This window comes from Mesoplodon mirus, assembly GCF_964341445.2.
Source record: "Mesoplodon mirus genome assembly, chromosome: 16".
Taxonomy (NCBI): Eukaryota; Metazoa; Chordata; class Mammalia; order Artiodactyla; family Ziphiidae; genus Mesoplodon; species Mesoplodon mirus.
The window spans coordinates 5,333,460-5,405,548 of record NC_138992.1 but is presented as its reverse complement, the minus strand read 5'-3'; positions in this window follow the sequence as shown (position 1 = coordinate 5,405,548).

Below are 72,089 nucleotides of genomic sequence, written 5' to 3'. Positions count from 1 at the left end.
TTATCCATTATTCTATAAGCTTCTCTTTTTACTTTTTCTCTCTCAGGCCATCTCACCAACGGTAACATTTTCAAAACGTATCTTTTTTCAGATGCTTCCTAAATTTATATTGCTATCCCAAACTGCTTTCTGAGTTCCAGATCCAATTCCATACTTGACCATTTCACATAAATGTGACTCAGCGTATCCAAGACTAACTGATGCTCCTATGACCCTTCTCTGCACTAATCTAGGCTTTATCTGGTGTTTCCCATCCCTGAATATCGTCACTTGTGTGACTCAGGGGTCCTCTCCAACATTTTCCTTTTCCTTTCTCCTCATATTTGTTGTACACCAAGACCTGTAGATCTTATTTGTGATCTCTCCAGTTCATCTAATTATATGTTCCTCAACTTCATTTGCCCTAGATAAGGGTAACTCTGCTATTTCTCCTCAGCAATTACAATTTGGTTACCCTTATCCATTCTTGATTGCCTTAAATATATTTCCCACATTGAAACCATATAATACTGAGTGTTTCTCCCCCGATGGAAAACAAAACAAAACAAACAAACAAAAGACAGTTGCTCCGGTTGTTTTGGGGACACAAGCCAAGTGTTTTAAACTTTCTGCAAGAGGCTGCATGGTCTGATTCTGCTTACAGCTCTGGCTGCATCTTCTAACCCTGCTGTAACTGCCGTTGCTCCCCCATCCTTATCATAGATTCATCTCTTTCCTCATGCAAATACTGGTTCAAAATATTACTTTTTCAGAGAAGATTTCTCTACATCCTCAGTCCTTATTACACACTCTCAGAATAATGTATAGATTCCTTGCAGATTGATTACCTCTTTGTAATTATGCCTCTATTTGGGTAATTATTTGATTAATATTTCTTTCCATTATTTTTCAAGAGATCATATACCACAGATTTTTGTCTTCCAAAGCATGGTGTCAGATACACAGTGGACACTCAATATACATATGCTGTATGGATTAATACATTTTGTTTTTATAAGTGTGTGTGTAGGTGTGTGTGTATATGAATTTTAGAGCAGAATGCGTGGAATTATTAATTATGGTTATAAGTAGTAAGATTTTGAGTATTTTTTAGTTAGCTGTATGTATTTTTCCCCTACACTGTGTAATAAAAATGTTAAAGCAAAACAAATTATTTCTAAAGAACCAATATTTAAAATATATTTTTCTGAACCTCTCTTTTCTGCATTTTCATTTTCTTTCAAAATATAAATTCCTTGGCTTTCTTCTACTGCTACTTCTGTAATCGAAGACTATAAATCTGCTTTCTAATAACTCTCAAGGGAGCAGCATTGAGAAGCATTGGATAGTAAGCTAATTAACTAGTTTCTTGTTACTTGCACTGACTAATTGCTTAAAATCAATTAGCCAATTGGAAAAAATATCAATGATTTCTTTGAAAGAGTCATAGGGGGATAGTAGCATGCTTTTTTTCCCTGCATGAATTATTAGCTTTTTTTAAAGAGAGAGTTATTTGTTTAAAAATAAAATGATTTGGGGGCAAAATAAATAGAAAATTTAACCATTTTAATCCAAAATAATATTGATGATATTTATGTAAGAATACTTCAAAAGAGATAAATTTTTTCTTTCAATGTATTTTATCCTCTTAAAAATTGTTCAAGAACACAAATTAGACTTTATTTTCTTTATATTTCTCAGTTATCTGATTAACTTTGGACCATGTGATAAAGACTGGGTACAGCAGGGAATAACCCAAGTCTTTTGTTTGATAGTCCAACCCCTTTTTCTATATTTGGTATTTTATTGTCTAGAGAGCATTTTTCCCTGGAAATCTGAACTACTCACTGTAAGCTGTTCTGGAGACACCAGCCAGGGACACATTCCACTGCCCTAATAAAACAACTGGCATTTATTAAACATGTCATGACTTGGAAGGACTTTATTATGTTTCCATATGACCATTTCATGTAAGTGGTATTATTTTTACTGTACAGTTGAGGAAACTAGATCCAAGACAGCTTAACTATTCCAACCAAGCTTACCCAGATAATAAATGGAAAAATCAGTAGTCAACAATTACGTTCTACACTTTCAGCAAAATTATTGAGGATAAATTAGCTCACCTAGCGTGGAAAGACAGGAAGTGAGCAGACACCAAGTCTGGGACCTTTAGCTCTCAAAATATGTGTCTCAATTCTGCAACTGCATTTCAGCAACAGTTGCTCAGCACACACTGTGTGAAGCAGCATTAGATGTGCAAGGAAGTAGAAGATGGACCTTCCACAGAAGAATCTCAGAATCCATTTGTAAGGACACTGGCTCCTGAATGTCTCCCATATAATGAGATTAATGCATACCAGACATTAATAAAAAGTTCTTTGAAACTAGAAATGGGGTGGTAACTAATGCAGCCTGGGAGGATGAGAAAGATTTAATAAAGACAACAATTGGCCTAGAGTCATAAAGAAAAGGAAACTTTTTGTTGTAAGATGAGAGGAGTAATTCCTAATTAATAAGAAAAGGCATGCAACACAAAAAGGTGTTAAGACTGTGGTTTGTTATTAAATGGGAGAAAAAATAGTTTGTGGGAAATTGTAAAAAAAATTAATAAAAAGAAACCTCAATAAATAGAGTTGAGAGACCAGAAGGGGGAGTTCTCATGCCCTGTGAAGATAGCAGATCCCAACAGATGGAAGAAAGATTCCTCTTCTTTCCTGGCAAGTCTCAGCCAGTGAAAAGCCATGGACTCTGTTCACTGTAGCCATCCGAAATTCTTTTTTCTCTCTATAAAAGTGTTCTTCCCTTGCTTTGTGGGGACTTGCATGTGGCTTGCCATGGTTGCAGAGCCCGAATTGCAGTTCTCTGCTGATCTCAAATAAACCCATCTTTGCTGGCGAAATATCTGGGATTGCTCATGACAGGGTATTTAAGGAGTTGCTATAATTGTGAATATTGGCTCTATCTTTTAAAAGTAAGCTTGCTGTTCAACAGGCAAAATTACATGAAAAACCCTGCAAAGGGCCACTGAAAACCTCATGGAATTGGATTACCATTTTCTCTGAGAGTAGAATCTTAGTACTGTGATTAGGTGAGAAATCATTGAAATTGATGGCTGGCAAATCTGAGAAACCTGAGTGACCCTGAGTTTCCCAAGCTGTGTGACCTTGGGAAAGTCACTTGAAATCTTTAAGCCTTTGTTGCCTTAACCAATAAAATGTGTCATGATAATCAGATGGTGTTGAAAAACTCCCTGGTGGGTTTAGGATACAAAAGGATGACTCAACAACTGAGTTTCCATCCTTGATTTTAACATGTGATCTTGATTCTCTTAGATTTGATGCTTCTCAAGAAGAAATGTTATATGTCCGTATATTTTTTTTACTTCAAATTGTTTATAAGCACCCAGAGGTTTGAGGTGATACTTTGGTCATCATTGTGCCTCTAATAACAAAGTAGCTGACCCAGTGTAAAAACTCATTATGAGTCTATTCGTTCAGTGATGAATTAGAGACGGCTTACTTAAAATGAGCAATACAAAGTTTAGTCTTGTCATTTGGGAATTTTTTCTAGGTTAGAGACTGCCTGGACTGCTTAATAATCTCATTATGTGTAGAGAGAAACATTACAAGAGGATTTCGCCATTTAAGTTTCCCCAGGGCAACCAAAGATATAGCAGCTTCTTACAAAATGTACTTCTGCTTGAATGTAAAAGAAGATCCATTTGGGGTGTACTGATGATTATGTATTAGAAAAAATTAGCACCCATCTCTTTCCTCAGATGTTGCCTTAACAGAGACAACAATAATAATACCAACATTTCAGAAGTATATTAGGAGAAAACATTGTGAGCAGAGAAACCTGTTTATTATTTATTCTACTATATGTTATGTTCCCCTGAAGTCTGTATATCCATTACAACAAGTTTAATTCTTATCCCAGCAAAAGAAAAATGGATACCACATAGACAAAAATATCAATGAACAAGTTTACATCCCAAAGTGACTTTCTTAAACATTACTAAGAAAAATAAGACATGAAATTCAAGCTTTATAGAAAGAAAAACAGTTGCTTTCTGATCTTCTAACCATTCCTTTTATGTATCAAGTATCCAGGATATTAGATTCCTATACTACATAACAAATTATAACAAACTTAGTGGCTTAAATAATGCCCATTTATTATTTCATAGTTTTTCTGTGTCAGGAATCTTGGCAAATCTTAACTGGGGCCTATGTTCAGTGTCTGTTGGGCTACTATCAAGGTGTGGTAAAAATCAGATTTTCATTGGAGACTTGATAGGGAAAGACGGGAAGAATCTTCTTCCAGGTTCACTCAGGCTGAAGGTAGGATTCATTTTCTTTCAGCTGTAAGATGGATTGCTCAGGCTTCTTACTGGCTGTTGGCTGGAGGCTGTCTTAATGTCCTAGTAGCAGCAGTTTCCTGCCACGTGTTCCTCTCCATAGGAAGTTCACAGCATGGTAATTTGATTCATCAAGCCCATTTTCCTTTAGCCCATTTTTAAGGTCTTTTTACACTGGTTGTTAGCATTTCGATTAGGATTAACTTGGTTTTGTTTGCTTTGTTTTTATCCCTCTTAAGATTCTTTGAGCTTCTTGGATCTGTAGGTGTATAGTTTTCATCCATCTTTTTGCCTTATTTCTTCAAAAATTTTTTGCTCCCAACTCTCTTCTCTCTTTATGGTATCCCTGTTGTACATATGATGAAATATTTCATATTCTATTTTATTGTTTAATTTGGATAATTTCTATTGTTATAACCTCATGTTCATTGATATTTTCTTCTGCAGTGTCTAATCTGTTAGTAATCCCACCTAACTAGTGTTTAAAATTCTACTTTGTTCTCTTTATATCTTTTGATTTGTCTTCTTTATATGCTTATTTACTTCTACATAATTAAATCTAATCATGATAGCTGTTCTAAAATCCTTGTCTATTAAATCTATCATTTCTGTCACCTTTGAGTCTATTTCTATTAGCTATGGATCACTTTTTCCACTTCTTGTCATGTCAAATAATTTATTTTGATCACAGCCATTTGGAATTCTACATTTTTTGTTTTCATGCTGTATTTTGTTGTATTTCTTTGTACTGTGTTGGACTTTGTTCCGACAGGAAAGTAAGTTACTTGTGGATCAGCTCAATCACTTCGAGACTATTTTAAGCCTTGTTAGATTGTTAGAGTGAGTTTAATGGAGTTTTACTCTGGGTCTTCTTTATCTCTGTTACTAAAGAATGATCCCTCCAGCATCCTTATTGGGTGTGCTGATATTCAACAAAGACTCTTCTGGCTGGTTGGAATTCATATGTCTCCCAGCCCTTCAATATTTTGGAATCATATCTGGCTCAGAAGTATAACACTCTTCTTTGTTTTTTTTTTTTTTTTTTTTTTGGCCTCACTGTGAGGCATGTGGGACCTTAGTTCCTTGACCAGGGATAGAACCTGCACTCCCTGCAGTGGAAGCACATTCTTAACCAATGGACCACTGGGGAAGTCCACACTATTCTGTTATTAGCAGCTCTTTCTCGGTGTAACTCCCTCCTCTCTGGTATTTTGCCACCACCTCTTACTCCTTATTTCAATCTCTGTCTTTTCAATTCAGCAAGACCATTGTGCTCTCCTTGGTATTCTGCTTGCACTGTGATCTAGAGATATCTCCAGGCAGAAAACCACCTTCTTTGTTTCCTTTCCTTTAGAGGTTTGTTTATTGTTGTTTTTTTACCTCCCTCATTTTTCATATTCAAAACTTCTTGATTTCTGTTCATCAAGATCCAGAATTGAATATTAATTTGTTTATGGGAAATTGTATTCTCTTCAGCTTCTTTCACCTCCATTTTATCTTTTAGGCTCATTTGATCTACCGTGTAAGTTAATGACTTTCCCCTGCATCTTATAGAAGAAAATAATACAAAAGTATATTTGAGTTGGAGACCTGGATTTGAACGTTTTAAGTCTGCAAAACATGTTTTCTTACTCCAAGTCTAGTATTTCCCTGTTACATCAAGTCTTCTTTAAATATCTGTTTAGTTTGTAAAAGATAAAAACTGAAGGGCCAAGCTCCCCTGTCTCAAACCTTCTTGTTCTTACTGATGAATGTCCTTGACAGTTTTGAGGAGAGCAATTTAATTCTGTTTAGACTCCCCACTTAACACCCCCTCCAACTCCCCCAGGGACCAGTAAGTTCATTAACTCTTCAGAGTTGGTCTAGCACACATTGGCTGACTTAGTTTCTCTGTCCTGTGGCTTTTTTGTAAATGTCAAGGACCACTCCACAGATGATCAAGGAGGTCTGCTGCAGAGACCCTAGCAGAGATGGATCAAAACTGTAACTTGAACCTTTGTCTTCTGCAATAACTCATTCTACCAGGGAAATAAACCCATGTCAAATGTCTCCCCAGTGGAGTGTAGAGATTAATACCTGCTCTTTTCAATGAGACCAAACTTAATCAGCAAAATAACTTAAAATTAATTGCTATTTTCCCTTTAAGTAAATATTAATTGAATGTTTTATATGTGTAAGTTTCTTTAAATATTGATTGATTTAATATTTGAACCACACAAAGCAGCCATGCTTTATCTTCATATTTTCCATGAGAATATCTGATATTCTGAGACAGAAAAAGTATTTCCCAGTTACACAGCTAATAAGTGTTGGAGGAGACATTTACAACTCAACTGAAATGCAATCTTCCTTGTTCTTTGTTCTCCTAGGTTCCCCCAAATATCCCTGTATATATGTCCAGGATGTTAAAGTTACTGTGGTTGTTAGGGATTTTGAGTTATATATAACAAAACCTGGGGCTTCCCTGGTGGCACAGTGGTTGATAATCTGCCTGACAATGCAGGGGACGCGGGTTCGACCCCTGGTCCAGGAGGATCCCACATGCTACGGAGCAACAAAGCCCGTGTGCCACAACTACTGAGCCTGTGCTCTAGAGCCTGCGAGCCACAACTACTGAGCCTGCGTGCCACAACTACTGAAGCCTGCACGCCTAGAACCTGTGCTCCGCAACAAGAGAAGCCACTGCAATGAGAAGCCCACACACTGCAATGAAGAGTAGCCCCCATGCGCCGCAGCTAGCAAAAGCCCACGCACAGCAACGAAGACCCAATGCAGCCAAAAATAAATGAATGAAAAAATAAAAATTTATCTCGACTTCTTTACTGAAAATTAATTGAAGATAAAGAATGATGATGAAGATGAAATGTTCTCCATCCCGATGTCAGTGTCAATTACTGTAGTTTTGTAAGAGGTCTTGAAATAGAGTAGTGTAAGTCTTACAAACGTGTGCTTCCTTTTTAGCTACCCTCATTCCCTTCCATTTTCATTTGAATTTTAGGGTTAGCTTTTCAGTTTCTGTGAAACAGCCAGCTGGGGTTCTGAGAGAGATTGGTTGGATCTGTTGATGGACTTAGGGAGTAATGCCATCTTAGCACTATTAAATCTTCAGGTCCATGAACATGGTGTCTTTCTATTTATTCTGATCTTTATTTTTTTTCAAAATACTTTGTAGTTTTCCGTGTATAATCCTCAAACTCCTTTTGTTCAATTTATTACTATTTTTTTCTTTTTGATACAATTATGAATGGAATTATTTTTTTAATCACTAGCTTTCTTTTGATCAGTGTTTGCTTGATGTAGGTTTGGAGCTACTTTTTCTCACTGCCCAAGTATTAGACAATGCCAAACTCCTTGTTGTTGCCCAGGGAAAGTGGGTAGAATATCTCCAAACTGTTTTTAATTGGTACTCTGGCTTATTGCAGTGGCCTGAGCTCCTGCTTTGATCAACCCAAGGATTTGACTGGATGCAATGTGTAAGTTAGAACCCAGTAATAGCTAGTTGTTACTGGTGTAGTACCCCGCATCTCTTCATCCCCTCAGGGCTGCTTTAGCATTCATTGTAATGCTCAAGGCTGTGGTTGTCAATTATCTCTTAATTTCTTGTATCTGAGCTTTTTCTCCCCCCTTTGCAATCTCCTCTATGCATTCAAAATAGTTTGCTATTTATCCAGAGGTTGACGATTTTTATAGGGATGGTTTCCACTATTGGTTAGTCTGCCATTATATTAATGAAAACAAGATCTCCAGGGATTTTTATTATTCACTGTTACTTAACTTGAAACAGTACTTTGAGTCTCAGAAGAGAGAGTTCAGTTTCTATAGACTAGTTTACTTGTTTACCTTTCCATGGGGAGAACAGAACAACATGTTGGAATGGCTCATCATTAATGCAAAGTAGAGTTATTCCAAAAGGAAACAGGGATGCTGTTGACAGGTCTTTTCATGAGAACAAGAGGGTAAAATAGTCTATGAGGCAAAAACAATGCAGCTCCCTTCCAATAACAGAGACCGGAAGCATGTGGCTGCCTTTAGCAATAAGGGAACCCTTGATTTTAGCTGAGTATTTTTATGTCCCAATAAATGGGATTCTGTCTGTGAAGCAGAAGTGAGATATGGGAGTCAAAAGTGATTTGCTAAAATATTTAGTCGTGAATGCACTTTTCTGCCCCACTGATCTTGGGCCTTATGTGTTGCGTTGCCAGGTACAATGTGACCAAAAGTAATATGTGGTCATTCCCAGTAGAGGCTTTAATAAACATATGCTTTGTTTTCCTGTCTTTCTCTCTGCCATAACAAGAAACAATATTCCAGATTATGCTTCCTAGTGAGGCTTGATTGTAGAGCGAGCATGATGCTGACCTGGGAGCAAAGACCCAGCCATTTTCCAGTGGGTACCAAGCTTTAGCAAGAAGTACATCTTTGCTGTCTTATGATCCACAGATTTGGCAATTTTTCACTACTCCAGGGTCATAAAGCCATTGGAGACCACTACTGAAACAGAGGATTTTATGTGAACAGTTGGCATTCTCTGCCATAGATGGGTACTATATGATTACTCAGTTTTGGTTTTTTTTTGAACAATATTCCTAAATGTGAAATATTCCTAAAATAAAATACATCATTTAGAGATGAGGAGTTCTAAATTCTACTTTCAGTTTTATTTAGCCAACAAATTGCATTATCAGAGTTATATAGTAAACACTCAATTCCATCCTCGATTTTTTTTTTTTTTTTTTTTTGCAGTACGCACGCCTCTCACTGTTGTGGCCTCTCCCGTTTTGGAGCAACAAGCTCCGGATGCGCAGGCTCAGTGGCCATGGCTCACGGGCCCAGCTGCTCCGCAGCATGTGGGATCTTCCTGGACCAGGGCATGAACCTGTGTCCCCTGCATCGGCAGGCGGACTCTCAACCACTGCGCCACCAAAGAAGCCCTTGAATTTTATTTTACTTATTTTTTTAAACAGCAGGTTCTTATTAGTTATCCATTTCATACATATTAGTGTATACATATCAATCCCAATCTCCCAATTCATCACACCACCACCACCCACTGCCGCTTTCCCCCCTTGGTATCCATACGTTTATTCTCTACATCTGTGTCTCAATTTCTGCCTGCAAGCGAGTTCCTCTGTACCATTTTTCTAGGTTCCACATATATGTGTTAATATACGATATTTGTTTTTCTCTTTCTGACTTACTTCACTCTGTATGACAATCTCTAAATCCATCCACGTCTCTACAAATGACCCAATTTCGTTCCTTTTTATGGCTGAGTAATATTCCATTGTATATATGTACCACATCTTCTTTATCCATTCGTCCTTCGGTGGGCATTTACATTGCTTCTATGTCCTGACTATTGTAAATAGTGCTGCAATGAACATTGGAGTGCAAGTGACTTTTTGAATTACGGTTTTCTCAGGGTATATGCCCAGTAGTGGGATCACTGGGTCCTATGGTAGTTCTATTCTTAGTTTTTTAAGGAATCTCCATACTGTTCTCCATAGAGGCTGTATCAATTTAAATTCCCACCAACAGTGCAAGAGGGTTCCCTTTTCTCCACACCCTCTCCAGCATTTGTTGTTTGTAGATTTTCTGATGATGCCCATTCTAACTGGTGTGAGGTGATACCTATTGTAGTTTTCATTTGCATTTCTCTAGTAATTAGTGATGTTGAGCAGCTTTTCATGTGCTTCTTGGCCATCTGTATGTCTTCTTTGGAGAAATGTCTATTTAGGTCTTCTGCACATTTTTGGATTAGGTTGTTTGTTTTTTTAATATTGAGCTGCATGAGCTGTTTATATATTTTGAAGATTAATCCTTTGTCCATTGATTTGTTTGCAAATATTTTCTCCCATTATGAGGGTTGTCTTTTCGTCTTGCTTGTAGTTTCCTTTGCTTTGCAAAAGCTTTTAAGTTTCATTAGGTCCCATTTGTTTATTTTTGTTTTTATTTCCATTACTCTAGGAGGTGGGTCAAAAAAGACCTTGCTGTGATTTATGCCAAAGAGAGTTCTACCTATGTTTTCCTCTAAGAGTTTTAGAGTGTCCAGTCTTACATTTAGGTCTCTAATCCATTTTGAGTTTATTTTTCTGTATGGTGTTACGGAGTGTTCTAATTTCATTCTTTTACAAGTAGCTGTCCAGTTTTCCCAGCACCGCTTATTAAAGAGACTGTCTTTTCTCCATTTTATATCCTTGCCTCCTTTGCTACAGATTAGTTGACCATAGGTGCGTGGGTTTATCTCTGGGCTTTCTATCTTGTTCCATTGATCTTTGTTTCTGTTTTTGTGCCAGTACCATATTGTCTTGATTACTGTGGCTTTGTAGTATAGTCTGAAGTCCAGGAGCCTGATTCCTCCAGCTTAGTTTTTTTCCCTCAAGACTGCTTTGGCTTTTTGGGGTCTTTTGTGTCTCCATACAAATTTTAAGGTTTTTTGTTCTAGTTCTGTAAAAAATTCCATTGGTGATTTGATAGGAATTGCATTGTATCTGTAGATTGCTTTGGGTAATATAGTCATTTTCACAATATTGATTCTTCCAGTCCGAGAACATGGTATAGCTCTCCATCTGTTTGTATCAGGTTTAATTTCTTTCAGCACATCATACAGTTTTCTGCATACAGGTCTTTTGTCTCCCTAGGTAGGTTTATTCCTAGGTATTTTATTCTATTTGTTACAATGGTAAATGGGGGTGTTTCCTTAATTTCTTTTTCAGATTTTTCATCATTAGTGTATAGGAATGCACGAGATTTCTGGGCACTAATTTTGTATTCTGCAACTTTACCAAATTCATTAATTAGTTCTAGTAGTTTTCTGGTGGCATCTTTATGATTCTCTATGTATAGTATCATGTCATCTGCAAACAGTGACAATTTTACTTCTTTTCAATTTGTATTCCTTTTATTTCTTTTTCTTCTCTGATTGCCATGGCTAGGACTTCCAAAACTATGCTGAATAATAGTGGTGAGAGTGGACATCCTTGTCTTGTTCCTGATCTTAGAGGAGATGCTTTCATTTTTTCACCATTGAGAATGATGTTTGCTGTAGGTTTGTTGTATATGACCTTTATTATGTTGAGGTAGGTTCCCTGTATGCCCACTTTCTGCAGAGTTTTTATCACTAATGGGTGTTGAATTTTGTCAAGAGCTTTTTCTACATCTATTGAGATGTTCATATGGTTTTTCTTCTTCAATTTGTTAATATGGTGTATCACATTGACTGATTTGTGTATATTGAAGAATCCTTGCATCCCTGGGATAAAACCCACCTGATCATGCTGTATGATCCTTTTAATGTGTTGTTGGATTCTGTTTGCTAGTATCTTGTTGAGGATTTTTGCATCTATATTTATCAGTGATATTGGTCTGTAATTTTCTTTTTTTGTAGTATCTTTGTCTGGTTTGGGTATCAGGGTGATGGTGACCTCATAGAATGAGTTTGAGAGTGTTTCTTTCTCTGCAATTTTTTGGAAGAGATTGAGAAGTATGATTGTTAGCTCTTCTCTAAATGTTTGATAGAATTCACCTGTGAAGCCATCTGGTCTTGGACTTTTGTTTGTTGGAAAATTTTTAATCACAGTTTTAAATTCATTATTTGTGATTTGTCTGTTCATATTTTGTATTTCTTCCTTGTTCAGTCTTGGAAGGTTATACCTTTCTAAGAATTTATCCATTTCTTCCAGGTTGTCCATTTTTTTTGGCATAGAGTTGCTTGTAGTCTTTTAGGATGCTTTGTATTTCTGCAGTGTCTGTTGTAACGTTTCCTTTTTCATTTCTAATTTTATTATTGAGTCCTCTCCCTCTTTTTCTTGATGAGTCTGGCTAATGTTTTATCAGTTTTGTTTATCTTCTCAAAGAACCAGGTTTTAGCTTTATTGATTTTTGCTATTGTCTTCTTTGTTTCTATTTCATTTATTTCTGCTCTGATCTTTACGATTTCTTTCCTTCTACTAACTTTGGGTTTTGTTTGTTCTTCTTTCTCTAGTTCCTTTAGGTGTAAGGTTAGATTGTTTATTTGAGATATTTGTTGTTTCTTGAGGTAGGATTGTATTGCTATAAACTTCCCTCTTAGAAGTGCTTTTACTGCATCCCATAGGTTTTGGATCATCGAGTTTTCACTGTCATTTCTCTCTAGGTATTTTTTTATTTCCTCTTTGATTTCTTCAGTGGTCTCTTGGTTATTCAGTAACGTATTGTTTAGCCTCCATGTGTTTGTGTTTTTTACATTTTTTTCCCTGTAATTGATTTCTGATCTCATAGCATTGTGGTCAGAAAAGATGCTTGATATGATTTCAATTTTCTTAAATATACTGACCTTGATTTGTGACCCAAGATGTGATCTATCCTGGAGAATGTTCCATGTGCACTTGAGAAGAAAGTGTAATCTGCTCTTTTTGGATGGAATGTCCTATAAATATCAATTAAATCTATCTGGTCTATTATGTCACTTAAGGCTTGTGTTTCCTTATTAATTTTCTGTCTGGATGATCTCTCAGTTGGTGTAAGTGAGGTGTTAACATCCTCCACTAATACTGTGTTACTGTCGATTTCCTCTTTTATAGCTGTTAGCAGTCTCCTTATGTATCGAGGTGCTCCTATGTTGGGTGCATATATATTTATAATTGTTATATCTTCTTGGATTGATCACTTGATCATTATGTAGTGTCCTTCCCTGTCTCTTGTAACATTCTTTATTTTAAAGTCTATTTTATCTGATATGAGTATTGCTACTCCAGCCTTCTTTTGATTTCCATTTGAATGGAATATCTTTTTCCATCCCCTCGCTTTCAGTCTGTATGTGTCCCTAGGTCTGAAGTTGGTCGCTTGTAGACAGCATATATATGGGTCTTGTTTTTGTATCCATTCAGCGAGCCTGTGTCTTTTGGTTGGAGCACTTAATCCATTCACATTTATGGTAATTATCGATAAGTATGTTCCTATTACCATTTTCTTAATTGTTTTGAGTGTGTTTTTGCAGGTCTCTTCCTTCTCTTGTGTTTCCTTCCTAGAGAAGTTCCTTTAGCATTTGTTGTAGAGCTGGTTTGGTGGTGCTGAATTCTCTTAGCTTTTGCTTGTCTGTAAAGCTTTTGATTTCTCCTTCGAATCTGAATGAGATGCTTGCTGGGTAGAGTAATCTTGATTGTAGGTTCTTCCATTTCATCACTTTAAATATGTCATGCCACTCCCTTCCGGCTTGTAGAGTTTCTGCTGAGAAGTCAGCTGTTAACCTTATGGGAGTTCCCTTGTATGTTATTTGTTGTTTTTCCCTTGCTGCTTTCAGTAATTTATCTTTGTCTTTACTTTTTGCCAGTTTGATTACTCTGTGTCTTGGCATGTTTTTCCTTGGGTTTATCCTGTATGGGACTATCTGACTCCCTGGACTTGGGTGGGTATTCCTTTCCCATGTTAGGGAAGTTTTCGACTATAATCTCTTCAGGTATTTTCTCGGGTCCTCTCTCTCTCTCTTCTCCTTCTGGGATCCCTATAATGCGAATGTTGTTGCATTTAATGTTGTCCTAGAGGTCTCTTAGGCTGTCTTCATTTCTTTTCATTCTTTTTTCTTTATTCTGTTCCACAGCAGTGAATTCTACCATTCTGTCTTCCGGGTCACTTATCCATTCTTCTGCCTCAGTTATTCTGCTATTGATTCCTTCTAGTGTATTTTTCATTTCAGTTATTGTATTGTTCATCTCTGTTTGTTCTTTAATTCTTCTAGGTCTTTGTGAAACATTTCTTGCATCTTTTTGATCTTTGCCTCCATTCTTTTTCTGAGGTCCTGGATCATCTATCTTCGCTATCATTATTCTGAATTCTTTTTCTGTAAGGTTGCCTATCTCCACTTCATTTAGTTATTTCTCTGGGGGTTTATCTTGTTCCTTCATCTGGTACATAGTCCTCTGCCTTTTCATCTTGTCTATCTTTCTGTGAATGTGGTTTTTGTTCCACAGGCTGCAGGATTGTAGTTCTTCTTGCTTCTGCTCTCTGCCCTCTGGTGAATGAGGCTATCTAAGAGGTTTGTGCAAGTTTCCTGATGGGAGGGAATGGTGGTGGGTACAGCTCTGAGTACTCAGTTTTGAAGATAAGGGAACTTAGGCCCAGGTAGGTTAAACAATCTGCCCAATTGCATGTAGCTAATTAATAGTGGAGGAATTGTTCTCTAGAATCTATGTTTCTGTAAAACTATGCCATACTGATTTGCTAGATATTATTTTTTATGATGCAGATGGCACAGACTACTAGGTACTAAAGTGATTTTCATATTTAAAAATTCTTCCTATACCTAATATTCCCCCAGACTACTCCATACTCTCAATCACAAAGTAGCCCTATTTTTATTACAAATTAAATCTCCTGGAATGTTATCTGGGGCACTTCATTTAACAGCAATTACATTTTTCATAGGTTTTCATTAAATAATGTATTAACAGTGTTATAAATGTTCTGTCATTATGATCTTCAATTAAAATATCCCCTAGAGGCTTGTGCTAATGATAATAACTAAATTACTGACACCTTTAGAATCACCGTAGCTTTCAAATACTGGGCCTGTTATGGAAATTCAGTATGGTCAATATTAACTTCAGCTGTCACAAGATCAAAATTCCTCATGAATAAGCACTGTTCAACTCATTTCAAAATATATTCCAAACATCTGTTTCCAAATTAAAATAGAAATCTATTTTCAAAGGCAGCAGTAAAATGTGCAAGCATATTAATACATAGTAAACTTTATTTTCATCCATTGATCTGCACCTGTAGCATTTATTACATTGGATTAGAACTGTAAAAACACAGTGGCCACTTTGGAATCTCTAATAAATTTGTTAATTACTGCCCTAAAATATCCCCTTGATATTGCTAACATGTCATTAAGATACATATATCTTTAACAATAATAGTAATATCTAAAATTTGTATAGTACTTTTCACCTTTGAAATCGCTTTCATACAAACTCTCAAATACATTTAGGTATAGATTAACTTAATATCATTTTAGAAATTGAGAAATAGAGGCTGAGAAATAATAAACTCAGAAGGCATGGTAGAGGTGATACACAGAAACTTCTTTTGACTCTAAGTGGCACATTCTTGTCATTGCATGATAGAGGAAGGTACCTGCCAAAGACTTTCAAGGGAGGAATTACTCAGAGTCAAAGTTATATGGAGAAGGGACACATCCCAAAGAACGCCAGATGAGATCAGTGTGGCCTTTTAAGACCTTTACCACTATCAATACAGAGAAACCTCCACTGACCCAAATGCACATAAAACCTGCAAGTGAAAATATTTAAACTAATTTTGGGATGGAATCTTTATTGGAGATGGAACTTGGATCCTGAAAGAGGAGATCTGGATTATTGATCAAGGGAGGGGAGTGGCATATAAGATGGTGTCAGGGATGCTCTAGTTACCACTATGCAACAAACCACCACATAACACAGTGGTTAAAGTCACAGCAGTCTTTTATTTAGATCATCCATCAGCAGTTAGGACAGATGGCTCCTTTCTGCTCCATGTGATGTCATCTGAGTGTCTGGAGGGTTGGGCTCAGAATCCTCTGAAGAACTCTGGCTGCCTGCTTGGTCCTTATCTAGGACCCTCAACAAGAACACATCTACTCACAACATGATAGCTGGGTTTTGACAAGCAACCATCCCAAGGAATAGTGGTGAAAGCTGTGTGACCTTTTAAGATCTTGTAAGACTGTTAAGATCCAGCCTCAGAAGTGATGCAGTGTCACTTCTGCCATCTTCTATTTTTAGCCTCTGTGTGTTGAGTCTCTAAGCCTTGCCCATATTTCTGTGGAGAGTAATTAGACTCACTTTTGATCACAGGAGTAAATACATTGACAGATGTACTTTAAAACCATCACAAGCTTTTATTTTTTTTAATTTTTAAAAAGTTTTTATTGGAATATAGTTGATTTACAATGTTGTGTTCATTTCAGGTATATAGCAAAGTGAATCAGTTATACATATACATATATCTACTCTTTTGTAGATTCTTTTCCCATATAGGCCATTACAGATTATTGAGTAGAGTTCCCTGTGCTATACAGTATGTCCTTATTAGTTATCTATCTTATATATAGTAGTGTGTCTATGTCAATCTCAATATCCCAATTTATCCCTCCCCTCTTCTCTCCCTGGTAACTATGTTTGTTTTCTACACCTGTGACTCTATTTCTATTTTGTAAATAAGTCCATTTGTACCATTTTTTTAGATTCCACATATAAGTGATATCATATTATATTTGTTTTTCTCTGTCTGACTTACTTCACTCAGTATGGCAATCTCCAGGTCCATCCATGTTGCTGCAAATGCCATTATTTTGTTCTTTTTATGGCTTAGTAATATTTCATTGAATATATGTATCTTCTTTATCCATTCCTCTGCCGTAAAACCATTACAAGCTTTTAAAGGACTAATTTGAAAATATCACAACATGAAATAATGTAATAAAATCATGTGCAGAAACTGTGCTTAATTTTCTCCCATTTATATGAAAGTGGGAGAAAATAATATATACGTATATTTACTTATTTCCCCAAACACATTTCTTGGAGCTTAGTAAATATTTGTTTAATGAATGAATACTGAATAGTTTCCAAATTAGACTCATCTCTGTCATTTATCCTTGTTGCTCTATCAAAGAGGAATAGGGAGTTAACAGCAAAGAGTCTTTTATTCATGGAATCTCAGTGAGATGGACATTGAGAGACAGGCCTTTTGAGGAGGGAAAGGACATTTTTGAAGAGGTGTTTGGGAGAGGGTGTAGAATATATACATGTGGGGATGTCCTTAGTCCCTCAGGTTTTGTAGTGGCGTCAGGTTCTAAGGGAAGGAAAAAGAAAAGTTGAGACGTGAGTGAGTAATAAGGAGAGAGAAAAGTTGTAAAGGGTGTTGGGTGGGAGGGATTGATCACTGCCCGCTTTGTGATATAGAAGAGAGGAAAGCCATGTGGCTGTTTTCTAAGAAGTAAAAGTAGTCAGATAAGTCAATTCAAGAGAAGTTCTATCAGGCCCCACGGTGGCATGGTTTACATTTATTTTAGCATAAGATCAAGTCTGGCAACAAGCAGGGCCAGACTTGGTAAGATCAATGCCTGAAGCCAAGAGAGGTAAAGATCAATGCCTGAAGTGCTTTGAACATCAACTCTTCCCAGTGACTTGGGCAATAGTGCCCCAACTTAAGGTCATGCTGTTATCATGGGCTTGTGGAGCTTAAGGCTTCTTTTTATTTAACAAACACTTATATACAATCGTGTGTCAGACACAGTTCTGATGTCATTTAACAAACATTCATTCATTTAAACCTCATGACATTATGAGGAAGGTACCATTATTTTCACTCCCATTTTACAGATAAGGAAACTGAGGCACAAGGACCCTACAGGCAGCACGAGGCAGAGCAGGGATTCAGTGCCAGAGTCCTCCCTCCCTTTGCAGATGACCTTGTTCATATAGGTTAGGTCAGAGTGCTCTGAAGCCACTATTTGACCCCTATGCCATGCTCACTCTTATGCACTGAACTCACTCAAGCCTTCATTGAAATTATTATGAACCCTAAATTTCAGGAAGAATAATGAAAGGGGACCCCTGTAGTAATAACATCAGCACCTTTTGATACATCTCCTCTTCAAGAGAGAAGTCAAGAGGCTCTACATGACCATCTCGTTGATTAAAGGCAGACACCAGGCTAGAAGCCAATTTATTTAATAGGGTCCCTATTTTATTAAAGTTCCAACTATATTGACTTTATTTTCCCTTTCAACTGCCTATCTGTTTGAGAAAAGAATATAACAAGAAATCTGACTTCCCAATTTTGAACATTCCTCCTAACACTGGGGGAATTGAAATCTGGAGTCAGTCTGTCTCAATCCAGCTAGTAAGTTTATCACACCCTAGCATGGGAAGTGATTGTTAATTTGTCTCTCTTTTTGCCTTTATTGTAAGGAAGATATTTTTTTTTCTTTCGGAGTGATTCACAGGGCTTGTAATTAGGCATGCTGATTAGAATATCTCTAATAGCATGCAGGAGATTGCCTTCTGAACAAGAGACGAATGAAGGTGGCATCCCACAGTTTCTTCTAGGAAGATGCAGAGGCAGAAACCCCTCACGGGGCTTTTTTAGGAAACGCCTCTCCTTGGAAATGGACCCCTACTCTCCTTTGAATTGGGTCCTTCCTCAAGCCAGAACAGACCCACCTAGTCACACAGCATGACAGTTACTAGATATAAGGAAGAAAACAGCAGGAGTTGCAAGAATCCATTCCAAGATAAATAATTCTAACATGCTGGTGACTTACAATAAAGATTAACTGTTCTACCACTCACCTAAGGAAATATCTACCTGTTGAGAAGCCGCTCCTTTCCAATATATTAAGGATTAATTGCTTGCTTTGCGGTTGTTATTAGCCAGGATAAATATTCCACTTACAATACAGAGGTTCCCAGACACACTGAAAATATGGAATGGAATGCGGCAGAATGGACTGATAACAAATAAGGTATTTTTTCACTTGCTACTTTTTAAGATTCTAGGTGAAACACTCTCGTAATTTTCCATGGTTCTTGCCCCTGTCCTTTGTGTCTTCCTATGCGTTGAGTCCTTCTGGCTCCTCCACTTCTACTCTACCCTTGTATGCTGTGTGATACGTATATAATGCTAATATGTAGATAGATATATAAAATAAGTCTCTTTGTTTTAATCTCTGGATCTTTGGCTCTCCCACTCCCATGATTCTAGCTCCATCTTATACAATCATTACTCCTAAATCCCTGTCTCCCATATAAATCCTTCATCAGACATCATACCTGCATGTGATGTCACATCCATCTACCAGCATCCCAGATAACAGTAATAACAATATAAGCCACATTCTCATAGTGTTATAATGCCGTTGCTTTTAAATGAGGCTTTTAAAGATCAAGTAACTTGGTAGCAAATAAATGACTAAGCATGAACTTGAATCCAGGTTCATCCAACACAAAGTCTTTGCACTGAACCACTCAACAAAACTACTTGTAACCCTGGATTATTGACTATCAGAACGAGTCTCTTTATCCACTTTGAGACCCTTGAGTATTTTCTATTCAATTATACTGTTATCATCTTATAAGTCTCTCAGGCTATTGAGAGACTAAGTTTATATCTTAATAGACAAGCTATCTCCCACTCCAGACTAAGCAGTATCCCTTTTGTGGGCTCATGCACAGCAAAAACACTAATCCTAGCCATCTGCTTCTTAAACCGAAGAGTTTGTTATTTTTTAAAACAAAATGCTAATCACTATGACAGGACATTCACACACTCATGGAAATGGAGCCCCAGTTTGCCATTGTGGCACAAGTGTTAGTTGTCCAACATGTGCCATCTAAAATACAGCCAAGACAGTGAATTCAAAGGCTAATGTCCCAGTGGTAAAATTACATACATATTTATGGCACCTGACCCCAGAAAATTTGATAGTATTTTGAGGTTTGTTTTGTGGTTTCTGCAGGACTTATGAGCTGTCATGCAAATGACACCTGCTCACTTACATGTCAGAATGGCCGAATAGGGTATACAGATTCTCCATCCATACTAGCAAGGGTGGATTGTTAGAGTCAGCTGTTGATAGGACTTCAGGCAATAAGGGATATCCAAACTTGTCTATTTCAACTACACTTGGACCTATGAGGTGAGATCTTAAATCATAACTGTATCTTCCAAACAATTTATAAATATAGGAGGAATCCCTTTTTTTTCTCTTCTGTTGAGACATCTCAGCAATGGCTGGTTCCTTGTTAGAAAGGGTCATATTTACCAGCACTTAGTATAGAGTCTTCAAGACATACTGTCTAAAACATCAAGTATGGCGTATGCCAAGATTTTGGATGTGCTTGCAGGTAAGCAGTGAGCATCTGAAATAGGCATCAATTACTAAGAAAGTTATCTTTCTGTTACACCTCCATTTAACCTTGAACATGTTTTCCTTTGTACTAATCTCATTTTCTATTGGGTGTTTATGTGTCTAATTTATGAGACTATCTTGTTGGGAAGGAAGAATTAGTATTATTCAACTTTGCAATCCCATAATACGATAGAATGTTTCTGTAACTGCTAATATATTTACTCAAAAATTAAAGGCTTAAAACAATGCCAATATGTATTTTACTCAGAGATCTGCAAGTCAGGTAAGCCTTGGGGAGAATAGATCATCTCTGCATATTTCAGCACCATCTAAGGTGACTCACATTCTGGAGTCATGTGAAGGCTCACTCACTCACTCACATGTCTGCCAGTTGATGCTATTAGTTGAGACCTGAGATGGGACTGCATCTACTCTTGGCTTCTCCATGTGGTTTGGGCTTCCTCACAATATGGTGTCTGAGTTTTAAGGGCTGGTGCCCTGAGAGAGAATGGGTCAGGCACAAGCTATATTTTATGACCTAATCTCAAAAGTGACACAGAGTCACTCCCATCACATCATATTCATGAGAACCTAGATGGAATGTTGTTCCATGCCCAAATTCGAGGGGAGGTGACACAGGCCTCATCATTTAATGGAGGAGTGTCAAAATCACTTTGTTGGAAGAACATTTGGGGTGAAATCTATTGTCTAGATCATCTTCGGATATTGCAGTCTGCCACACACAGTATCTGGTATATAGGAATGTTTTCTAAATGTCTGCTAGAAAGAATGAAAGAAGGAAGAAAAGGAGGGGTGTAGAAAGAATAATCTACAGTTTATATCTGGCATTCACCTCCCACTCTCTTAATTTCCATGCCAAATAACTAAGTCCTGTACATCCTTATAACTCCTAAATATTTGCCACAGCTATGCCCCAAACATGAACATCATCTTGATTATTAAATCTTTTCTGGACTATCCCAGCAGTACTCTCTTTGTATTCCTTGCCTCCAGCTTTCACCCCACTTTCCTCATAAGCATAATCTACAATACCACTAGAAAATTTTTCTAAAATATAAAGTTGCTTATGGCAAATATTTAAATTTTCTTCAGTCTTGCACTGCTGTTCATGCAATAAACCCAAACATATATGGACTGTGACAAACTGATTTATGCTAAGTTTACTGCACCCTTTCCTTCCCTTATAGGATGTTTTTGACATTGCAGTTATGCCACATTTACTTCAATTAAATTCAGGGATCTGGTGAAAGGGGGTTAGCATTGCTTACGTCCATCCTTTCCTGTAGTTGAAAGACCGTCCTTAGAACATGACCTTGTACCCAAGCACCTCCATATTGCTTTGCTTTCCCTTTCTTCTTTTTCTTTCAATCTCACCAGTTCCTTCAGATGAAGGTACTAATTACCTGAAAAAGCCTATTGCCACGGCTCTGTCTCTTTAGGAAACAGGACATCAGTAAAGAAGGCAGGTGCATTCCAAGAATGGACTGGAGGATTTTGCTGTGAAGAGTCACTCACTGGCCTCTCCACATGGCAAATCTAGTCATTGAAACAGGGTTCAGATGTGCTTCTTTGACCTTTTCTTCACATAAGATCACATCTTCCAGCATTTAGACAACGCTTGGCCCGCTTGCCCAGCCTTGGCTGAGGGAAGGCAGTGCCTGCTGACGAAACATTTATCGGCTCTGCGGGGGCCACTGCCCGCACACTCGGAGCAGTTTCTGTGGAGCTGCATCTTCTCCCCATGCTGTGTGCTTCTTCATTCTGCTGTTGGCAGAAGTAACAAAAGCATTTATGAGATTGAAAATATCCAAGAAATTGTTTTTTGAGGAAAAGCTCTCTTCTCTCTCTCTCTTTTCGTATCAAAGTGCCCTGAGAGAAGAACAAAACCAACACTCAATATGAGTTTGTAGAATCACTTTCCTGGAAATATTTGTTTTCAACATAATGTTTCCTATGAGTATTTGGCCTAAAGCCCAGGTCATCCTGCTGATAAATACAAGTGCTTAGACGTGTGTTTTTTAGAAACACTCAGTATGAATTCAAACAGAGGGCCCTCACACTCATCTCAGAATCCTTGAAGATCAGAGGTGGAAGATACCTGAATTTATTTATATGATGCCAACCCATTCTAAAAACTGAAGTAGGGAGGCCCCATATAGGACAGTATGGGCATGCAATGATCTCAGACTTGAAATCCAGACTTTTTTCAGTCCTCTGGTACTGCATTTGTCATGCATTCATTTGTTCATCCATTCATTTATTCATTCAACCATTCAACATTCACTGACTACCTACTCTTTGCTGAGCGTTTTGAGATGACGTGATAGCTATCTCCTACTGATTTGCTTGCCATGAGCCATGCTTATTTCTTTTTTTTTATTAGTTTCTGCTTTATAACAAAGTGAATCAGTCATACATATACATCTGTTCCCACATCCCTTCCCTCTTGCATCTCCCTCCCTCCCACCCTCCCTATCCCACCCCTCCAGGCGGTCACAAAGCACCGAGCTGATCTCCCTGTGCTATGCGGCTGCTTCCCACTATCTATCTACCTTACGTTTGGTACTGTATATATGTCCATGCCTCTCATGCTTATTTCTAAGTGTGTAAAATTCACTCAGTCTCTACAACAACCTTATAAGCTCAATGCAAGTATCTGCCTCCCTTTTATAGATCAAGAAAATGGAGTTCACATAGCTTCAGTAACTTGCCGAAGACCACATGGTGGGTGAATTGTGTATCTAGAAGCAGTCCCAGCTGTGTGACTCCATGGCTAAAACACAGGACATGACTGCCCTGTTAAAACTGCTCACGTTTTGGTAGAGAAAACATACAAACAATACAACAAGAAGTCGTATAAGGGCGGAAATATCATGGAGAATTACAAATACAGTTTATTTTTCCTCATTTTAAGAGTGAGTGATTTAAAAGTTAAAAGAGTGAGCCAATATAGCTGCTTTCAACCTACCAATTTAATGTTGGAAAGTATGCACAGAACTTCTTCTCATTTATTCTGAGGCACGGTCTAGTTATGTTTTCCCTGTGTATATACCTTTCTGCAATCATGTTAGTACCTTTTTTTATAACTAAAATACATGTTATAAATGCTCAAAAAACTTATCCAAACCAATTTTCTCTCAGGAAACATAAGTATGTACTAAGTTAGACATAGAGAGAGTTATAGTGGTAAGACGTTACTTGTCATAGATTGTGCACATAGACCTAGTATAAGCTTAGCAGCTCTGCACTGAGCAGTGACTGTGCATTAGGCTCTTCATCTATGTTCTCTGCTTTAGCATGACATTATAAGACAGGTGATTTGACCTCCTTTTAACTAAAAGAGACCAGAGATTCAGAAATATTGTTCAACGAGCCTGATGGACATTTTTAATCCAGTTTCCTGGCCCCTAATCCAGCTTTTTTTTCCAACTATGCCATGCTGCCTCATTAAAAAAAAAATGTCTGAGACATTTGTTATCTGTTCAAATTGTGTTGCCTCCCATGCCTTTATCCACCTACTTCAGAATAGCCTCATACAGAGTAAATAATGAAATCAGCTTTAGGATCCCAACACATTTAAAAGAGATAAGTCCTCATATAATCAGATCAAGGCATATGTATACGAAGTTCACATTTTTAAATCATATTTGGTTTTTAAAAGTCATAGTGAAAAGATAATTTAATTGGCTTATGTTCTCTGAGCTGTCAGAATGCTTTAAGTATCTTTATCTTCCTGAATAGCACAGATCTGTGGTAGAGAACTGACTTTATTGCAGTCCTAAAACTCATCAAGCACTCCGCTTGACACTAACTTGAAGTGTGTCATCACATATTTAAAATGTATGGATTTTTATCCTAATTTTAGAGATGGGAGAGCTGAGACACACAAGAAAACAAGGTCACATCCCAGGGCCACATGATAATGAAGTACAGATCCATCTGACCCCAAGATTTTTTTGTTTTGAAGTATAGTTGATTTACAATATTGTGTTAGTTTCAGGTATACAGCAAAGTGATTCAGTTCTACATGTATATTTTTTTTCTGATTCTTTTCCAGTATAGGTTATATATTGAATATAGTTCCCTGTGCTATAGAGTAAATCCTTCTTGCTTATCTATTTTATATACAGTGGTGTGTATCTGTTAATACCATGCTCCTAATTTATCCCTCCACCCATCAGACCCCAAGATTAAACTGTAACAAACATCCTCTCATGGAAGAAACCAGATTATCATATTGTTTCACAGTTTTGGATGCTACTAATAGTTGTATGATTCTCTTCTAAAAAAATCCTAAATTCCCATGTGTTTGCATTTCTGTGCACACGTATGTGTGTATGATGGGGTGGGTGGCTGGGTGTTTAAGCTATTGAATGGTTTTAGGGGACGCATAAGGATAAAGCATGAACAACAGTCCCTCTATGAAGTGTTTGCTATTTTTTAAACATTTATTTACTTAAAATTTTACTGTGGCAAATGTAGAGAGCATTTAAATAGCTATGGCTACAATGTGAACTATATTCTACAGTCACAGCCATAAGCTTCAGAAAACTTGATAAGGGCAGCTGAGAAGGTGTGAGCATTCCACTAATGTTAGCTGATATTTCTACTTTGGCTTTTGACAGACACCCCCTAGATTCAGTGTACAAATCAGTTATTTAGTGAACATTCACTCATTTTTAGCATCCCATAAAGTGAGGGCACCCTTCTTTCCATCACACCAAGTCTTCAGTAGAGTTCTAACGCTGCTCTTCTACTTGTTTTCCAGGCCCAGGAAAGAAAAACAAAAGTTTAAGGAACTGGAGAGGAACCCCAGCACTTGCTTAGCATCGAAGCCATGGCCAACACAGCAGCGAAGAAAAGTCCATGCTTGTACCCATCTATTCACCCTGGCTGATGACAGCGTTGGAGCAGGGAAGGAGGTAAGAGGAAACATGTGGGCAGCTGGAAGGGGAGCCTGAGACTCGAGAGAAGAGTGATGTCTCATCAGGGTACATAGTCAGGGCCTGACAGGTCTGTGCAGTGAAAAAGTGTTTACCGAGCATTTGCGCCAGGTAGCCAGCTCATGGTGCATTTGCTGCGTGTGCATTTTGACTATTTGAGGGATGTCTGTTTTTCCACCACACTTCAGGATCCTTGAGGGTAGAGATCAATTTCTTTTCTTTGCTCATATTATATCATCAGTGACTATCACATAGCCTGGTGCATAATAAGTGCCCAATATGTTTGCGATAACTAAATGCATGAATGGATGAATAGATGGGTGGATGGACAGATAAATGGATGCATGGACTACAGGTAGCTTTCCCTGATGAAGGAGTCTGTGTAGTCACTTGCTACAGTTTTTGTGGACAGGATTTTCTATTTATGGTGACTTTGACTTTGAGGTAGGGATGGTCTCTGTGCCTGAGTTTACTTATCTGTCAGTGTTGAGTAATAAAATATCTTATGTCCTTTATATAATTTGTTTTGTTAAATGCTAAAATAACTCTGCATTTAATATTACATCGGGAGGCATATGGTAGAGATGATGTTCCTCAAGTGACCTCTATGATATAGATGACAATACAAATATAAATGAAGATATTGCCACTGAGTGCAAGGCACTTACAGTCTAGTTGGTGGGTGGAGAAACAGGAGTTCAAGTAAATAATGATGTAAAGCAAACAAATTAAGATGTATTCAGGGCTGTATGGTTTGGAGGTGAGATTTGGACATGCTGACATGTAGTTTTAATTGAGGCTGTCTCTGCTCCCTTTCTCTGGGGTGAAGCCACTGTGACTGGCTTTCTTGGTTATATAAACATATGAGGTATTTCATATAAACTGTGGTTCTTAGATAGTAAAATTGGAGGTCAGACCTCTCCCCCAATCTTGAAAGAGAAATTTGTACTCCCACTAATTTTCATTTTCTTTGGATCCCAAGTCTCCTCACTCCGATCCAGTGGAACTGGCCACATCCCTTTATTTCCATGGCTTCTAGGAGAAGCATGGGAAAGAAAATGAGTCTTGGCCATGGATGTTCAGAGTTACAAAGCTCTGATTGAAAAACATAGGGTGAGAAAGACCAATGAAAAGCAGAGTGTCAGGAGAGACAGCATGCCCAGGAGAGAAAAGAGCACTGGAAGTGAGTTAGAGTCTAGGCACAGAGGGTCACGGTTGGAGGGCCTGAAGGGAGAGGAAATCATGAGCAGGGAGTGTGGCCGGACATTAACCTACGTAAGCCTAACCCCAGCCCATCTCGTTTAATCCTCTGCATGCCATGGGCTCTATCCCAAAGGACCCTGGGGTGACTTATTTAACATGTTTGGTAAATTGGTAAAATTTTTAATATGCAACCCTGCTCTACTACAGCACCTACACCTTGGTCCTTCTCCCACACATGTGCATGAGGGAATGGGAAGAAAGCAGAGACACCTGCCTACCGAAGAGGAGATAGATGTAGGTGGACCCAGGAGGACAGAACAGACCGTGGTTATGTCACTGAAAGGATTAATTGACTTGCAGGGGCGTTGGCATGGGAGTAGGAAAAGGGGAAACTGGTGGGTTGGACATAGTACGACTATACATGCAGTGTTCTAGTAGAAGGGGCAGCGAGCTGGGTCAGCGGGAGGAGGTTGAACAAGCAGGAAATTGGGAGCAACCGCAGTAGAGCTACAGCCAGCTGCAATGTTCAAGTTGTATATGAAACAATTTCTCCCATGAACTCAGGGTCTTTGGGTAGGGAAAATTTTAAAATTATTCTCATCAGCATCCACAAATTGGTGTTACTGAGGAGGCATGAGGATTGCAAGTCTAATACTGTGCTGTGATGGGTGCTCAAGTGCACCCGTGCCTGAAGTGGGCACCAAGTGTCCTGCCAGCCCTTCGTGCTGCTCCCAGTAGGGGAGGAGATGACATTTGAGTTGGCCTTGAAGGACACTCGCAGGATGCATCCTCTGATTCCATAGCCTCTGCTCATCCCAGAGACCTCTGAACTCATCAGCCTCGTACAAAACGTTAATGATGGTTGGCTAGTTTGAGCAATAGCAGTTCTCTGCACAAATCAAATTGACTCAAGTCTTCCTCATTTTGCTGGGGAGTGTTCAGGCACTGTGGAATAATTCAGCTCTCCATCTGCATCAAATGTTGCATTACCAAAGAAAATCATTTCTTCAGTCGGGCACAGGAAGTTCAAGGCTGATTGCAGACAGGATCTATCTGTGAATACAGCTTCCCTTTGCTTGCCCTGGTGATTGAATAGTACATGAAACTCCACGATATGTGGAATCCAGGATGCATCTTTCATGCTGAAACCTCAACAAAAGAAAAATAATGATAATACTGCCTTTGTGTCATATCCCTTTCCATGAGTTTCCCCAGTAATTTGTTTTCGGAAATGGTCTTTTGTTGTGAAATTACCCATACCACCCCACACAGAAATCAGAAATTCATCCGGTAGCAATGTCATTCAAATAACTTTCACTACTGTCCTTTGTACTGTAACCTAGGCAGGGTCACCTTGTCACTAAGCATGCTCATTTTGGAGCCAGAGACTCTCAGGGTTCAAATTCCAGCTTCTCTGCTTATCAACTGAATGCTTCCTGGTAAATTACTTAACCCCTCTACACCTCAGTTTCCTCCCCAGTAAAAAGGGGATCGTAGTAACATCCATCTCATATGATTGTTTTGAGGATTAATTGCAAAATATTTCTAAAGCTCAACAAATGTTAGCTGTAGCAGATTCATTTCTGAGCTACTCGATGCTCTGTAGAATTCCTGGTTCATGCAACCTCAAATCTTTTATCTTTGAAATCTTCCCTTACCCTGACCTATTCCTAAATCAGTCATATTAGAAAATGGATCACACTAATACTTCACTATGCCAAAGAATATGTCTATTAAAGCTCTTAAAACCACGATAATTAAGATGATTCTAATAACGACATTACAACAAAAATGGGCTGGAAATTCTGTATAAAACAGTCACATCTAACATACTGGGGTGATTATATGCTCTGTGCTAATTGCTTCACGTACATCATATGTAATCCTTCCCCAAATTCTATACAATGGGAGTTAATGATTATTCACATTTTATGAAAATAAAAAGTAAGGATCATAGATAGCAGTTAGGTAACTGACTGCACATCTCACCCCTGGTAAGTGCCAGGACCTGAATGTGAATTAGCTTGGTGGACTCTGGTACCTCTGATCTTAATCTAATTACTCCAGACCCTAATCTATCACCCTGTACTGCACTCATTAATTTGAAATGCTGTGTCTCCCTGTAGATTGTACATAGAAGCTGCATTCTTTCTCACTTCCCCTGTACCCTTGTGCAAAACTCAGCTCTTTTTAACATTATTACAATGTTACCAATGTCCTTTACAACTACTTATGGCTAACATTCCTTGACTTGCTCCACTTTGCCTAGTTGTTGAATGACTAAATGTCATTTGGCGTTTCATTCTACTCTTTGTCTTCATCCTAACCCTTCCCTTTAACTCAAGTCTGGTCATATCAAGGCTCTGCTGAAAACTCAATGGCTCTTCATTTTTCTTGAGATACAGGCCAAATTCTTGCCTTGGCTTGCAAGCTGTGCAAGATCCAGCCCTGCTGAGCCTTCCATAGCATGTGACATGATGTTCTCTCTTCTCCACACTTCACCCAGCTTGATATTTTTTTTCTTTCTAAAACGAGCCTTGATGTGTCAAATTATAAAGACACTAATGTAAGACTCATCTGCCTGAGTTTTCCTTCCTTCCCTATTTACACAGGTTATCCAATTATTCCTAAAGATCTAAAGTCAGTGGACATTTCCTAGCAGGAGACTTTTTGGAACTCCATGATGAGATCAACCACTGCTTTGTATATCTTCATGATGCCCTACACCTCACCTTCATAACACCCGTCACAATTTGTCTGTCCCATCAGGCTTAAAGCACTCTGAGAGCAAGGACCAGATCTTTTAATATCTAATCACCATAATAGAACATGAAAATGATTCATTTTGACTAAAAATATTAATGTGCATAAAAGGTCTTCAGTTCACTATCATTAAAAATCAACTATATCTTCACTATAATAGAGAAGATGGGATTTCATGATTTCTCTCTCTCTCTCACACACACACACACACACCCCTACTAGGGTATTTCCAAAATAATAGAGATGTTTCTAACTAATTTCTCTTTCTAAGCAGTTTTCAGTCAACCAAATACAAAATTGAAGTCAGGAAGATAATGAGACCACTTGGGGCATCAGTGTCCTGAAGCATCCTCGGGGGTTGTATCTTCTGTTCTTTACCATCTCCTACTGTATGACCCCACTGTGTCTATTTAATCTCATCACAGTTGTGCTTTCAACCCGTGAGAAAGCACCCCACCCCACTCCGCTTCTGACATACTTGGCTTGTGTACTGCTCATCCTCACTCCCAGATCCCATGCTTATCTGGGCTTTTGCTTATTCCATTCCCTGCCTCATTGTCCTCCCTTTCATTCTAGTTATCCCTTTAAGGGTGCCATTTAAAGAGCATAGATTTAGAGTCAGACAGTGTTCAAATGGGAATGTCACTGCTGGTTCTGGAAGGACGCTGAAGGATTGGAGATGAGAACTGGTTATAACAGGCACTGAGTAAATATTACTCCTCCACTGTACTCCATTATTCAGGAACTAGATAAGACCAGCTTCTCCAGGAAACCTTTTTTTTTTTTTTTTTTTTTTTTGCTGTACGCGGGCCTCTCACTGCTGTGGCCTCTCCCGTTGCGGAGCACAGGCTCCGGACACACAGGCTCCGCGGCCATGGCTCGCGGGCCCAGCCGCTCCGCGGCACATGGGATCTTCCGGGATCGGGGCACGAACCCGTGTCCCCTGCATCGGCAGGCGGACTCTCAACCACTGCGCCACCAGGGAAGCCCCAGGAAACCTTTTTGATTGTACCCATCCAGATAGACTCTCCACTTCCATATTCCACCACTACTGGCTGTCTACCCTGTGCAATCTTAGTCTCATTCCCTAGGATGGTTCTACAACTATTTCACATGTATATGTCTGGTCCTTCAAATAGATTGCTCATACCCAAGGGCAGAAAACTTGTCTCATGCTAACTTCTTTATTCTCATCCACAGAGCCTATTAATATGTTAAGTGAATATTATAGCAGCTTAACTTGTACAGAATGAAACCTATATCATCTGGCATATATCAGCTGTCCAGTATTGTGTGAGGGTATTAAATATACCATTTCATTACTCTCTGTGACAAAGATATTAGCTTCTGTGGAAAACTGACTTCAGCTTACTAACTAAGCACACAGTGGTTTTGGTAATAAACAACTTTGGCTTAAAGGAAGTATCCATATGGGGGAAAAGATTCTGTAAATGTATTCAATTTAATCCTATCATGGCATGATTACAGTAACACACCTAAATCATTTTATTACTGACTTACACATGCAGGCATAAACATATTTGACAAAATTTTTAATGATGGGAAAATATCAAGATATAATATTAATTGAAAATAGGAGGATAAAATATGTACTGTGATGTCAGTTCTGTATAATTATAAATTATATACTACGAGGGAAGTCATTAAATATTAACAGAGACTGACTCTAAATGTGATTTTCAATTTTATTTTAAAATATTTTTACATTCATTAGCATTATTTTCAATCCATATAATAAATACCTATTACTTTTATAATCAGAAGATTTCAGAATTTTTTATTATATAGAAGTGAGACCAAGATGTTATAAACTTACATTACAAGTTCTTACTAAAATACAATAGTCTCTATGTAAATTAGAAATATATTCATTTATTACTTAACTTTTTTTAATTAAAGGTTTTTACTGAGTGTCTATTATGTATTAGTGGTGCATAGTACAGTTTAATAGGTATGGAGAAAATGATAGTAAAAATTCACCATGTATCTGCCCTTACACTGGTGGCTAAAAAAGACAAGTGTAAGTCTGAAAATATATGAAAATTGAATCAATACAGGCTCTTAGTCAGAGGTCTCCAGAGAAAGAGAACCAATAGCATGTATCTATAAAGAGATCTGTTATAGGGTACTGCCTCACATGATCATGGAGGCTGAGAAGATATACCACCTGCTCTTTGCAAGCTGGAGACCCAAGAAAGTCGGTGGTGTAGTTTGTAGTCTTGAGAGCCAGAGAGATGATGGTGTAGATTCCAGGTGTAGATTCTGAAAGTCTGAGAACCAGGACTGCTTTGGACAAATGAGGATGGATGCCAAGTCAAGTAGAGAAAGAGAGACTCCTTCTTCCCTCCACCTTTTTGTTCCATTCATACCCTCAGCAGATTGGGTGATACCCCCCACAGTGGGGAGGGCCATCTGTTCTACTCAGTGTCACCCAGTCCTGTGCTTATCTCATCAAAACACCCTCATTTACACACCCAGACTTAATGTTTAACCAAATGTCTGGGCATCCATAGCCCACTCAAGTTGACTCATAAAATTAACCATTGCATATAGTAAACACAAGTTGATAATGGGAATCAGAAAATCTTTCCAAGAATATGATGAGTGAAATGAGATGTAAAGGATCATACATGTTATGTGAGTAAAGGAGAAGAGAAAGAGTGTGAGTGTGTATGTGTGCTGGTGTGGCGGGTGGTATACACGTTGGGGGTCTATGTATGTAACGTGTGTTGGTGTGTGCTTATATTGGCATGTGTGTGGAGGAGGTTGGCGGGGGTTCAGCTGTAACTATAGTCATAGACAGGACAATTCAGGGAGGTAGATCTTGAGGGGAACTGAACTCAGAACTTTGGAAATCAGCTTGCCCCTAAGAGTTAAACCACACATTTTTTCTCTCTGATCACAGCAGAGATAGTTATGCATATGCATACACATACATGCAATGATTCTGAGATGAGCAAGATTTGACTACTTCCCTTTTTTATTAATTTCTTTAAAATAAAGTAGAGGAGTCTTGCAAACACCATCCATGGAGAAGGCTTCTCAGACTCAAGGATGTGTCATTTGCTCTGTCAGATTTAACATTGTAACAAAATAACAGTGAAAACTATCATTGTTTTAGTATTATAAATGCACACTTATTGTACTTATTTCTTTATACATACTTTATCTCATTTATTTTCACACAAACCTCTGGGGTATATGCTATGCTTATCCTGATTCTAAGTAATGGAATGGAAGCTTAATCTAGAGTTTTGTCACCTTAGCCCTAGACACATGTTAGCCTCCCTTAATTCAGCTCGTCTTGCTCGCACTTCATTGAATATCTTGTTTCATTCTTTGTGCTTTATCATCCCAGCAAGGCTCTAGGAAATATGGTCATTGATCCACCATACACATAATGTTCTACTGTTACATGTATGTTACCAGTCAGGATTCTACTGAGGGAAAAATTATACAATAAAAAGAGTAAAGGGCTTGACTTAAGAAGTCTTTGTTTCAAGGCCCTATTCTATCACCTACTGACTGTGAGCTCTTAAGCAAGTGGCAAAGTTCTCTAAACTTTGCTCCCATCAGACTCAAATGGGTTTGGAAAATAACTTGCATGTCAGTGGTAAAACATATTTGAGAATTATTATTAAACAAATATTCCCTCCTTCCACTCCCATCTCCAGGACCCTCTGCATTAGCCTTCCAAGGCTGCCATAGGAAATACCACAAACTAGGTGACTTAAACAACATAAATTTATCTTCTCACGCATCTGGAGTCTAGAGGGCCAAGATCAAGGTTCTGGCAGGTTCTCTTCTTGTGAGATCACCCTCCTTGGCTAGCAGACACCTGCCTTCTCCCTGTGTCCTCACATGACTTTTTCCTCTGTAAGAGCACACTCCTGGGATCTCTTCTGCTTTTTATAAGGACATCGAACTTATTGGATTAGGGCTCACCCTTAGGACTTTATTTAGCCTTAGTTACCTCCTTAACGGCCCTGTTTCCAAACACAGTCACACTGGGGAGAAGGGCTTCAACATATGGATTTGAAGGGAACACAGTTCAGCCCATTCAAACCTACCTCCCAACTCAGGTCAGACATGGCACTTAGAGTGGCCTCATGGCAGGCAGAACATACTTCCTTATCTCTCGATTTGGGGCTCAGCTATGTGAGCTGCTTTAAATGGCATATTAACAATGTGATGTAAGCAGAGACTTAAGAGTTACTTATACATTAGACTTGTTCTTCTGAGGTTCTGCCATAGCACGAGAAGGACCTGCCCTAGGTATCTTTCTTGATCCAGCAGAATGAATAACCATAGGACAGAGAAACCTCACCTGGCCCACGGTCCTCAGCCAGGTGGTGTAGGGTACCCTAATTGGCCTGCAGAACTGTGAGTGTGGTAATACGTGCTTTGTCCTGACGTTGACCATGCAGTTGACCATGCGGCACCATTGTGGTGTCCTAACCTATACAGCATCCACTCCCTTACTCCCTCATTCATTAATTCAGCAACAACCTAAAATGCTTCCATATTCCACTTAGGCCAACAGTGTCAGGTTCAGAAAACTGGCCAAATTCAGCCAGCTAGTAGATTATGGAAACATATTTGAGAGAATAACCCTTGCTAGAGAAATCACCTCACTGGATCAGCTGCTCTCAACTCACTGAAAAAGAAAGAGATGTACTGCTGCCGGATCTGTTAAAAATGACAATTTATTCATTGAAAAAACACTTATTAAGTACAAATAATTATTTGGGTAGTGTGAAGAGCCTCTGATGGCAACCAGACACTCTAACCTTTAGATGCAATGATGTTACTATTCCTGAGGGTATGTAAAGATCCTGAATTTATTCACTCATGATAAAAACAGGTAGGACAAACAGGGACCACTTTATATTGAGAATTCTGTGCCCCATGATTTTAAGTCAGTCTCAATGTTAAAAAAAATGGGGTCAGACACTACATAATGATCAAAGGATCAATCCAAGTAGAAGATAAAACAATTGTAAATATTTATGCACCCAACATAGGAACACCTCAATACATAAGGCAAATGCTAACAGCCATAAAATGGGAAATCAAAAGTAACACAATCATAGTAGGGGACTTTAACACCCCACTTTCACCAATGGACAGATCAACCAAAATGAAAATAAATAAGGAAACACAAGCTTTAAATGCTACATTAAATAAGATGGAGTTAATTGATATTTATAGGACATTCCATCCAAAAACAACAGAATACACTTTTTTCTCAAGTGCTCATGGAACATTCTCCAGGATAGGTCATATCTTGGATCACAAATCAAGCCTAGATAAATTTAAGAAAATTGAAATCATATCAGGTATCTTTTCTGACCACAATGCTGTGAGACTAGATATCAATTAAAGGAAAAAACCTGTAAAAAATACAAGCACATGGAGGCTAAACAGTACACTACTAAATAACCAAGAGATCACTGAGGAACTCAAAGAAGAAATCAAAAAATCTCAGAAAAAAATGACAATGAAAACACGACGACACAAAACCTATGGGATGCAGTCAAAGCTGTTCTAAGAGGGAAGTTTATAGCAATACAATCCTACCTGAAGAAACAAGAACCATCTCAAATAAACAACCTAACCTTACACCTAAAGCAATTAGGGAAAGGAGAACAAAAATACCCCAAAGTTAGCAGAAAGAAAGAAATCATAAAGATCAAGTCAGAAATAAATGAAAAAGAAATGATGGAAACAATAGCAAAGATCAATTAAACTAAAAGATGGCTCTTTGAGAACGTAAAGGAAATTGATAAACCATTAGCTCGAATCATCAAGAAAAAAAGGGAGAAGACTCAAATCAACAGAATTAGAAATGAAAAAAAGAGAAATAAATACTGGAGAGAGTGTGGAGAAAAGTGAACCTACTTGCACTGTTGGTGGGAATGTGGATTGATACGGTCACTATGGAAAACATTATGGAGATTCCTTAAAAAACTCAAAACAGAGCTACCATACGACTCAGCAATCCCACTACTGGGTATATACCCTGAGAAAACCATAATTGAAAAAGAGTCATGTACCACAATGTTCATTGCAGCTCTATTTACAATAGCCAGGACATGGAAGCAACCTAAGTGTCCACTGACAGATGAATGGATAAAGAAGGTGTGGCACATATATACAATGGAATATTACCCAGCCATAAAAACAAACAAAATTGAGTTATTTGTAGTGAGGTGGATGGACCTAGAGTCTGTCATACAGGGTGAAGTTAAGTCAGAAAGAGAAAATCAAATACCTTATGCTAACACATATATATGGAATCTAAAAAAAAAAGGGGGTTCTGAAGAATCTAGGGGCAGGACAGGAATAAAGATGCAGACATAGAGAATGGACTTGAGGACACGGGGAGGGGGAAGTGTAAGCTGAGATGAAGTGAGACAGTGGCATGGACATATATACATTACCAGATGTAAAATAAATAGCTAGTGGGAAGCAGCCACATAGCACAGGGAGATCAGCTGGGTGCTTTGTGACCACCTAGAGGGGTGGGATAGGGAGCGTGGGAGGGAGACGCAAGAGGGAGGAGATATGGAGATATATGTATATGTATAGCTGATTCACTTTGTTATAAAGCAGAAACTAACCATTGTAAAGCAATTATACTCCAATAATGATGTTAAATTTTAAAAAAAGGGGGGTAAGGCTAAATGATCTCTAAAGTCTCTTTAGCTCTAAAATTCTAAACTTTGATGGCTATGGCAGGTCTCTATTGCTGAGTTAATCACCCTAGACTGTGTTCTTTAGGTATCTGTTATTCATCAACATCTTGATAATCACAGGGAAAGAATTTCACTACCTGTGAAGTTTTACATTGCTTAGAAGTATGCTTTTTTATCTGTGTGATGTCTCATGGTTTCCAAAGGACTTCCAATGTATCATCTTCTTGTATCTACAAAAATACCCTGTGAAGTAGAACAGGCAGAATGTTAGTTGCTAGTCAATGGTTGAGTGGACAATGTCTCTGAATTGTTTGAAAATGGCCCAAATTAGATAAAAAGTTATGGTCATGTTGGAGCTTGAAATCACATTTCTTAAAATCTCGTAGTATGTTTTCAGGAACCTTCTCTGAAGAGAGCACATATATGCTTGGGGTACACAGACAGACATATTTTCATTCTGTTTATTGTTCATTCATTTACTGACCCTTCATGAATACATTCACTCCTTCAAGGAAATATTTAAAGAATGTAAAACCCACCGAATCAGTGTTCAGTTGCCAAAGTGTTATCTCAGCGCTGCTGCTATTAGCTGTATGTGGTTCCACTTCCCTCATCTGCAAAACAGGGTTAACCACAGAACCTACCTCATAATTTTATTAAGATGATGGGAAAGTTAACGTGTGTCAAGGGCTCGGGGCAGTGCCTGCTCTGTAGTACATACTGTACACACCATTCCTAGGTTTCTGCAGTGCTTGTGCTTGGCACCAAGCAGAGAAAAGGGCATAAAGCTCATTGTTTATAGTTGGGAGTAGGGGGAAGAAAGGAGTTGAGTGTTTCCATTTATAAATAACTTTGTAATATGCTATGGCAAGGGGGTTGGGTGCATTCCGAAAGTAGGTGACCTCTGTTCCAAAAGCTCTCTAGTAACTGTGATTTTTAAAATGTCCGCCCTTGAGTTCAGACAATAGCTCTCTAGCTTCAAGGTGGGTGGGTGTCTGTGGTTACCTCCCAAGGTCCCTTTCTTCATTCTTCTGCTGCAGATCAGACATTCCTTAGAGGAGTCTCTCCCAGTTAGTTGCAGCTGCACAGCTGGATGGAGCTCACCTGCATCACCAGCTCTAGTGGCAAGACCACTGTTGTCAGCTATCTGGTGACCACAGTGACGAGTCAACCTTAGGATAAGGCAAACTCTGTGGGAGACAGCAGGAAGAGAAGGAAAGAAATCATATTCTTAAATGCGTTTTTTGGTCTGTTAAATTAATCTCAAACCAAGATCAACTCTAATTCTGGACTTTACAGTAAATAGATCAACGAATTTAGGAACTAACGTCTACTGTTTAAGCTGGTTGGAGATGGGCTGTGTCTTACACCTGGATTCACTGTACCTGAAATAGAGTGTAACTTGGATACATAAAATTGGGAAGCTGGGCTTTGTGGAGTCAAATGCAGAGCCCCATCCAGAGGTCACATCCCACCGCTACTGCCACCATCATCTTCCCCAATCCGTATCTCCACATCAGGACCGATGTGGGCAATTCGTTTTACCTCACCCATCCTTCCTCTTCAGTTTTTGGGTTTTCTCTGAAACAGATGAGGACTTGAGGCTCTAATTCCTGGGTGTTTGTGACTTCAGCTTCATTTATCCCCATTCTCATCCTCCAGGTTACATTACAAAAAAACTGATGTCTATTTTGCCATCCATTTTCTCTTCTTTCTACCCATTACTAGCGTACCAGGTGCATATTCAATTAACATAATAATATGTTAGGGCCTCCCTGGTGGCGCAGTGGTTGAGAGTCCGCCTGCCGATGCAGGGGATACGGGTTCGTGCCCCGGTCTGGGAGGATCCCATATGCCGCGGAGCGGCTGGGCCCGTGAGCCATGGCCGCTGGGCCTGCGCATCCGGAGCCTGTGCTCCGCAACGGGAGAGGCCACAACAGTGAGAGGCCCGCATACCGCAAAAAGAAAAAAAAAAAAAAAAAAAAAAAAAAAAAAATATGTTAATAGTTCATTAGAACCCGAATTTCCTTAAAAGGAGAAATACAAAGTTAACGAGTCTTGAATAAATGTTTCAACAACTATTATGACTAGTAAGAGAGTCAGATTCTGAAAAGGGCTTCTGACCATCCAATTTCCAACATCTTTTTCTTCTTTGCTCTCAGTCTTCTGAGAATGTTAAAGAGATTTCCAGGTTTAAGCCTTGCTTTGATTTATTTGTTTCCTGCCCATTCAAATATGTAAATAAATAATAATAATAAAGCATAACAACTTGCTTGTCTTATAAAGACATCCAATCCCTTCTAACTTAAGCAGGAATATTTCTATGCTTTTTGCATTAGTTGTCCTCTTTAAAATTGTTCTCACATTTATTATTCTTTGAATTAAAATGTCTATTTTTAAAAATCTCATATTTATTCCTCTGGATCTTATCACTATCTGTTCCTGACTGCCTGATTTTCCATGGCGACTTCAACTAATTTATTTCCCATCTCCTCACAGCAAATGAAATTTCCTTAACCTTTCTCTGAGACATTACAAAGGATATTACACATGGTGCTTAATTCCTTCCCACCTTTCTGGCAATTATATGCTCAGTGAGTTACTGTCAAAGGCTACAGAGAATTCCCCAGGTGATATATAAACCCAACTTCATCCAGAAGAAACAGAGCCCCCTGTGGTTTGCCTTATTTTCAGAATTATATCTATTGCAATATTTATTTTATCTACTGTATGAGATAAAACTGCACTTGTGGTTTTACTCTCTTTCAAATCTTCTCCATTTTGATCTACGTCCCTGACTACTAATAGTAGGGGGTATATGGGTACAGACTATTTTAGTCTTTCTTTGAAGGCCATAGAAATATGAACTCCATGTTTATTGAATTTCTATTATCAACCAAGCACCATATTGGTTATTTGGCAATTATCATTATTTATTAATAAAACTAATTGTGAATTATGTCTCCAGGTTAGACGCTGCTCTGAACTCTAGGTTTATATATCCTGCTGCCTGCTTGGTCTCTCCATTTTGATGGCCAGTGGTATCTCAAAATTATCATGTCCAAATTAAACTTGATCTCTCAGTCCTGCTTTTACCACAGGTTTCCCTGTGTTCATTTTTACCAATGCATATTAACTCCATCCCCAAGTCTTGTTATATCTTTCATAGAAGTATGTCTAGAATCTCATGCATTCTCACCACTGCCACCCCTTACCGAAGGCACCATGATATCTGTCTTCAATGGAATTGGGCTCCTTGATTTCAGTGAGACTAACAGGGTCTTTAAGTAACAGGGTACAGATGCTGGTGGCATTTAACCCCCTGACAGAAGGTCTTCACATTACTATAAAAGACTTCAAGGGTGGAGTAACTGTCAGTGTTTTGACCCTTAGGAACCTGTGTGGTGACTAATTGATCCTGTATCCAAAGGAATAGCATAGATGTCCAGCCCACTAAGAGGCTACTTGAGCCATATAAATCACATGACTGATGAGCACAAACCTGATTTGAGAAACTAAAGTGAGAATTTATGGCCTGAAATGTTATTCCCACAGTTAATTGTCACTGGTCCAGGGGCCCTTGAACTTAGAGGATGTTAGATACATTTGAAGATGTATGTTCATAGCAGTTGTATGTAATCCTACCTTAAATGTGTATGGTGAGTCTTTCTCTATGCTTTTCCCAGAAGTACCTAAAGCCATTTAACAAGCTTACTGTATAATGGAGAAAGGGGTACACCCAGATCTTCTGGGGTTCTGAGTTAGCACGAGTCAATCAGAACCGGAAGTGGCTGTATGTTAAGAGTGAGAGCTTATGATGGTCAGGCAGTGAACGGAACGCGGCCTGAGTTAGTCACGCAGTGGGTCAGAGAACCCAGGAGCGCATTCTGTGGTTATATCCTTAGTTCCTCAGTGTGCAGTTGGAATGGAAGTCTGTAACCACTAGCAGCATCTCTATCTTGATTCCTTAGCCTGTTGTGTTAAAAGCCAAGATTGATACTGAAGAATGATGGTGGATCATAGTAAACTTTACCAGGTGTTAGCACTAATTGCAGAATGTGTTCCAGATTTGGCCTCTTTATGCAAACAAGTCAAACAGCTCTGGGCTTCCCTGATGGTACAGTGGTTAAGAATCCGCCTGCCAATGCAGGGGACACGGGTTCAAGCCCTGGTCCGGGAAGATCCCCCATGCCACGGAGCAACTAAGCCCGTGCGCCACAACTACTGAGCCTGCGCTCTAGAGCCCATGAGCCACAACTAGTGAGCCCACGTGCCACAACTACTGAAGCCCGTGTGCCTAGATCCCATGCTCTGCAACAAAAGAAGCCACCGCAATGAGAAGCCCACGCACCGCAATGAAGAGGAGCCCCCACTCACCACAACTAGAGAAAAGCCTGCATGCAGCAACAAAGACCCAACGCAGCCAAAAATAAATAAAATTGAAAAAAAACCCAGCTCTCGCAATATATATGTGGCTTCTAATTGATCAAATAATTAGTTTCTCAGTCCCAATTAATATATTCAGTTGGGAGCAGTTTCAACTGGCAACGACAGCACTTACCCTGCACTGTTATTTTAGAATTATGTCAATTTAATGTGCTCTTTTTAGCATAATATGCTAAATTTAACTCATATTAATTTCTCCTAGTACATCATACTGTTACATAACATAAATGACTTTTTTCGTTGGATAGGAGAACATAGGAAAATCCTAGATGCTTTATTTAATATTTCACTGATATTTATACATTATGCCAGAAATACTTCAGTGATACTTATACATTAATGAAGTTTCTAGGGGCCTAATGGTCTGGATCAGGTTTGGATATAGCCGCTAAAGTATATTCCCTGTACCATCCATCATGGGAAAAAATAAATTATAATCTTTGTTGGGAATATTTGCATTTTAGAGACAACATATAACACATGTATATGCTGCTCTGAAACATTTAGAGAATAACCCTTAAATCTCACAGTTTTTTTAAGTTAATATATTTTATTTATTTAAAGTTTATTTTAGAAAATCTGAGAATAAAGTACAGAAAGTTCCCATATACTTCCTTTTCCCTCACATAGTTACCTCTATTATTAACATCTTGCATTAAATATGGTACAGTTCTTACAATTGATTAATATGATACATTATTTTTACCTAAAATCCATAGTTTACATTAGGATTCATTCTTTGCATTGTAATGTTCTATAAGTTTTGACAAGTGCAGGTATCCACCATTACATCATTCAGAGCAGTTTCATTGCCCTAAAAATCTCCCATGTTCCACCTACTCATCCCTCTCTCCATCCTTCTAGCCCTTGGCAACCACTAATCATTTTAAAAAATGTAATTTGTGGTAAAATGCACATAAAATTTATCTTCTTAACCATTTTTAAGTGTAGAGTTAAGCAGCATTAAGAACATTTATATTGTTGTGCAATCAATCTCCAGATTTGTTTTCATCTTGCAAAACTGAAACTCTATACTCATTAAAAAACAACTCCACATTCCTCCCTTCTCCCAGCATCTCACAACCTTCTCCCAGCATCTCACAACCACAACCACTTCTACTTTCAGTTTCTATGAATCTGACTACTCTAAGTACCTCATGTAAGTGAAATAATACAGTATTTGTCATTTTGTGACTGGCTTATTTCTCAAAGCATAATATCCTCAGGTTCATCCATATTGTACCATATGTCAAAATGTCCTTCTTTATTAAGACTGAATAATGTTTTATTACATGTATATATCATATTTTTTTAATACATTCATCTGTCAATATACACTTGGGTTGCTTCCATTTTTTGGCTATTATAAATAGTGTGACTATGGACATAAGTGTACAAATGTCTCTTTAAGACCCTGCTTTCAATTCTTTTGTGTTTATACCCAGACGTGGATTATCTGGATAAAAGGTAATCCTAGTTTTAATTTTTTGAAGAACCACCATACTGTTTTCCATAGAATTATCCATAAGTCTGACAGTTTACAGGGCTATGATACAGGTTCATTATTTGATGCAGCTGCCCTGATACATGGGCCTTATAATCCAGTAGAATCGATGGTACTTTTAAGTAATGCATCAGATATGGCTGCTCTACAGTGCCTCCATAAGCCTAAAATAGTAATCACAGCCTAGACTCCTATTGTTTGGGAGTAAAGACTGTGTTATACTGTACAGACAGTTGTCTCCCATTGAGAAGGAGCTCCTGGTGTGCTGCGAGGCTCTGGTGGAGATAGAATGCCTGACCATGGGGCAGCAAGAGATGATGCTTGCTGAGCTTCCCAGCATGAACTGGGTGTTAATCTAATTTTACAAATCATAATGTGGGGTAAGCACAATAGCATTTCATCCATAGATGGAAAGGATTTGTTTGAGGTCAGGCCTGAGCAGATCTAGAAATTATGAAGTAAATTGCATAAGAAGAGGACTCACATTCCCACAGGTCTTCATCTCGCTGTTGCTCTGCTGTCCTTCAGCCCACAGCTGTGAGACCCTCAGGAGTCTTCCTTTAAAGATGGGCATTTATATTAATTGGATACCAGCTAAAAGTGAATTGCAACTGCCTCTCGTCTACTCTAATGACAATGTCTGTTAGCAAATTACTTCAAAACAGAGTAGCTTAAAACAACTTTTGTTGTTACTGTTATCTCTCATAGTTCTGGCAGTTAGCAGACTTCAGCTAGGCAGTTCTCCATCAGTTTCTCCGTTGTTTCAGTCTGGGGCTGGGATCATAAGGTGACTTGCTCATTCTCGTGTCTTCTGGTTGACACTGGCTGTTGCCTCAAAATCGGGGTCCCTTAAGCATTTATCACCTCATGATTTTTCCCTCATGGACTTCTCCTATGACAACTCAGGCCACCAAAGGAGCATTTCCAAAGAAAGACAGATAGAAATTGTATCCCTTTGATGACATAACCCCAGACATTGTAAAAACATCATTTCCAACATTTTCTCTTGATCAGACAAGTCACAAGCCCCCACCCAGTTTTAAAAGAAGGAAACAGAGATCTTACCTCTTAATTATAATAGTGTCAGTCCCATTTTAAAAAGAATTGAAGAACGTGAAGAAATATATGTAACACACACAGACACAGACACATAGAGTCAGTTCTCATTCTTTGCAATAGTTATGTCCTACACAGCTGCCTTAGACACTGAATTTGCAAATACTCAACCAGCACTCCTAGGAGAAATACAGTTAGTTTCCTGCAAGATTCTGGTCACATATTTTCATCAAATGATTAACACACATCATTGTTCTATACACATTTCTGTTTAATGACACTTTTTTTTAAACAACTTTATTGGAGTATAATTGCTTTACAATGGTGTGTTAATTTCTGCTGTATAACAAAGACAATCAGCTATATGTATATATATATCCCCATATCCCCTCCCTTTTGCGTCTCCCTCCAAACCTCCCTAACCCAACCCTCTGGGTGGTTACATAGCACCGAGCTGATCTCCCTGTGCTATGCAGCTGCTTCCAACTAGCTATTTTATATTTGCTAGTGTATATATGTCCATGCCACTCTCTCACTTCGTCCCAGCTTACCCTTCCCCCTCCTCATGTCCTCAGGTCCATTCTCTACATCTGTGTCTTTATTCCTGTCCTGCCCCTAGGTTCATCAGAACCATTTTTTTTTAGATTCCATATATATGGGTTAGCATATGGTATTTGTTTTTCTCTTTCTGACTCACTTCACTCTATATGACAGGCTCTAGGTCCATCCACCTCACTACAAATAACTCAATTTAGTTTCTTTTTATGGCTGAGTAATATTCCATTATATATATCTGCCACATCTTTATCCATTCATCTGTCGATGGACACTTAGGTTGCTTCCATGTCCTGGCTATTGTAAATAGTGCTGCAATGAACAGCACTTTTTTTTTTTTTTTTTTTTTTTTTTTTTTTTTGCGGTATGCGGGCCTCTCACTGTTGTGGCCTCTCCCGTTGCGGAGCACAGGCTCCGGATGCGCAGGCCCAGCGGCCATGGCTCACGGGCCCAGCCGCTCCGCGGCATATGGGATCCTCCCAGACCGGGGCACGAACCCGTATCCCCTGCATCGGCAGGCGGACTCTCAACCACTGCGCCACCAGGGAGGCCCTGAACAGCACTTTTTGTATTATGGTTTTCTCAGGGTATATGCCCAGGGGTGGGATTGCTGGGTCATATGGTAGTTCTATTTTTAGTTTTTTAAGGAACCTCCAAACTGTTCTCCATAGTGGCTGTATCAATTTACATTCCCACCAACAGCGCAAGAGGGTTCCCTTTTCTCCACACTTCATCATTTATTCTTTATAGATTTTTTGATTATGCCCATTCTGACTGGTGTGAGGTGATACCTCACTGTAGTTTTGATTTGCATTTCTCTAATGATTAGTGATGTTGAACATCCTTTCATGTGTTTCTTGGCAATCTGTGTATCTTCTTTGGAGAAATGTCTATTTAGGTCTTCTGCCCATTTTTGGATTGGGTTGTTTGTTTTTTTGATATTGAGCTGCATGAGCTGCTTGTATACTTTGGAGATTAATCCTTTGTCAGTTGCTTCATTTGCAAATATTTTCTCCCATTTTGAGGGTTGTCTTTTCATCTTGTTTATGGTTTCCTTTGCTGTGCAAAAGCTTTTAAGTTTCATTAGGTCCCATTTGTTTATTTTTGTTTTTATTTCCATTTCTCTAGGAGGTGGGTCAAAAAGGATCTTGCTGTGGTTTATGTCGTAGAGTGTTTTGCCTATGTTTTCCTCTAAGAGTTTTAGAGTGTCTGACCTTCCATTTAGGTCTTTAATCCATTTTGAGATTATTTTTGTGTATGGTTTTAGGAATTGTTCTATTTTCATTCTTTTACATGTAGCTGTCCAGTTTTCCCAGCACCACTTATTGAAGAGGCTGTCTTTTCTCCATTGTACATTCTTTCCTCCTTTATCAAAGATAAGGTGACCATAGGTGTTTGGGTTTATCTCTGGGCTTTCTATCCTGTTCCATTGATCTATATTTCTGTTTTTGTGCCATTACCATACTGTCTTAATTACTGTAGCTTTGTAGTATAGCCTGATTCCTCCCACTCTGTTTTAGTTTTCAAGACTGCTTTGGCTATGCGGGCTGTTTTATACTTCCATACTAATTGTGCATTTTTGTTCTAGTTCTGTGAAAAATGCCATTAGTAGTTTGATAAAGATTGCAATGAATCTGTAGATTGCTTTGGGTAGTATAGTCATTTTCACAATGTTGATTCTTCCAATCCAAGAACATGGTATTCTCTCCAACTGTTTGTATCATCCTTAGTTTCTTTCATCAGTGTCTTATAGTCTTCTACTTACAGGTCTTTTGTCTCCTTAGGTAGGTTTATTCCTACGTATTTTATTCTTTTTCTTGCAATGGTAAGTGGGATTGTTTCCTTAATTTCTATTTTCCTTAATTGTTTCCTTAATTTTTCATCATTAGTGTATAGGAATGCAAGAGATTTCTGTGCATTAATTTTGTATCTTGCTACTCTACCAAATTCATTGATTAACTCTAGTAGTTTTCTGGTAACATCTTTAGGACTCTCCACGTATATTACTATGTCATTGGCAAACAGTGAGAGTTTATCTTCTTCTTTTCTGATTTGGATTCCTTTTATTTCTTTTTCTTCTCTGATTGCTGTGGCTAAAACTTCCAAAATTATGTTGAATAATAGTGGTGAGAGTGGACAACCTTGTATTGTTCCTGATGTTTGAGGAAATGGTTTCAGTTTTACACCATTGAGAACAATGTTGGCTGTGGGTTTGTCATATATGGCTTTTATTTTGTTGAGGTAGGTTCCCTCTATGCCTACTTTCTGGAGAGTTTCTATCATAAATGGGTGTTGAACATGTCAAAAGCTTTTCCTGCATCTCTTGAGATTATCACATGGTTCTTATCCTTCAATTTGTTAATATGGTTTATCACATTGATTGATTTGCATATAATGAAGAATTGTTGCAATGCTGGGATAAACCCTACTTTATCATGCTGTATGACCCTTTTAATGTGCCATTGGATTCTGTTTGCTTGTATTTTATTGAGGATTTTTATATGTATGCTCATCAGTGATATTGGCCTGTAGTTTTCTTTTTTTGTGACTTCTTTGTCTGGTTTTGTTATCAGGGTGATGGTGGCCTCGTAGAATGAGTTTGGGTGTCTTCCTCCCTCTGCTGTCTTTTGGAAGAGTTTGAGAAGGATAGGTTTTAACTCTTCTCTAAATGTTTGATAGAATTCGCCTGTGAAGCCATCTGGTCCTGGACTTTTGTTTGTTGGAAGATTTTTAATCACAGTTTCAATTTGAGTGCTTGTGATTGGACTGTTTATATTTTCTATTTCTTCCTGGTTCAGTCTCGGAATGTTGTGCTTGTCTTAGAATGTTTCTATTTATTCCAGGCTGTCCATTTTGTTGGCATATGGTTGCTTGTAGTAATCTCTCATAATCCTTTGTATTTCTGCAGTGTCAGTTGTATTTCTCCTTTTTCATTTCTAAGTCTGTTGATTTGAGTCTTCTCCCTTTTTTTCTTGATGAGTCTGGCTAATGGTTTATCAATTTTGTTTATCTTCTCAAAGAATGATCTTTTAGTTTAATTGATCTTTGCTATTGTTTCCTTCATTTCTTTTTCATTTATTTCTGATCTGATCTTTATGATTTCTTTCCTTCTGCTAACTTTTTTTTTGTTGTTGTTGTTCTTTCTCTAATTGCTTTAGGTGTAAGGTTAGGTTTTTTATCTGAGATGCTTCTTGTTTCTTGAGGTAGGATTGTATTGCTCTAAACTTCCCTCTTAGAACTGCTTTTGCTGCATCCCATAGGTTTTGGGTCCTCGTGTTTTCATTATCATTTATTTCTAGGTATTTTTGATATCCAGTTTGATTTCTTCAGTGATTTCCTGGTTATTCAGTAGTGTATTGTTTAGCCTCCATGTGTTTGTATTTTTTACAGTTCTTTTCCTGTAATTGATATTTAGTCTCATAGCGTTTTGGTCAGAAAAGACATGATACAATTTCAATTTTCTTAAATTTACCAAGGCTTGATTTATGACCCAAGATATGATCTATCCTGGAGAATGTTCCATGAGCATTTGACAAGAAAGTGTATTCTGTTGTTTTTGGATGGAATGTCCTATAAATATCAATTAAGTCCATCTTGTTTAATGTTTCATTTGAAGCTTGTGTTTCCTTATTTATTTTCATTTTAGATGATCTGTCCATTGGTGAAAGTGGGGTGTTAAAGTCTCCTACTATTATTGTGTTACTGTTGATTCCCTCTTTTATGGCTGTTAGCATTTGCCTTATGTATTGAGGTGCTCCTATGTTGGGTGCATAAATCTTTACAATTGTTATATCTTCTTCTTGGATTGATCCCTTGATCATTATGTCATGTCCTTCTTTGTCTCTTGTAATAATCTTTTTTTTAAAGTCTATTTTGCCTGATATGAGAATTGCTACTCCAGCTTTCTTTTGATTTCCATTTGCATGGAATATCTTTTTCCATCCCTTCACTTTCAGTCTGTATGTGTCCCTAGGTCTCTTGTAGACTGCATATATACAGGTCTTGTTTTGGTATCCATTCTGCCAGTCTATGTCTTTTGGTTGGAGATTTTAATCCATTTACATTTAAGGTAATTATCAATAAGTATGTTCCTATTACCATTTTCTTCATTTTTTTGGATTGTTTTTGTGGGTCCTTTCTCTTGTGTTTCCCACTTAGAGAAGTTCCTTTAGCATTTGTTGTAGAGCTGGTTTGGTGGTGCTGAATTCCTTTAGCTTTTGCTTTTCTGTAAAGCTTTTGATTTCTACATTGAATCTGAATGAGATCCTTGATGGGTAGAGTCATCTTCGTTGTAGGTTTTTCCCTTTCATCACTTTAAATATGTCCTGCCACACCCTTCTGGCTTGCAGAGTTTCTGCTGAAAGATCAGCTGTTAACCTTATGGGGATTCCCTTATACGTTATTTGTTTGTTTTCCCTTGCTACTTTTAATATTTTTTCTTTGTATTTAATTTCTGATAGTTTGATTAATATGTGTCTTGGCGTTCTCTTTGGATTTATCCTGTATGTGATTCTCTGTGCTTCCTGGACTTGACTGACTATTTCCTTTCCCATATTAGGGAAGTTTTCAACTATAATCTCTTCAAATATTTTCTCAGTCCCTTTCTTTTTCTCTTCTTTTTCTGGGACCCCTATAATTCGAATGTTGGTGCATTTAATGTTGTCTCAGAGGTCTCTGATACTGTCCTCAATTCTTTGCATTCTTTTTTCTTTATTCTGCACTGCGGTAGTTATTTCCACTATTTTATCTTCCTGGTCCCTTATCCGTTCTTCTGCTTCAGTTATTCTGCTATTGATTCCTTCTAGAGAATTTTTAATTTCATTTATTGTGTTGTTCATCATTGTTTGTTTGCTCTTTAGTTCTTCTAGGTCCTTGTTAAATGTTTCTTGTATTTTCTCCATTGTATTTACAAGATTGTGGATCATCTTTCTTGTCATTACCCTGAATTCTTTTTCAGGTAGACTGCCTATTTCCTCTTCATTTGTTTGGTCTGGTGGGTTTTTACCTTGCTCCCTCATCTGCTGCCTATTTCTGTCTTCTTATTTTGCTTAACTTACTGCATTTGCGATCTCCTTTTCACAAGCTGCAGGTTCATAGTTCCCGTTGTTTTTGGTGTGTACCCCCAGTGGGTGAGGTTAGTTCAGTGGGTTTTGTAGGCTTCCTGGTGGAGGGGACTGGTGCCTGTACTCTGGTGGGTGGGCCTGGATCTTGTTTTTCTGCTGGGCAGGGCCGTGTCTTGTGGTGTGTTTTGGGGTTTTTGTGAACTTAGCATGTCATACTCTTTTAGGCAGCCTCTCTGATAATGGGTGGAGTTGTGTTCCTGTCTTGCTAGTTGTCTTTACTGCCTTGATAGTGCTCCCTTTTATGACACAAATCATTCTTTGGCTCTGGTTAGACGTTACACTAAACCTCTTACCTCTAACAGCAAGCTGTCACCATCTTTACCACATAGCACTTAAAAACAAGGTAACCTCCACAAGTCATCTGATTTTGTTTTGCACAGCATTAAAATTGCCTACCTTTAGACACAAAGAAGATTAAGTTACACATTTGTCAAGTTTTGTGATAAAGTTGAGAAAAATTAAAGTTAATGTTTCCCTTAGCACATAGGTGGAAATCACTGCTTTAAGAAATATATTCCAGGGGTTTCCCTAGTGGTGCAGTGGTTGAGAATCTGCCTGCTAATGCAGGGGACACAGGTTCTAGCCCTGGTCTGGAAGGATCCTACATGCCATGGAGCAACTAGGCCCATGACCCACAACTACTGAGCCTGCGCGTCTGGAGCCTGTGCTCCGCAACAAGAGAGGCCACGATAGTGAGAGTCCCGCGCACCGCGATGAAGAGTGGCCCCCGTTTGCCACAACTAGAGAAAGCCCTTGCATAGAAATGAGGACCCAACACAGCAAAAATAAATTAATTAATTAATAAACTCCTCCCCCCAATGTCTTCTTTAAAAAAAAAAAAAGAAATATATTCCACACTTTATTACAGTTATTTTTCTGAATTTTTTTATTCATAGTCTAAACTCCTTGAGGATGTAAATAAGCTTAGAAGCTAGAGTATACCTTTTGTTTAATCAAATCTAATATAACTTAAGTGGCAAATCTGTACCATATAAGTATCCTGAACTACAAGGAAAGACAGCTGGAATCAAGTCCCATGTTAGCTGTTTGATCTCCATGTACTCCATTAACAAGATCAGTCCTATTTATTTACCTGTAAAATGAAATAAATAGACTGAATTAAATGGATCCTTCCAGCAGATCTAGAGGAAGTTGAGAACGCCATCTAAAGTGTGGCTTAACTACCTTGGGTCAGGACTAGCTTGGGAGAGAGGTGGGCGGCAAATCACTTCATCGATATGGAAGGCTAGTCACAGGGTGAAGGGTGAAGCCCATAGCATCATGGTTCGACATGTTAGGAATGGGGAGAGGACAAATATTCAATACTCAGCTTATGAACAGTAACCACAACGCCATATTTAAGGATGCTTAGCAGCCTAATTATGGCTGCAGTTGTGTGGCTCTATAAAAGACAAAATTGGGCAGTTTCCAAATTTCTATATAAGATTTATAATTCTGTTTATAAAATTTCCCTTGAAAGCTGGTATACATAGTTGATAAAAATAAAGAACAACCCCAGGTATGAGAGCCTTGTTAATAGTTTGCATGAATCACATCCATCTCATAAAATCATGACACAGTTGTTATGATACTAATGTAGAAATTCTTTAATTTCTGCTCCACTTAATTTGCATATGTAATTGACAGCTCATTAGAAATGATGAAAGCATAATTATGAAAACAAATCTAGAAGAAAGGACAAAGTCTTGACTGCTAAATTATTACTGAATGTATATTTTGTTTCATATTGTGGACTCTTTATTATAGAAGTTAATTAGTTTTTTCTTCCAAGATCCCCACTCTAAGAAATCAGAAAATGAGATGCAAACACATACAAGAAAAATGCTAAGCAGTGTATTCATGGCCAAGTACAAAGTCAAAGCCTCAATTTCAATTTACCACCATGTTATCAATTCTAGGATATGGTAATGTTCTTATATTTGGCTAGAAAACCAGAATTCCAGTTCAACAATAAATTGTGTTGAATTTTATTGTAAAGATTAAAGATGTCTACTAACTCTAAAGGTCTAGTAACTGTCCTGTGAAACTAAGATATCTCTTTTAACTTAAAAATTTATATTATACATTGGATCAATTTATTTACCCATGCATTCATTCATTTTATTTATATTTGTTAAATGCCTGTGATTCAAAATCCTGAAACAAGTAAAAAGAAAAAAATAAGTTTGGTAAATTCAGGACTGCCTCACTAATAAATAAATAACTTCTACTACCGTGTAGAAAAGTGAACAACGTAGAAACAGATAGTTCACAGAAGAATAAATAAATTTCCTCTTGAACATAAAAAACTGTTTTTTTTCTAATATTAAGAAAGTGCAAATTAAAACCACATTGAGATACAGGTTTTACATCTGGTAATGGTGAAGTATCTTGTAGTGGTTTAATTATCCTGCAGGTAACTATACACTCTTGAAACAGAAAATAAGAGCTAATAATAACTAAAATAACAAACAATAACTCACTGGGGAATGACACAAATAAGGAGAAACTATAGGAGGACTTTAACTTGGGAAGGGGGCAGGTATTTTTATATCTTTTGACTGACAGTAGTCTATATTGAGGGCATGAGGGCTGCCTACAACTTGGAGAGAAATTCAAAGTCTTTGTTTTTTTTTAAACACCAGAGGGCAGGGTTCCAGACAACTACACAGCTAGTATGTGGAAATGTGGCAGAAATGAGAGTTAGACAGATAATGCTCTAAATTACACACACACAATCTCTGCCCAAATCTTTTGCTGACTCTTGCACTACTCATGAGTTTGACAGACTCCAAGCATCCCAGCTAAAGTTTAAATATTTCAGCCACTGCTCACTGTAGTAGTAGAGACATTGGAATTTGAGTTTAGCCTAATTAACTGTATGCTAAAGAAAGAAACAAAACAAAACAAAAATTAAAAGTAGTATTGTTGAGATGAAACTAAGGAAATCTCTAAAATACGTGTATCATTCACAAAGTACAGGATACAATTTAAAATTATCCAAATTATTGGCTATATTTAAAAAACAAACAACAAAAACGCACGTGACATGGACATAAGTGACAAGAAAAGAAATAAAGATCTTGTCATACAGTGTGAAGTCAGTCAGAAAGAGAAAAACAAATATCGTTTATTAACGCATATATGTGGAAGCTAGAAAAATGGTACAGATGAACTGGTTTGCAAGGCAGAAATAGAGACACAGATGTAGAGAACAAATGTATGGACACCAAGGGGGGAAAGTGACAGGGGGGTGGTGGTGGTGAGATGAATTGGGAGATTGGGATTGACATATATACATTAGTATGTATAAAATAGATAAGTAATAAGAACCTGCTGTATAAAAAATAAATAAATAAAATAAAATAAAAAAACAAAAACAAAACAAAGAAATAAAGATCAACCCTGAAGTGACTTGGATGATGGAACTTGCAGATGATGATTTTAAAACAGCTATTATAACTATGCTCAAGAATAATAAAAAAATATGATGTGAATGAATAATAAATATTAGCAGAAAAATGAAAACTATAAAGATTACTAAATGGGATTTTTAAAAATAAAAAATGCAATATCTGAATTTTTTTTAAAAAAATAGAAGAAAACATACATATTTGCATGGGGTTACCAGTAGATTGAAAATGAAAGAAGAAAGAATCAGCAAATTTGAAGATAGATCCACTATTCAATTGGAGGAACTGAGAACAAATATAACGTTTTTAAAAGTCTCAGTTATGTGTAGAACAATATGAAAAGTCTAACAGACATGTAATTGGAGCCCCAGAAAGAAAGGAGGTAAGAATGGGTAAGACAAAATATTTTTGAAGAACTAATGCTCTCAAATTTCCCCAAATTAGTAAAATATATAAAGATTCAAGCAGTTTAGTGAACCCTAAGGAAGTTATATTCAAAGCTAGAATAACATAGCCATATTGTTAGAAACCAGAGTTACATTTTAAAAGAATCTAGAGAAAAGTGAATCATCTCATACAGAAGAACACCGATATGAAAGTTTGTCAACTTCTCACCCCAAGGAGATTAGAAGAGACTGAAAGCACAAGTCTAAATGACGAATAAAAAAATTATCTCGGGCTTCCCTGGTGGCGCAGTGGTTGAGAGTCTGCCTGCCGATGCAGGGGACATGGGTTCGTGCCCCAGTCCGGGAAGATCCCACATGCTGCAGAGCGGCTAGGCCCGTGAGCCATGGCCGCTGAGCCTGCACGTCCGTAGCCTGTGCTCCGCAACAGGAGAGGCCACAACAGTGAGAGGCCTGCGTACCGCAAAAAAAAAAAAACATGCAAAGTTGAAAACAAAAGAATAATATTGTCTTGTGAATTCCTGTTGTACATCAGTGTAATTTATATACAACTTCAGTATAAAGGAGAGAGAGGGTGGTAAATCAACCTTTTCACTTCCTGGTTCTTATATTTTATGTGTAGTGTTTAAATACTAGCTCTGATACTGTGTTCCCTTGGAAAACCACTAAAAGTGCAAAGAGTTATAGCCAAAAGGAGAACTAGTAAATTTTTTAAAAATTGTAAAATACTGAAACAACAGAAAACATTTTAAAGGAAAATACAGAAGCCTCCCTCAACCCCCCAAATATTTGGCAATTTAACATGTTTATAAATAAACCATGGATCAAAGAAGGAATAGCAATGAAAAATTTTAAGTGTTTAAAATATAGTAATAATAAAACTAAAACATCAGCATTTGTAGAAGTAGGTAAATCAGTACTCAGTGGGGAAAATATGGCTTTTAATGGCCATATGATGTGAAACAAACTGTATAAAAGCAGTGACCTAAGATTCCTCTTGAAGAGTCTAGATAAAGATGAGCAAAGTAAACACAAAGTAAGTGGAAGAAAGGAATTAATAATGACAGGATCAGAAAGAAGTGACAGAACATCAATAATGAAGAAATTTAAGAATGTTCAATTTTGAAAATTGATTTTTTATTAAAAACCATCCCACACAAAAACCTCCAGGTCCATGGTTTCACTAGTGATTACTTTCAAATACTAAGTTTAAAAAATGTACACAAACTTTTAGAAAATAATAGAGAGAACACTTTGCATCTTGTTTTATGAGCAAGTATAAACCTTTAACCAAAACTTGACAGCTCCATCACATATTCTGCCATTTTCTTTCTATCTTTGCTCAGAGCTACGGGTAAGAGGAAGGAGGAGAAAACAACAGCAACAACCAAAACCTCCCACAGGAGATGCTGAGGCACTGAGGTAGGACAGAGCAGGAACTCATTGCTACTCGCTAGAGCTGAAGGATCAAAGGGAGGGATACTGTCACTGGAGCCCAGTGAGGACTGAGATCAGAAGGGCCAGCTGCCAGACGGACTCTCTGAAGAGAGTTGTCAAAGGACATCGCTGCTGGCCGAGAATGTGTGCCATGCCAGGGGATACCCGAAATACCCCCAGCCTCCCGGTGACTCAACCCAAACAGAAACCAGAGAATAGAGAGTCCAAATGTGGATGGGAAAGCAAACTAGGAATTACTGGAGCACCTGCTTCCTCATGATTCTGACAGAATGAAACTCAGTCACCCTAAGATGATTGGTCCTTCGTGTTCACGATCTCAGAAGAATATAGGTTTTTTTCTCTTTCTCCTTCTCCCTCTCTGTCACTGTCTCTATCAATCCTATGGAACCAAACAAAAATTTCATTTATAGTAAATTCCGTACTTTAACTACATATGTCAAGATCAAAGGGCGATCTTGCCTTCTTTACTGCTCTCTCCCTAATAATCAAAGGCATGTATGACTGGATTCATAAATATTTGCTGAATGATGAATGAATGGGTTAGATATTTTGCATATAAAACTTAAAGCCATTATTAGAATGATATAACTAGAAAAATATTTTGAAAGAATTGTCAAACTATCTTAAATGGTTTAAGAATCTTTTAATTATATATAGAAAATAAATACCATCACTTGCAAACTACACAATAACAGGATACAAGTAAGATTGTAAGTCGAGAAACCTGATTCTCTTGTCTGCTTTTTAAATAAAGAATGAAAAACAAAATTCTAGCCAATAACCGATCACATTTTTTTTAAAAAAACTACTTCAAATCAATGTTAATTACAAATAAAAGAGAGAGATGAACAGAGAGTTTAAAATTGACAATTGAATGTGCGTACCTTCATGTAGACACTTTTGGAAAGGCAACAGAGATAATGTCAAACTCTAACAAAAAGAGAATAAAAAGCCCAGATAATGAATAAGTCTAGGATTAATTTCCATAATGTTCTTTATTAGCTTTTTTTTTTTTTTTTGGTTATTGCCTCTAAACATTTTTAAAGTTTGTTACGTCTCGACAGAACCATGGAATCTATTTGTCAAGTAAAAATAATGCCAGCTGCTCTAACAAATAATCCCCAAATCTTACTGGCTTCTTTTAGCATAACAAAGATTTATTATTACTGAGGCAGAGTCTGATGTAGATATGTTTGGTTGGGCATATCTCTTCCATAGCTTTTGTCCAGGGAATAGTGATCAAGGCCCATTCTGACTTGTGGGTTTGACAATTCAGAATCTCCTGCAGCCCGCTGTGTGGACATGGGTGAAGGGGAGAGAAGACAGAATATCTTGTGCAACAGTTTAGGAGTCAGGCATGGAAGCAGCAAACACCTTCCTTTCATTTAATAGATAGAATGGGCCTAACCCATATAAAAGAGGATTAGAAGTTGTGGTCTTTTTGTGTCTCTAAGTTAGAAAATAAAATAACTTGGTGGACACAGAGCAATGACTCTGCCACTGAAGATAATATTGTGCAGTGATTCTACTGATCCCTTCTGTTAGGTGTTCTGCAAATGTACAGCCATTTTGCTGTTTACACATCTCCCTAAAAGAGATGGGTGTTTATCTCTTTCACAAAGTCTCATACCATATTGAAATATATAATTTAAAAAAAAGACCTGTTCTCTCTGTCAAATCAACATGGATTTTATTCTAATTGTGCTCAGAGGATAGCTATCTTCTTCCCTGCCCTATTTTGTTAATATTTATACAAGGAGATTCATGTTATACAAGAGAACATTTGCTAGAACACCCTCTTTATGTATGTTCCCAGATTTTTCTTTAAGTTTTATTTTTACCTATCTGCCTAACTCACTCTATTTTTGCTATTCTGTGTAGGGGTTGGTTTTAGCCTGATACCTGAATCACTCTCCATAAGAATTTGAGTAAAATCCGATTTGATATTTTGGAGTTGTTTTTCAGTTAAAGATTTAAAAGCAACATGATTGCTTACTGCATATGTATCTCCAAAACTGCTGAGCGTCCACTTTTTTTAGAAGTTGAAAACAGTTGAAAAATTCTGTTAAAGCACAGCATTAAATCAAGAGGAAAACTTCCACTGCATCTAAACTTGAGGGTTTCCACCATCAATGTTATCATCAAGTTCATTTTAAGTTGGAGTAGCTATTTTTGACTGCCTATGTCTGTTTTGGGGATTATTTACCATCTTGTAGATCATTACATATTAGCAGTGGAATGGACATCAGGGACATACTAGCTTAGCCCTCTCAATACATGGGGAAGGGAGGGGCACCAGGGAAAGCAGACCAAGGCAGGCTTGCAATATACATCTCCACAACTCTGGGTTGGAAATAACCTTGACATTGCTGGAAGTCCAGACACTAAAACCATATTACCAAAGAAGTGGTGGAAACAAAAATGATGAAGATACATACATCTTCCCACAGGCATTGTCTGCTCTGTTCTACTCATATCGGTTATCTTGAGATTCTCTGAACCTGTGGTGTTCATTTTCATCCCTTTGTTTATTTAGTATATGCTCTCTGTACTCCCTGAGGGCAATCACTATTTATATTCTGAATTTAACTACAGACACTGGCTCCCTCCTGAATCCAGCAGTAACCTGCATTGTGTTGTTTCTGCTCCATACACCTTCAACTATTCTGATGTGTGCTCTCTCTCTCTCTCTCTCTCTCTCTCTCTCTCCCCTACTCTCCACAACCCAAATACACTCAGTGGAACAGTACTATATGTATATTACTATAATATTATATCATATCATAAAGGTCACCCTTTGACATTACAGGATACAGTCTAGTATATTAAGAGCTAAATATTTTGATTTAGGAAGTCCCAGGTTTGATTTCTGACTCAGTTATTTAATTAACAGTTTACTTATTAAGCAAGTTTTAGAATGTCCTAGGGTTCAGTTTCTTAATGTAAAGCAGAAAAAATAATACCTAGTTCTCATGGTTGTGGAGAGAATGAAATGAGATAACTCATCTAAAGCAGAGTTGCCAGGTTTAGCAAATAAAACTACAGGATGTCCAGTTAAGTTTGAATTTTAGATAAACAACAAAAATTTTTTTAGTATCTGTATTGTTAGTTTCCTAGGGCTGCCATAACCAACTACCACAAACTGGGTGGCTTAAAACAACAGAAATCTATTCTCTCACAGTTCATGGGACTAGAACTTTGAAATCAAGTTGTCTGTAGGGTTGGCTTTACAGGAGTCTCTGAAGAGTCTCTGAGAATCTATCCCATGCCTTCTTCCAGTTTCTGATGTTTGCTGGCAATCCTTGGCTTGTAGATGAATCACCTGATCTCTGCCTTCATCTTCACATCACCCTCTCCTCTATGGCTGTGTCCTCTCCATTTTTTTTTTTTGTTTTTTTGTTTAATAAGGATACATTGGCATTGGATTTAGAGCCCACCTTAAATCCAAGCTGATCTCATTTCAAGACCCTTAATTACATCTGAAAAGAACCTTTTTCCCAATAAGGCCATCTTCACAAGTTCTGGGGGTTAGGACTTGACATATCCTTCTTGGGGCCATTATTTAAGCCACTGCAGGTATGTATCAGATATAGCATATTGCATGAGACCTATGTATACTAAAACTTATTTGATGCTTATCTGGAATTAAAATTTAACTGAGCTTCCTGTATTTTATCTGGTAACCCAAGTGTTCTATAAATTAACACCTGACAAATAACAATGGCTAAAATGAATGAATAAGTAACTGTAGCTTTTATTTTCAATCTTTTTCTAGAGAATTTGTTTCAATAACTTTAAAACTACATTGTATTCATATATACTAACTAAAATGAATATTGTTGATATCACACTTTTCTGGCATTTTCATGTTAATCTTTTAGAAAATACTTAAATCAAATTTAACATTGGAACTGTTTATTGGTCATGCAATAAAGATATTGCATTGCAACTTCTAACTGCTAGGTATTAACCCTCCTGCTTTAATATGGATAAGATTCAAAGTCCTTGCCTTTGAATATCTTATACTTTGGTGGGAAAATATGCAAATATCTTTCAAAGTACTTACAACTCTGTTTAGCTAATTAATCATTCATCCTCACCTCCATGTAACAAATAATTGAAACTAATTAGACAAATAATTCAGGCAAATAATATAATTTGGGAATAGGGTAAGACATTATGTGTCTTTATAGAATACTTCCTAAACTGCTAATATTGTTATTTAAAATGAAAGAAAGAGATCACATAAGAGAGAGAGTGTGTGCTTTCTTGATGCTCTAAATATTTCCCATGTCTTAAAAAAATATTTCTATCTTCTTTCAGTTTTTCTCTTTATAAGGATCTTTGCTGAACCGTGACTGGGACACACACCTAGAGTAAAAAATATATTTTTTAAAAGAGATAAAAATAATAAACCAATATTGGACAACATGTAATCTTACATGATACACAATTTTTAAAAATAAATATAATTCATTATAAAATATAAAATGAAAAGTAAATAAAGTCCACAGGACAAACGCTAGACAACAAACAAGGTGGTAGATTTAATTCATTCACATCAGTAATTACATTAAATATAGTGGTATAAAAACAACAATTAAAAGAAATGATTCTTAGACTGAATAAAATTTAAGAACCAAATACATGCTGTCCACAAAAAATCTTCTTTATGTAGAATGATACAGATAGTTTAAGAATGAGCAGAGGAAAAGCATATGGACCATCAAAACACTAGTCAAGAAAAAGAAAAGCTGGGGTGAATACATTAATATAAGACAAAGTAGCATCCAGAGCAAGGATTGTTATTGTTAAATAATAACCTTACATAATGATATAAGAATCAAGTCCCCTAAAAGACATAAATAATCCAACAATTCAAAATACACAAAGCAAAATCTGGTAGAACTGCAAGAAGAAACAGGCAAACCCATAATTATAGTTGGGATTTTGCCCCCCTCCCCACATAGTCTACAGAACAAGTACACAGAAAATCAGTAAAGATATAGACTATCTTAAGAACTATCAACAAAATTATCCAAATTATCATTCATAGGACACTTCACCCAACAATAGCAGAATAAAATTATTTTCAAGTGCACTTGAAACATTCACCAAGGAAGGACATACTCTGGACAATGAAGCAAACCTCAACTATTTTAATTAATTGGAATCATTCAATGTATGCTCAAAAGTAACAGATTAGTAAAAATAAACAACAGAAAGATTTCTGGAAAAACACCACATCTTTGAAAACTGAAGACCACACTTCTAAATAACCTGATGGGGCAAAGGTGGAATTATTCAGGAAATTGAATATATTTTGAATTTAAAAAGTGAAAGTGCAACATATCAAAATTTGTAGCATGTAGCTAATGTATTGTGTCAAGGGGTTTCAAAACATTAAATTCTTACATTAGGAAAGAAATAAATTCACAAATCAATCATTTAAGCTTCTACCTTAAGAAACAAAATGAAGTGTGAATTAAGAAAGCAAGCAGAAGAAGGGATATAATGAAGATCAGAACAAAAATCCAGAAAATTGAATACAAGAAAAACAATAGAGAAAATCAATGAAATCAATCAATTGGTTTCCAAATCAACTGGTTTTTGGAAAAGATCAAATTGATAAACCATTAACCAGACTGATCAAGAAAAATAGAAAGAGATAAGACTCATATTACCAATCTCAGGAATGAAAGAACTATAATAAAGAACTATACAGACATTAACAGTATAATAGAGAAATATTATGGAAACATTACACACATAATTTGGCAACTTATGAAATGGACAAATTTCTTGAAAGACACTGCCAAATCTCACGGAAAAAGTACTAAATAATTTGACTTGTGTTATATCTATTAAAGACACTGAATTTGTAGTTGAAACCTCTCCAACAGTGAAAGGTCCAGATGGTTTTTCTGGCAAATTCTACCATACAGTTAGTGGTTCTCAAACTCTGGAGTTTCCTGGGTGAAATCTGAAACTGGTCCCATAGACTGAAATCAGGGAGAGACAGAAGAAAGGCAGATCACTTCAGATTGGTAGGTGGCAGGTTGAATAAGCAGGGAGCTTACATACAAGGCTTGTTTCTGTTGGTGAGGCAAATGGATCTCCGTACCTGCCGGCCAGAACCTTAAAAGTTTACAAGGTGACCTTAATGGGGTTTAGTCACATACCGTCCTCTTGATGACTTCCTCCAGCAATATTTAAGGAAGAAATAGTACCATTTCTACACAAAGTACTCAAAGCAGTACAAAGTGTTAAACATTTTAAAAATGTGATTGATATTTGATAACAATGAGAGAGAACATGTGTTACCATCGTTAAGTCTTTTTTGTAATTAAGACCACCCATTTGCAAACATTTTGCAGTACCTTCATTTAAGTTTTGTATTTATAAATATATTTGTAAATTTTGAAAAATTTAACTTTAATTGCACTGGTAGATTTATTGGAACCTGCTCAATACCATCATGATTATCCACTATACAAGGAATTATTTGGTTGTGTAACACAGTCAATTTCAAGTATATATCTGCTCTGTTGATTTCTTAATTTAGTAAGAACATTGCTTTTACCACACAATGTGCTCCACCAAAGTTGTTTTTATATTTTCACCACAAAACAACTGATTTGTATCTTCCTTCTTAAAATTTTGGACAGAATTTACAAAACAGTCATATTAATGTCATACTAATGTTCACCCTTAACATAATGAACTTCCAAAAGACTTACTTTGACTTCATGAGTTGGATACAAAAAAATAAAATAAAATACAGAACTAGTATTGGAAATAACAGGTATCATATTTGAGGCATCTAATGACACCAATTTAAAACCATCATTTAACTGTCTGCAAAGATCTTCCTCTGCTAATGGAACCAACACATTAACAATTATTTTTTACTGCACGAAAAAACTTGGAATAGAAAAATAAACAACTTAATTTAGAACAATAGGCATTTAATCCAAAGTAAAAGTCCTGTTCCATGCTGTGATGTGTAAAAACAATATAGGTGAAATTGTCATCTTTGGGCACAAACGTGTTAAAATTACTTCTTACATTTTCAGAAGATGCTGAGGCAGATTGACCTTTTTTTTTTGGTTTTCACGTGGTCAGTGCTATTACTGTTCAACCCTGAAGGTGGAAGGTAAATACCATCAAATATTTTGTACAAGTTTCATATTCATCATCAATTTCACTGAGAAACAGAAATGTGGTACTTGATATTTTTCTGTTAAACTGTTATCTCATTGCTGTTAAAGGGTTTACTTAAAATAAAGCTTTACACGCCCCCCCCCCAAAAAAAAGAGGTAGTTACAGATACAATAAGTGGCAAAACCACTATTCAGACTATTCTCTATTCCAGGGATCTGCCAATTTTCCTGTAAAGCCCAGATATTTTAGGCTTTGCAACACTGGTCTCTGTCACAACTACTCAATTTTGCCTGTGTAATGCAAAAGCAGCCAGAGACTGTATATACAATGTTGTTTAAGGATACAGATTTATAACTAGCAGATAAACAAGTTCTGGAGATCTAATGCACAACATTGTGACTATAGTCAACAATATTGTATTTTAAGCTTTAAAGTTGCTAAGAGACTATATCTTAATTGTTCTCATTACAAAAAGAAATAATAAGTAATGTGATAGAGGCATTTACTAATGCTAAGGTAGTAATCACACTGCAATATATAAATGTATCAAACCAACACATTGCATGCCTTAAACTTATGCAATGTTAAATGGCAATTAAATCTCAATAAAAATTTTTAAAAGAGTGAGCAGAGATGTGTTCCAATAAAACTTTATTTGTGGACACAAAAATGTGATTCTATGCAATTATTGCATGTCAGGAAATATTGTTCTTCTTTTTATTTTTTGCAACTGTTCATGGCAAAGGCCATTTTTAATTTGAAGGTTGTACCAAAATTTTCAGCAGGCCAGATTTGGCCCATGGGTGGTAATTTGCTGACCCCTTTTCTGTAAAACCTCTAGACCATATGTTTATTTCCCCAGATATTTATCCTAGGTAAATCAGGATAGATGGTCACGATCGCTCGAAGCCAATGTTGGCAGCATTGCACAGGAAGCAAAGTTTTGGGATGCTGGAATATTAAGTTATGTTGGAGTATCAGAAATGACCCCTAAAGACCCAGCAGTTTGGGGGCATCAGGAGACCATAAGAGACCCTCATGATGGGCAAGGGCATCACGAGTTTTCTCCCAAGAGATTTGCAGGCTTGGGATGTGGATAAGTGGGAGTCAGAGTAGGTAAGAGAGAACTGGGCCGTCTGGGATATGCCTGGTGGTTGTCACTGCTAACGAAATGGTTTATTTGACCTCTTGCTGTCTCTCAGAAATACCAAGGGGATTTTTATCTCAGATACTGCTGCTTTTGTGCCAGTGGACCCACACAGATGTCTATTTCTCTGGAGAGTTTTTCTAGTTCACTCTATGGATTTTATTAGTTCTTCTTCTGATCTACTTCTACTCTCAATATAATTATTATAGCAGGTCTTACAGGTCGTTGTCCTCATTTACTTCATGTCAGTCCTTCCAGCCAGACTGAGCGCCTTGAAGCTATGAGCAGTCCTTTATTTACATCTGTAACTCCAGGGCCTAGGACAATGCTTGACACGGAGCTAACAACTCCATAAATATATATTGTGCAAAACCTAATTATAGCATAGATATGATTTTGTACTCTGCCTTTGTCACTCACTGTTTTATTATAAGCATTTCATTGTGCTTTATAGCCTTCATAATTATCACTTTAATGGCTGCATAAAAGTCTATCAAATTTGTGTGTCATAATTTGCTATCTTATTTTCACTTTGTATATTGTTATCTCTACATTTTTACTATTCATTAAATATTTAATTAGATATTACTTTATCTGTTTTGAATTTTGAAAGCTTGAAGGCATGATTTAGATGACTCATGTCTCTTAAAAAATCTTTATGATGGAATTTGATTACTTTTCCATAAACACATTTTCTTGTTGATCAAAGTAATATTTAATATTATAAGTCAGAATATGGGTATATGAACAAAGACTATATAATATGTACAAATAAATATACAATGATATGTAAATATATAAAATATAAACTGTAGATAGGAATATTTTTTAAATTGAGGTATAATTGATGTGTAAGAAATATTTAACTATATGCATGAAAATAGGAGATGTTTGCCATTTAAATTGGGAAAAAAATATGAGAGAAGAAAGACCTTACATTCAAGTTGAAAAAATTTAAAGCAAAAAGTTCAGTCTGGCAGACCTCTGCAGCGGAAAACCTAGCATCAGACAGGAAAGATTTGGTGGGCTTTGGAACACAGGTCCCCAGTAATTAGAAGCTGAATTCAAGGGGCCAGCTGAGAGACTTATAATTTTCTAATTCTTTTCTAACCCATTTCATGCAAATATAATTGGCTAGAAATTTGAAATGCTTATATATAATATGGATCAAATTTCAAAAATCATTACCAGTAATTTGTTTTTAAATAATTTTATAAATATATAATTTATATACAACAAACCACACATGTATTGAAAATGTACAAACAGATAAGTTTTGACATATGTATAAATTTTGAAATCATTATCATGGTCAAGACTGTGAACGATCTCATCACCCCCCAAAATGTCCTCGCCTCTTTGTTTTCTCTCCTTCTAACCCCTCCCTGTGTCCTCTCATAACCAGACCACCTGGTAACCAGACAGACCTGCTTACTGTCACTATAGATTAGTTTGCTTTTTCTAGAATTTCATATAAACAGAATCTTACAGTATATATTCTTCTGTCTGGTTGCCTGTGTGCCAGCAATTCTGGTAAACATTTTTATATGTGTAACCTATGTCATTGATTTTAAAGTGTCAAATTCTTTAGATGACAAATGACAAGAGACAGCTTTGACATTCTGCCTTGAAAGTGAGAGTCTTACCTGAATTCTTGTCCTATTTCATGACCCTCCTACCCTCAGACTATGGAGATGGTCTCTGAGAACAGGAAAAAGTCTGACCGTCTCCTGTTTGCACAGTACTTATCCTAAAGCCTTGCATCTAATCCTACAAAGCAGATTTGTGTTGATTGGAGCCAAATTGAAATGAACTGAATTTAGAGGAGCAGATAGAGTGCTATTCAACAACTCCTGAATTCCCAGTTTAAGGAATGTTACACAAAAGAATAACTAGCACATTGAGTGGTCGATTTCCTACAAGCCTGGAAACAGAAACTCAAAAGTTGGTCCCCAAAGTATGTGGCAGCACTTACTTATTTAAGTCATCATTCAAGTGATCCAGAATATTTCCTAATAATATTTTTCTTAATATTTTATTTTTAAAAAACCATTGAAAATTAGAACTTTTGTGACCCTGAGAATATGTTCGTATGTCCAGGTTTTGGAAATATTGGTGTAGAGAGGATCATCCTGAACAATGTCAAAATACAAGAGTTCAAGGCCCACTTCTAACATTTCTTACTATGTAATCTCATCTGTTTTTTCTGAATTCCAGTTGCCACATTTGGTAAATATGTGTAATAGGAACCAATAGGGCTGTTGTGAAGACTGAATAAATAGGAAGTATGCATAATCATCAAGCGAGTGTTTTGTATATTGTCTTTGATGAGTAAGTGTGAGTATAACCAACTGAGAATTACATGGATTCTGGGCACTTAAATATGAAATCACTGGTAGGACACGGGGAGCCAGATTGCATTTGAAGCTTGGCTCTTTCGGTCAGTGCTTTTGACCTGTCTTTGGCAAATCTACATCATTGTGGACCTAGAAGCAAGAAGCCTATGTTCAAGTCACTGTTAATCAATGGCTAGCTTTTCAGCCTTGGGCAAACTATTCAGTCTTTCTCAATCTGGATGGACTTATATATAAAATGGTACTAATTGTACCTATTTGTCTTGTCTCACAGAGTTGTTTTGAGGAAAAAGCATATTGCCAGGAAATTTTCAACGCATGGCTATTTACTGAGCACTGGAGTAGTCATCTGGGTGGCTGGCTTTATTTATGTCCACCCTTTCTGAGCCAGGTACCTTTGGTTCCATTGAGAAGGGTTTCACATCATTTGATTGACTGTATCCATTAATCATAAGGGTCATCCTGATACATCGCTTAACCTGAGGTCAGGCTGGAAACTGACATGAAGGGAAAGACTCTGGTTACTGACTGAGATGCCACGGCAGCTCCAAGGCTTCCCACCAACCAGAAGGCTGTCATTTCAGATGACACCCCTCCTGAGCTCCATCTCCAGTGCTGCCGCTGCCCTGAGCAGAGGACCTTTTGTTCTTATTATGCAGCTATCGAGGGTGCTGACGGGCAGCATCAGCTGAATGAAACAAACCAATGTCACAACTTCCCAAAAAGATTTGTAAGTTTGTCGACAGTCATTTCATCTCATTACAAATGCCACAGCCCTCTGAGAGCCTTCTTTCAATGTGTCACACTCTTGAAGTCATTTTGTGATGATCTTCTCTGCCAGGGCTTCTTTCAAAAAAGCAGCATAGTCAGTCATCACAGGGATGATCAAGCATGAGTCCTATGCTCTATTCCTAGAACAAATTAATCAAATATGACTGGAAGGAAAGTCCTGCACTGAGTTATCCGGTAACATAGGCAGCAAAAAGCCTAGTATATCAGGATAATTTTACACATATAAAATGAAGGAAACGAGGGGTTGTTTATTAACAAAGAGATATAAGTAAAATAATACAGAATTTTAGTGATAGAAAGGACTTGATTTAGTTACTACTATTTAATACATAATTTTTTAAAAAATATTTTCTAATGACTACAAAAGCAAGTGTCTAGCTCTCTATCTGTTTTTTTGAGTGGCAACAGAACAGAAAGTGCCCTTGCTCCCTTGACACCGATATCCTAGTAAAGAAGCTACATGTAAGTAAATAACATATGCAAATAAATGTAGATAATGAGTGAGTAACTTTTCGATAGAGTCGTGACCTCCCACCCAAATCACTAAAAAATGCATAACTAAATTCTCCAAACAAGAAAAACAAATCCCTAACTTGAGCTAAATAGTGATTTATGGTCAAATTTAAGAACAGAGTCTAGAGCTATAATTCTTTTCTATTTTCTCACTAATCTTCCTATGGAAGAAATCATCCCATTTTGTCTTAAGAGCCTGAGAAGAGGCACACTGTAGACAAGAGTCCCAGAGTTCTTTTGATTATTGTAAATTCCAAAAGCAACTTTAGAAAGTCAGAGACTATAAGATATGACTAGGCATCCGGTAGGAGAAGGAGGCTGGGCAGGGGTGGGATTAAGAGCTACTGGCGTTTGTGTGTGTGAAAGAGGGTAGGAAGAGTTGGAGGTGATGGGGTCAGGCTCCTACAAACCCTTCCTGACTTTTTTTTTTTTTAACATCTTTATTGGAGTATAATTGCTTTACAACGGTATGTTAGTTTCTGCTTTATAACAAAGTGAATCAGTTATACATATACATACATCCTCATATCCCCTCCCTCTTGCGTCTCCCTCCCCGCTCCCTACCCCACCCCTCTAGGTGGTCACAAAGCACCGAGCTGATCTCCCTGTGCTATGCGGCTGCTTCCCACTAGCTATCTATTTTACATTTGGTAGTGTATATATGTCCATGCCACTCTCTCACTTTGTCACAGCTTACTCTTCCCCCTCCCCGTGTCCTCAAATCCATTCTCTAGTATGTCTGTGTCTTTATTCCCGTCTTACCCCTAGGTTCTTCATGACATTTTTTTTTTCTCTTAAATTCCCTATATATGTGTTAGCCTACGGTATTTGTCTTTCTCTTTCTGACTTACTTCACTCTGTATGACAGACTCTAGGTCCATCCACCTGACTTTTCTTTAAGATATAGCCAGATACATCAACCTCTAACATGTCCAGCCTCCCCTCCACTATCCACATCACTGATGTGTTTCCTGGATTCCCAGGTAGAATCAGGATGCAAACTGCAGTGGGACATTAGATTTAGGCATCTCCTGCTGTATTCTTCCAGACAGAAAGCAATTGCATCCCAAGGCTGTGGATACTTAGAATGTCTAGGAATAGACAGGTGCGTACAACAGCTCAGGCAAAAACATCAGGATTCAACTTTCGTCTTTTTCCATCTCTCACTATGATTTCTTCTGGGTTCACTTCATGTTAAGGCGAGTCCTTGGGGAAGACTTCAAAGATTAATTTGGTTAAAAAATAAAACTAAGTAAAAGAGGAGAAATAGAGAGACAGAGACAGAGAGACACAGAGAGAGCAGATGAGAGACAGAGACAAAGAGACATAGAGACACTCTTGAATCCAGAACACTAGGCAACCTGTCTGTAGTAAATCAGCCAGTAAATTGATACATTTAAAGTATGAATAAATCAATACTGTTAATACCATTGCAAGGTGGTTACATGACCAGAATGAAGGCATGCATGGAAAATTCTCTAGTATTGTTAGTGCCAGCATATAATAGATGCTCAGTGAATGTTGGCTAGCTGAATCTAAATTCAATGAATGCCTGTTCAGGAATCAAAATACTTTTATTCATAGTCCAGTACCTTTCTCTTGCTGATATAAGAAGTAGTATAAGAAGAAATAATAAGAAATGGCCACTATGCTATGGAACGCAAGTCTGTGTGCCTGATGCACATGAGGCCAAACAAGACCAAAACATCAGAGTTTGGAGCAGAAAAAGTTTTGTTGAAGTCCCATGGAAGGAGACCAGGTGGCTCATGCCCAAAAAAACCCCGGACTCCCTTAAGGGTTTCAGCAAAGGATTTTTAAGGGCAAGGCTGAGGGAGGAGTGTGGTTGGTTGTTGGAAACTTCTTGGTGTTGGAATCCTTTGTTCTTGCAGCCGTCTACATAGGTCAGGTCATGATGTTCCTGTAAATCTCCAACGAGACAAATGTTATTCTCTGTTCTGCAACTTTTTATCTCTATATGAATGGAAAAGTGTCATACCCTTAAAGGTCAGAGCCTTGAGAACCGGCTATCCTGTATATTTCAGGCTATAGACAATATTCTTAACTCAAAGCAAAAGCAATAGAATACAAAGGTTAAAGTAAAAGAAACAGATCTGATGTGGAGTCAAATCTGTTCTTCCCTATTACAAATAGATTTTCAGGATCGACTAAGACAGAAAGCTATGTGAACTAAACCTGGGTAGCTTCTAGCTCCCTGTTGTACTAATATAAATTAGACTCACTCTAGCTCCTTTTTCTATCAATATATGTTTAGATTGTTTTGTGCTGAAAAATTTTAAGTGGAGTAGAATAACTGTCATCAAATTGAGAATCATATATTCCTAGTTTTAATCCTGGGTCACTTATTTCCTGTCTTTGTGACTTTAAACAAATTACTAACTCTTCTGAGTAGATTTATTTAATCAGTGCAATGAGGACAGTATTACTTCACTAGTTCATCGGGAGGACTAATTTTAATAGTGCAGCACAGTGACTGGCGTATAGCAGTTTCTATATAAAAAGATGTTATATATAAATCTAAATGGCAAGGAGGCATAGAGCCCATCTTTGTAATTTTCTCACTTACTTTGATTCAATTAATTTGCATGATCTTATGATGCTACATTCCCAAGGTTGATTAAGAAATTTTAAGTCTCTATACCTACCTTTAATATTTGCCAGACAATTGTTAATGATGTCCTTTTAAATGAGCCTGCATTTCATAAATTATGATCCAGTTCAGAATGATACAGCATAAGATTGGTAAAAACATTTTCTTTGGTGGGAATTAAATTCTGACTTTAATGAAGAGACACATTAAAGTGAGTTGATTCCTGATCCCCATCCCTGGGCTTATTGTTATGTACTTATTTTTTAATTCTAATAAAGTCAATTTATCACAGATTGGGAGGCTCTTGAGTGTAGTGATCATGAGAAGGGATCCTGAAATTAGCCTTTCTGCATTCACATTCCAGCATCACTACTTAATGTTTCTGTAATCTTGGGCAAGTTAAACATAATGTTCTTCTAAATAAACTACCCTGGTCCTCCCCTCCCCCAGTTTGAGTTAGATGCCCTACTTCTATACTCTTCTCCTTCTCTATAAATACTTTTGCAAGTAACATTGTGCTTTGTTTAGGAAACAGGATTTTATTTTTGTTTCTCTAGTAGGCAGGAAGGTCCCCAAAGGGATGACCTACATCTTCCAGTTTGGCACAGAGAAGGGACTTGGTAAATAATTATTGAATGAATGAACGTACCTTACAGTTGGAAACAGTAGCGATGAACAAAGCAGTGACTGTAGTTACAGTAATATAAATCATAGTGGGAATGATAACCGAAACAATTAACATTTAATTAATGTTAAACACTTGAAATTTGCCAGGCACTGTTCTAAGGGCTTCATATTTATTTAATCATGTCCCCATTACAAAGCTCTATGAGATATTTATATTTTCTTCATTTTATAACTAAGGAATCTGGAACAAGGGAAACTTTGTAATCTGCCTGGGATCACACAGCAAGTGAGTGGTGAAGCTGGGATCAAATTCAGATAGTCCCCGACTTAGAATAGTTTGACTTATGATTTTTCGACCTTACGATGGTGTGAAAACCATACACATTCAGTAGTAACTATACTTCAAATTCTGAATTTTGATCTTTTCCCAGGCTAGCGACATGTGGTCAGACACTCTTGTGCAGGTGGGCAGCAGCCCCATCAGTCACCCGGTCACCAGGGTGAACAGCCGATACGCTGCCAACCATCCTGTAACCAGATGACCATTCTGTTTTTCACTTTCAGTAAAATATTCGATCAATTACATGAGATATTCAATACTTTATTATAAAACAGGCTTTGTGGTAGGTGATTTTGCCCAACTGTCAGCTCATGCTAGCATTCTGAGCCCATTTAAGGCAAGGTAGGCTAAGCTCTGATGTTCAGTAGCTTAGGGGTATTAAATGCATTTTCGGCTTTTACACTGTTTTCAACTTAGGATGAATTTCTTGAAACATAACCCTGTCGTAAGTTGAGGAGGACTTATATGTCCTTAGCCTCAGTTCTCCGAGGAGCCCAAATTGTCCAAGGGCATACGTAGTGCCAGGTGTGTATACCTGCATTTCTTGGCCTCAGGTTTCTCCACTGAGGGGGTTGGACTCTAGCATCTCTAAGATACAGTCTGACTCTAACTCTATGATTCTGTCCTTTATTCCTTATCTGTGACTCAGTTGCCCTTCTGGGCCACCCCACCCCATCTCCTGCCTTCTTTCCCACAGTCGCGTTTGCCATCTTGGCCTCTGGTCGCCTTGGGTTCAGACTCCTGTGCGGTTCAAACTCCTCCTGCGCACTGCTCATTCCCCTTCTTGAAGGGAAATCAACTGTAGTCAAGGTAATAATCAGCTGCTGACTACTGCTGATCTCTTAACTGGGAAATGCCAGAGGCGCTATTTAGACTGATATGACTCATGAAACCACAGTACCTTTAATCAAGGATTCAGTAGTGCTTCTAGCTAGAGGATTGAAATGGGATGTATTTACTGGTGAAAATAGTCCTCCCTCTCCACCAAGATGTTTGGTGGTTGACGCTTCCCATTCAAACTCCTGAGCCCTCAGCCTATGGCAATTTCTTGTAGGTTCGCTTAATTGTATCTGCCCCTAGATGGTTAGTGTTACAGGGCAGGTACTCTGTGTATTTTATCTTTGAGTCCCCAGGTTCTACTCCTGTAGACAAAGGACATTTTCCATGGACACAACCATAGCAACACTCTTTCTTATTAAGTGTTATTAGGGTGAGGCATCCACATGCTTGTTCTAGAAGTGTCCCCACCTGCTAGAGAGTTCATATATCCAAAGTATCATAAAAGCCACAAGCAATAAGTTCTATAGTCATCAGAATTATAATTCTAGTAGCCAGATAATCTTTTATCCAGTTGAAAACCAGTGCTTACTTAGCAGTCCCATTTTGGTGGGCGCTTTTGTCTTTTTGATGTTAATAAAATAGTCAGGAAAACAGTAAATGTTTTTAATTTATTCTTTCCCCTTTTATTTTTTCCCTTTAATATACAATCCTGTAAAAGTTCATCAGGTCAAAATGTGACCAGTAATTGATTCAAAAATAAAATGACTTACCTTATTCTTGGCTCTCCAACTTAACAATCACTCTGTGATGGAGAGAGAAATGTATTAATCTCTAAATTGCACAATCCTATCGCAGATCTTCTCCGCAATCCTCTTCTCTCCCTGTGTAGCCTGTTCCCTGGCAACAAATCCTCAGGTAAAAGATATTGGAAGAAAAAACACCTTTTCCCCAAAATACTAGTCAGATTCAGTGAAAGTAAAATCTTTTGTTACCAAGAGGATATCTTGTGATTTTTTAAATTCATTTGTCATCCTAAAAGGTTATAGGAAATTAATGGGTAACTTTGTCTTTATACTTTCAATGTAGTTGTTCGCTTTTCTCTAATTTTCTCTAGAAAAATTGTCTATTTGTGATTCCCCTAAGATATGATCTTGTTACCCTGATGTAATAAAACTCTTAGTCTGTAGAACCATTGTTCAAATCAAATTGGTTCGCCAGGTTCATGGAAGCAGGATGTGGATGAGGGCAGAGGGTGGCTGATATGGACAGCGATTGCTTCCCTTTGGCAGGTCAAGAATGAATGCACAGATAGCTTACAGAATTGCCCGCTATCACACAGATATTTACTGAAGGAATCAAGCATCCTAAGGCCATGATTTAAAGAAGGAGGGAGGGAGAGAGGGAGAGAGAGAGCGAGAGTGAGAGCAAGCTGAATTGGGGTGAAAGAACAAGTAGTTTAGTTTAAAAAATGTTTTTCCATGACTATACTCAGACGTTTTGTTTTTTAACATCAGTCCCTTACACCTGGAGGTACAAGGTGGGTTTGGGCCAGAGGTGCTGGGGTTTGTACAGAGTGCTTGGTTAAGCTTATTTACGATCTTGCTTTCAAACTGCTTCTGATATCTTTGCATCACCCTCTTATCAACAGGCCAAAAAATTATTACTTTAAAAATGTTGAAAAAGTATTCCTTTTGGAGAATGTGCTAGAGAATAACTGCTCTTGTGACAGACATTCTCCTAGCCCAGTGCAGCTAAATAAATGGCTGAATATTCAGGCTTCATGAGCTTGCAAGCTGTGTTTTGTTTTCTTCCCTAAATTAATGCCAAAAGCAGCAATTCTTTTATTCTCAACTATTGATAGCTGACACATCTGCTTCTTATAGCCTCTTTGGCCCCTGGAAAGTTCTATCTGGGTTGAA